Genomic DNA, 72,089 nt, shown 5'->3' with positions numbered 1-72,089 from the left:
ACCTGCTCACATGTGATCAGTTGGGGACACAGGATCTTCCCCCTGCACCACTAGCTCCTGGGCCCACCGCCCTAGCACACGCTGGTGTGCCCCTGATGGCTACAGGCCAGGAGCCATGGCTGTAGAGGTAGATCCTATTACCTCTTTATTTTTAGTGTGTGTGTGTGTGTGTGTGTGTGTGTGTGTGTGTGTATGTGTGTGTGTAATATGTTTTTATTGATTTCAGACAGGAAGGGAGAGGGAGAGATAGAAACATCAATGATAAGAGAGAATCATTGATTGGCTGCCTCCTGCACACCCCCTATTAGGGATTGAGCCTGCAACCCAGGCATGTGCCCGTGACCGGAATCGAACCAGGGACCCTTCAGTCCACAGGCCGACGCTTTATCCACTGAGCCAAACCGGCGAGGGCCCGTTGCCTCTTTATTACAGCGAAGCCGTGTCTCCCCACTGGCCGTGTGCCACGTGAACGCCCGCCCTTGGGAGATCTGCTCTGTCCGACCATCACAGTCAGCATTTAAAACACTCAATTATGTGCAAAGAGGGAGTCCACATGTCACTGGCTGGCCAGGTTTGTGGGGGACTTTATTACCATACATATCGCCGTAGTCTATTTTATTCCCCGGCAGATTGGACAGGTTTCAAGGTTAATAAAACTGTTCTGGCAAATGGTTATTTGGAAAGGGATGGAAGGAAATGTCCCACTCGAAGCAGATGTTTGACCTTTGGGGGGAGAGGTGGGGAGAATGCCCGTGGATGCCTCGTGCCCTTTGGTTCCGATGACAGCTCTGCCTTGTTGGGCACGTGTCGCGCTGCTCTCCGCCCCGCAGAGCCGGGCGTTTCCTCCCCGAGTCTCCTTCCCTCCACTCGGACCTGCCGCGTTAGGTAATAATGATAATAATCAGTAAGTAAGAGGAAGGTGCTTTTTTTTTTTTCGGTCGGGCCCAGCTCTGGGCTCTCCGTGTTACCGCATTCAGTGCGCCAACACCCCTGACCCGTGGGCACTCTGCTCGCCTCCACTGTACGAAGAGGGAACTGAGGGTGAGAGGAATGAAATCACTCGTCCAAGGTCACACAGTGAGTGGTGGAGCCCGATGAACAGCCAGGTCTGCCCCTCTTTAAACCACCGGGTGTGCTGGTGCGCAGCCACCGCCAAAGGGCGCCCGCCGAAGGTCAGCTCCTTCCTGCTGACCTCCAGCCGCAGTGCCGCTGTCTCTGAGCCTCCGTCTCTGCCCCGGCGTTATTGAGGTGAAACTGACAAATAAAAAGGTGACAGCATAAGGTGTGCAAGGTGAGGCTTCGATATACATGTACATTGTGGAATGATTACCACAGTCATGCTAATGACACATCCATCACCCCACATACGTGGGGGGGCGGGTGGCCATGTTCCAACACAACTTTTTTTTTTTTTTTTACAAAAACAGGCCAAGGGCCTTAGTTCGCTGACTTCCATTCTAGAGTCTCTCAGAGGGTCCCCCGAGAATGGGCCTAGTTGCCTGCAGCTGGAAGTCACTTGTTAGCACACTACTTGTCTCCTCTCCCTTCCCTGCCTCCCTGCCTCTCCCCACAGTGGCTGGAATCACCTCCCAAATAGTCTTTTGGGGAAACCCAAATGGAGAGCAAGGGCCACGAAGGACACCTGTAAGGAGTCGCGAGGCCGTATAATGGGAAGGCGGTCCGTCTCATGGGGTCAGAGGGTGCATTCCAGGCCAAGGGAACAGCATGTGCACAGCCCTGCCTAGGGAGGAGTCAGGGCTGCTTTGAAAAGCTGGGAGACCAGGTGTGCTTGGCGCCCTCTACAGGAGGGGGTGGGAATAACAGAACCGAGTGATCAGAGAGCGAGGGGAGGCCTGATCCTGCAGGACCACATGGGCTGCACTAAGACCTAGATCCTGGGCCTCGGGGAGTCCCTGAGGGGGTGAGGCAGCCAGGGGCATGAGGCAGGTGTACAAGGCCGAGTTCAGAGGGGCCGCCAGAAGCTCGGGCCCCATCCCCCATGGCACACTCCCCCCTCATTCATTTAGAATTCCAGTCAGGAAATCAAACGCATCCCCCTCAAACAGGGCTCATGAACAGTTAAGTGCCCTCTATCAACAGGGGATCGAGGAGAACATAAGCAATAAAAATACATAATAAAACAAGGACCGAGCAAACAGAGCTGCCGCACGCGGCCCGCGCCAGGTTATTGCTCAGACTTGGGGAAGGATTTTGCAGGAAGATTATTTGATTTTGTTGGCTCCCTGCCAATTGCCTCCAAATGCCCTTTACTTCTTCCTACTTTGTATCTTTGTCGAAGAAGGGATGCTCTGGAGTCTTCCGTGGGGAATCCTGGGACAACAGCTCCCCTCCGCCCCCCACTCTCTTACACAGACAAGAAAGAAGAAGTGGCGCCTGCGTTTGCTGTGTATCTGTATGTCCCCCGGACACCCCCTTCTGTCAGGCGTGTGGGCGCTTCTGAACCCAGCATCCTTTTGCAGGGTGACCCTGTACTGGGCAAGACGCTCCGCCACCCTCCCCCACAAGATCCCACCTGCTAATTTGGAATGTTTGACCTTTTGGGGGGAGAGGTGGGGAGAATGCCCACGGATGCCCTTTGGTTCAACTAAACGCAGAGCCCGAGGGGAGACTTAGGAGACTCTTGGCACAGGGCCCAGGTTGGGAGGGGACCCTTTCCCAGGAGAGGGGCGAGGGGCAGCCGCCAGGCCACGTGGATGCACTCAGTCTATGCCATCAGCCACGCCGTCAACTGCAGATTCCAGGACACATTACCGCGCTTCTCTGGGACCAAAGTCACTCAGCCACACGCCACAGACTTGCTTCCCAAGCACACCAGAGGCTCCTGTCCATCCCTCAGCCTTCCCCCGATATGTCGCCCAAACATATGAACACGTGTGTGTTTGTGCACGTGAGCTAATTAGGTTTCTTTGGGGTTGTTCTGAGGATATGGCACTGCTCCTACAGGTAACATTGGGGCCGCCATGTGTGTAGAACCCACGGAGAGGCCAGCCCCTTCCTCTCCCCCGGTGGTATGGCTTTTGTCCTGAAGTTGGAGAGACCTTTCCGCGTCTTCCTTTGGTTTCTCCCGCTGCTCTTTGGACCGTGGTGCCCGGAATGCATTCCTAGGCCAAGTCGATAGGGAGTCATGGGTCCCCAAAAAGGAAGGCGCACTCCTTTTGCTAAGGTTTCAGTTAGACCTCTTTTGGTAGCAACGGATAGAAAATTCTGCTCGGGAGTTTGCTTAAGCCAGTGGTCAGCAAACTCATTAGTCAACAGAGCCAAATATCAACAGTACAATGATTGACATTTCTTTTGAGAGCCAAATTTTTTAAACTTAAACTTCTTCTAACGCCACTTCTTCAAAATAGACTTGCCCAGGCCGTGGTATTTTGTGGAAGAGCCACACTCAAGGGGCCAAAGAGACGCATGTGGCTCGAGAGCCACAGTTTGCCAACCACTGGCTCAAGCCAAAAGGCAAACCCAGCTAGAGAGACCGGGGTAAGGCTGGCTACAGGTGCAGCTTGATTCCTTTTTTTTGTTTTTAATGGAAAATACGCGATATATGATCCCTCCTGTGAATCATCCGATATGGCCAATCTCGGTCACAAGTTCTTTTTAAACTCAACAGATAATCACACAAATTAAAGCATAGGATTCCCTCTATGAGAGCCACAGAAAGCTATGTAAACATGCATTGCTTTGAGCTGACACCTATGCATGTTTTGAGTGTGCATCCATATTGCACGTGGGTGTGAGCCAGCCCCTCCGTGCAGCAGCTCGCTGAGTCTGTGCACATCTGGAATCCCTGTGCAAGCCCGAGCCGCTCTCAAGCTCGTTGGTCGCAGCCAAAGAACAAGCCGGTTCCTGAGATGTGTTTGCTAGCGGTTGAGATTACACCTTCCACTTGAGGAGAGAAGCTGGGACCGATGCCAAGCCCACTGCAAGCCACTGGGGTCCTTCCAGGGGCACTTCCAGGGGCCGTGCGAAGCACCAACTGGATCAGTCACTCGAGGTAGGAGAGCGATCCCGTAGCTGTAAGGTTCTCACTCCGCTCAGTCCAATCAACAGTGACAGAGGGACTCATCTTTGCCCACTCTGCCATCAATCACCTTAAAAAAGCCAAGTGCAATACAGGCATAGACATACATATAGATAAGACACATATACATATATATCTCAAAGTCATAAATATGCAGCTCAATAAATTATCACAAACTGAGCACATCTGTGTAACCAGCACCCAGATTTTAAAAAGAGGGAGAAAAGAAACAACAACAAAAACCAGGTCATTACCAGCATCACAGAAGGGGCTTCTCTCAGTCACTCCCCCAAGGGCAACTACTGTCTTTATTTCAACACCACAGGTTAGTCTTGCTGTTTTGTATTCTATGGAAATGGCTCATACACATATGTGCTTTGTGTGGTGACTTCAATTAATCTCTGTGCTTGTGAGATTCGCTCAGACTGTTGCATATGTTTGTATATTATTCATACTCAATGCATAGTATTCCACTGTGTGGCCATGCCACCATTTATTTATCTATGCTACTGTTGACAGCCGATTGGGACTCAGCTAGACAGTCTGGACACGCCCTGGAGCCCTCCTGTGGTCCCTCCCCCGCTGGCCAACCTCCTGTGTCCCTCCCCGGCCTCAACTGTGCACGGGTGGGGTCCCTTATCCTGGCCTGCACCCTCTCACAATGCAGGACCCCTTGGGGGATGTCAGAGAGCCAGTTTTGGCCCGATCCCGTTGGCCAGGCCGAGGGACCCTATTGGTGCATGAATTCTTGCACAGGGACTCTAGTTTAATAAGAGCTTTGATTCTATTGAAAATAATTTCTAGTAGCAAATTAAAGAAAACTTCTTAGTAAAGTTGAACTTAGGACAACTTCAAAGATGAGACCATAAACTTCTATAAGTAATGATGTATTTACTCCTGGTAGAAGAATCTAAAACTCACTGCATTAATTCTGTATCTTTTTCTTCCACTGACATGAGCTGTTAATTAATTGCACATTTTTCTGTCAAAAAAAAATGAAGAGCAAACAACATAAATGGAGAATGCTATCAAATCGCCACCATCCATCAGATAGATTGTTGTTGTTTTTTCACTTTCATAGGATATTTAGAATCCAACAGATAGGTTAATATTTATTGAGTGTTTATAGAAGAAATCTGTTAGAATTAATAAATAATAAAGCTAATATCTTTTTAAAAAAGTAAATCAAGAGTCCCATCATAAAGTTGCCCATGATTTACTACAGCAATATAACACCAGAAAAGCACTAAGCAGGCAGAATTATTTCCCATAACTCAGAATATCTAACTACCCCAAAGTGGTTGGGGTGGTTTATTGTTTTTTACAATGAAATAAAATTGTTTGGCAACTTTAACTTGTAGGACTCTTCTTATCAACCTGTGTGGGGCCATGGTGATTATATAGACCTAGCAATTTATGTGAAGAGATTTTCTTTCCCCCTGATTTGAGCCTGAGATATTATATTATCTTTGCTAGTATATTATTCAGGATTATAGTCTCTAAATACCAAACTGAGACTATCAGTTTTTAGTATTAAGATTAGGCAAACTTCTTGATTATGCAGACTTCTATCCCTATGCTTAAGTGGCATGGTGATTGAATATTCCCTGGCATTATCCAAGTGATGCAAATCCTTCTATTGGTCAACAATTTCTGGAAGAGGAAGGGACATATAATATCTAAACATATAATATCTAATAACATCAAGAGATAAAGGGAGTAAAAATATTAAAAGCTGTTGATGCGAATGTGTGTTTTTTTCTGTAGTAGAATAGTGAAAAAGAATCAAATATTTTACTATATACCAGTAGACCTGAGCACTGATTAACATCAGTTCTTCTCTTTCTTGCTCAAAAATATATTTTATTTTTCTCTAGATTACTGAAATCTTGTTTCAATGCACGCTCCTGGGAGTCAGGGAGTTAGATTTCTGTTCAAAACAACATTTTCCACCTCTGTCTTAATAATTGGCTGGGCCCATTGCAGAGCTGATGTGGACTGAATGTCCGGAAGTTTCTGAGTCAGATTGGTGGGAAAAAGAGCACGATTTGGTACAAAAGACTCACTTAGTGAACATATTACCTACAAGTTGCTGAAAGGGGCGGGGGGGGGGGGGGGAGAGCAATTTCAGTACTAGCCAGGGTTTATATTGTTTTTATTTTTATTTGTGCTTTGAATTTAGCCTTCAATAAGCAACTTGCCAAATAACTACAGATAGATTGGACAAATTTTTATTGATGAGCAAAGTATAAACTTTACAAATTTTTGTTGTTTCAAATTTTCACTAGTATTTAGTATTTAAAATGAATTTCTTTTTAAATTTTCAATATTAGAATAAAATTGAAATGAGTTTGTTATAGACAGTGTCTAGTGGATGGTATATTTCAACCCACTCTGTCGATCTCTGCCTATTAATTTGTTTGTTTAAATCATTTACATTTAAGGTAATTATTGATATGTCAGGAGGTAGGTATGTTCCAAATACATGTTCAAGAATGTCATTTCAAGATATGAAGAGCAAACAACATAAATGGAGAATGTTATCAAATCGCCACCATCCATCAGATAGATTGTTGTTGTTTTTCACTTTCATAGGATATTTAGAATCCAACAGATAGGTTAATATTTATTGAGTGTTTATAGAAGAAATCTGTTAGAATTAATAAATAATAAAGAAACATCAATCAGCTTATTAAACATACTCTGTATAGAGATCTAAAATGTAAGATTAGGGGTTGGGGAAATGACCTTCTGACCAGACAACAATTTCAGGCTGAGTTATAAATCACATTGCACATTCCCTGACATTACATGCTTTGTTTATATTGTGAGATGCTTTAAGAAATGGCTAAACAAACCCATTACTTCATTGATTATAGGAAGGTTTTAGAGTATATCATCCACTTCATTCAGTGTCTCCTCTATGAACAGCAAAATAAAAATTAACTTTAGGCCTCACAGGAAAGTTTTATTTCTCCTAAGAACTAAGAATGAATTTTTTATGAACAAAAATATTTTTGAAATAGTAATATTTTACTTTTTGCTTTGGCTTCCAGGAAGCTCAGCACTAATTTTTTTAACCTTAGAATTGATTTACAACCCCTACCCTTTACATTATTGTGGTTTTATATTTTACTTCAAATGTTATAAAACACCATAAGATAGTATTATTGTTGCTTTAAGCAATAATAATCTTTTATATATACTCACATATGTACTTTATCAAGAGCTCTTTGTTCCTTCTTGTAGTTCTGTCTGTTCAACTGGAAATATCTCCCTCCAGCCTAAATAATTTATCCTTTCATCTTTTGCACATTTAGATTGTTTCTAGGCTTTAGCTCTTAGGAACAAAGCTGCTATAAGTGCTTGTGACCTCTCTCGAGACATATGTTTTGTTTTATGTTGGATAAATACCTGAGAGTAGAATTTGTGGGCCTTATGGTAAATAAGTGTATAGTTAACTATATAAGAAAGTACTAGCTATTTTCCAGAGTTGCCCCATTTTACAGTCCCACCAGCAATGCAGGAGAGCTATATGAGTGTATCTATTGGCTATTTTTTCTCCTGATTATCGATCACATTTTCCTGTTCCTTCCCACATGTTATATATTTTTTAAAATATATTTTATTGATTTTTTACAGAGAGGAAGGGAGAGGGACAGAGAGTTAGAAACATCGATGAGAGAAACATCAATCAGCTGCCTCTTGCTCACTGGGGATGTGCCCGCAACCAAGGTACATGCCCTTGACCGGAATCGAACCTGGGAACCTTCAGTACACAGGCCGACGCTCTATCCACTACGCCAAACCAGTAAGGGCTATATTTTTATTATATATCAGACACTCATATAAAAGAAGTGAGACTGTAGTTAATATTCACTTTTTATTGTCAGAGGGATTTGGGGGGCAGGGGCTGATCACCTTGCCTCAATCAGGGAGTCAGGTGAGTGGGGTTGTGTGCTAAGTCAGTATTATTCCACCACTGATTTCAATTGTCTGGAGGGTAGAGACCTGTCTTGTGGTCGTTGCTGGCCTCTTTCTCTAACAGAATGTTTACATCTAGGCACTCTGGGACTAAGGGGCTTCACTTTCCTTTCCCAGACCAGTTTCTGGGCTGTCACTGCTGTACAGGGAACAGATGGAAACCTGAGGAACACAGAAAACTAGTTCCTTGACCAAGACCACTTTGGATAACTCTGCTATGATAATATTCACTTTCATTTTCCCCTATTCATATAATCTACTCTATATTTCAAGGCCCAGATGTCTTAAAATACTTTATTGCTTGTTTTCTTACGTTATTTCAAATGTTTGTCAACCAAGATAGCCAGGGCCAAATTACAGAAGTAAATAAAGTTAAATGTAAAATTACTACATTAACTGAATCACATCACTGTGTGTCTTAAAGCTGTTCTTTAAGGGTTTCAATCTTCTCTAAGAAACCACAAAAGAATAAATGTTTTTCAATCAACCTCGGTTTTCAAGATCTTTGTTGCAGTCTCCAGAGTTCTGTAAGAGCCACCATGTAATTTAATGGAATCTACAATGTGATGGGCAGTGGTTGGCTACTGGATTGAATTCATTTTTCTGAGCCAGTCTTCTTAATGAGAAAAATGAAGGAAATAAAATGGGACAGTCAAAAACTAATAGAAATCTTGACTATAATAACTACTGACCAAGGCAATTAAAGAACACTTTAAAATGTTTTAATAGACATAAATGAGAATGTTCAAATGACAGGCATCCGAAGGAAAGAAGGAAATTTGTGAAATTTAACTCTCTCATTATTACTAATTATTTCCCCTAAATCAAATAAAAAGATTTACAATTTTTAGAAAGCGCTATAAACAATGATCCCTGAGTTTATCGATGACTAGATATGAATGAACATTCCTTCCTGTGTGTTCCTAATAAAGCTTCTATTTACCATCATAGAGTCCCAAACCCACATTTCCAGGATACTTCTTTACAACCATTTTGTTTGTGTACAGTATGTAAAAACATACTCTGTATAGAGACCTATGCAGTCTGATTATATTCATAAAATTTTCAAATTCCACATACTAAGAGGGTGAAAACTACCCTAAAACCCAGTTGGATTCATTTGAAAGACAAAGAAACTTTGCCATATATTTCCAGTTATATGCAACTGCCCCCTACACTAGCCAAGTAAATGTTGGACAGATTTCTGTTTCAGAATCAAAGCGGGGCTGTGTTGGGAGGTGGAGTGGATGGGGCAGTGATCTTGAAGAAGGTCCCTTCACGAGGGTCTTCGTGTTGGATGACCTTTTTACCTACTTGGGATTCAAACTCAGTAACAGTCATCGCTTTCCTTTGCCAACTAAGCGCTCGTCTGCAAAGCTTACAGCACATTTCACAGGATGAGCTTGTGGCAATCAGTCCATAAAAAAGAGAAGTAAAGTGAGTCTTGCTGACAAACGTTAGAGGCAAACAAATGCTGCGGCAGCAACTGCACGGGGCAGCGCATCAATCTGGGTTTGTTTCCAAGGATGTCGAAGGACCTCACCACGTTCCCACATCATCGAAGCTGACTCTCCAGGCCTGATGAGTTCGTGTGCACAAAGGTCACCCACCTAGTCCCCACCAGGCAGGGTCTGCTGCTGGGGGGAGGCAGCAAGACCCTAGGTTCTGATTTAAAACCCTCATGCCACCAAAACTACCCATGGCACTCACCATACTTTTCTCCCGGCCTTTTCCCATTTTCTACAGAGAGCCCGTACCTGTACACAGTGCATACCAATGAGATTTACGTATGATTTTAGCGCATCTCTGAGGTTCTCCTGCTACTGCGTCATATGTGTTAAAAGCATGTTTAAGGACCTACGCGACTTCAACCAACCACAGATAAGAAAGCCCAACATGGCCTTGGTCTCCAAGACTACATCCAAAAAGTGCGAGGTGAAAAAAAAAAAAAAAAAGTGCGAGGTGATGCTTTGTTTAGGCGGCAAAGGTTTTTTTTTGTTTTGCTTTTTATTGATTTCAGATAGGGAGGGAGAGGGAGAAAGAGATAGAAACATTAATGATGGGAGAGAACCATCTATCAGCTGCCTTCTGCATGCCCCACACTGGAGATCGAGCCTGTAACCCCGGGCATGTGCCCTGACCAGAAATCGAACCACAGTAACAGTCATCCTGGTTCATGAGCAGATGCTCAACCACTGAGCCACACCAGCTGGGTTAGGCAGAAAAGGTCTTAATGTCCGTTGATCAAGTGTTATTTCAGAATTGCCTATATGTAAATGGGATGTAAAATAAACATTTAATTGATTCACTTCCTTTTGAGTCAGTGACTAGCAGGGTGAGAGACTGAGATAAAACAAAGGCTAAAGCCAAATGTATGCTAGTGGGCCGCTCACGGCCACCCCAGCTCTAGAATGAAAATCGGCACAACTCGAGGTCTTGGGTTGAGAGAGCCATCGACTCCCTCCTCCTCTGTTCCAATTCACTGCTCACAGAGCCGCTGAACGCGGGGGGCTCTGCTCCGCACCCTGCATCTGATGCAGAGCTGTGCAGGTGGAACTGGTAAGGAGGGCGCCACAGGGAGGGAGGAGAGGATGAGACTTCCGACATTACCCAGTGGGGAAACGTTATTAGGAAGTCCATTGATGCAGAAGGAGAAGAGAAAAACATGGTGTCCCCAGGAAGGGTTAAGAGTCCATTCTCAAGACAGGACATTAACAGAGACATGACAACACTTTCTCTGACCTACACTTTTCTTACTTATTGCTTATATTATAATTACACTCTATTTTCTATATCATTTGATTATCAAAACAACATGAGAATTATTATATCTATATCTTATCTATGTCTATGTATGTCTGTCTTATCTATATCTATATCTAATCTATATCTGTATCTATATCTAATCTATGTCTATTTCTATACCTATATCTATATCTATTTTGCTGATCAGAAGCTGTCCCAGGAAAGACAAACAATGACAATGATTGTTGAGTTGGAAGAGTCCTTAGATATCATTCATCTAATCCCTTTTATACCTGTGGAAACTGAGGCCCAAAGGGAGTAAATGGATTGCCCAATCACAATATTATTAGCAGAGACCAGATGAGAACCCAGTCTTTCAAACCTGCAGCGCCCCATTCTTGCTAAGTAGCCAAAAAGCTGTCCACACAAGCTTTCTTCTCTTGCCCTGGGGCCAACAAGACTCAGAACCATGTTCTACACGTTATCCTTTCTATCCGCTGTCAACCCTAAAGACTTAGAAATAAAGGGAACAGACAAGGCCAAGAAATATTTGTTAAGAGGTCTTTAAAGTCTTAAAATAGGAAATAAATTATGAAAGGAAAGACCATGTAAACCCAACTTAAATATGGACTCTTAAGCACTCCCTGCTTGTTCAATTCCCTTCTTCCAGTGCTGACAACATTTTGCTAAGAGCTAAGTATGGATACCCAGCTGATGAGTGAATAGGCCAGGATTACTGATAATTGACCTACTCGTTGTTCCTTTGCAGATGGTTCTTGCTAAGTATGTGAAAACAATTTGTTCACTTAAATAGGTTATATATTCCCTACCCTCACTCTTGTTTACACTACTAATTTGCTTAGCAAACCCTATCTTTTTTTTTTCTTTCATATCTAGTACAAAGGTAAACTTCAGCCCAGCCAGAGGGTCTGAATTATTCATGCATTCTAAATTAGCAGGGTCCAGATTAATGAGGTTTTACTCTACTTTTTATCTTCCACTACCTCCCCTTGGGGCCCAGAGTCATTGCTATTCTCTCCCTCCTTCCCTATTATCATAAGCGATAGCCCCCAGGTGAGAACCCCTTCAAGGGGCACCTGGTCACAGTCTCTCTAGGGTGGCTCTGAAGAATGAAAGAGAGACAAGTGGCCTGGCCCGCCAACATCCTATCGCCCCATCCTGGTTCAAGTTCTTCTCAGCAAGTAGCTGCCGAAAGCGGAGAACTAGCTTAGCCTCCTTCCTCCTCCCCCACCCCGCGACGTGTAATATTCTTAGGAGGATATGGGCACCATGAGGCCACTAGCTGGGGACACAGAAGCAGAGAAACCCTTGAGGACTCCTCCAATGGACCCCTTGGCGGTCATGTACTTACTTAGTGAGAATGGGAGCTCCAGCTGCAAGGGAGAGTACAGAGGGCTGGCTGGTCTATGTCTATGTGTTAGGTAGAGATGTACATTTATATGTTCATTTTCCATGAACCACAGCACTCTCCCTCCAAAAGAAATAATAACTGCAGGAAAGGATTGCGCTCGCCACCCCCGCCCCCCTCTCTTTCTCTCTTTCTGCCGCTGTCATCTTTATGATGTGAAAATAACTATTTTGAGATGGGTGCAATCTGTGAAAACTGCAAGCAAAGAAATGGTGTGTGCTGATCCCAGGTAAGTGTGTCAGGCACCAAGAACACAAGAGCGTGGCCATTGCTGGGGATTAGCTGGAAGCCAGTCGCCTTATGCAGGCTCATTTCCTCTTTCACTGCCTAATTCCCCTGCGGTGCCATCTGATCAGTTCTCCAATGTCCCCTGTGTCTTTGCCTTAACAATCAAGCCTGGTAGGCCATTCCACACATTTGTGATTCTCCGCGTGAGGAAAAAAAAAAAAAGCTTCCTGACATCTGTTCTGAATTTGTTTCTCTTTAATTTCCATTTATGCTCTCTTATCCTAACATCTGTGTCATTCTGAAAACAGTAACTCAGAGTGACGCGATCTGTGCCATTTACAGTTTTATATTCCCCGGCTAGAAGCTCCGCCTCGCCGTGTCGTGGATGTGGGGTTCTGGTGGATGCTCAAGCGGGCGAGTGGGGCTCAGCTGTGATTGCGGAGGGCTCAGCAGATGTGCCGGCCCCCAATCCTTTCTCAGTATCTTTTTTGAAAGAGAAGCCGGGGGAAGTAGGGGAGGGGGGCAGGTGTCAAACCTGGAAAAGCGCAGGCTTTCAGCTGGAAAGCTTGGCAGCGGCCTCTCCCCTGGTCCTGCAATGCAGAGGTGCCCCTTCCCCTTCATATCCGACAGCTCACCCCCCTTCGTAACAATCGCCCTCGGTCCGGGACGATGCCCGTCAGGCACTCAAGAAATGTGTGTTGGAGGATTGCGTGAACCATAGAATGCAGGCAGGTGGGAAGGAAGAATGGAAGGAGGGTTGGTTCTGTCTCAGAGAACAAAAGAAGGCGGGACCTAAAACTCAAACCGATGCTAGGAGAACCCTGTTCTGAAATTCATCTGCTGGTCAGAGCTGCTGTTGGGATGTGTCAAGTTTCTCCCCTCTCCTGCATTCCTCCAATGGGCGGGGCAAGTTCATTCTGTGCCAAGTCATTTGCATAAATGCTAATGATCGCTGCAGAGGCTGTTTTCCTGACACTGCCACATTTCCCACGTACAGGTCCCACTTCCGCATGCCCCACTTTCATCGCTTCCTCCAAGCTTAACAGCCCACACCTCAAAGGTATTCTGAAATCCATGCGCTCCCCTCAAGAATCAAAGGGCTTCCACTTTGGAAAAATTACAGTCACCCAAGCAACTTTTTCTCTTTTGCACAACTACCGACGTAGCAGGCTCTGTGGTACATGCTCAGAACTCAATGAGGAAAAGCAGACACGGTCTCCGCCCCAACGGGACTTCAAGTCTAGCGGTGGAGGCAGAAAAAAGTGCAAATAAGCAAACAAGTCAAATTAAGCTCCAACTGCCCTTTGTGGCCGATGTGATGGAGGAGAGGGGCAGGGCGCTATGGCAGAGCCTGAGAGGACAGCTGTTTTCAGACTGAGTGAAGGAGAGGCAACCACAAACCATAATGTCACAAGAAATACGGGGCACGAATAGCCAATGCATCCTGAGCAACGATTAGGTCACGTGCAGAGGTTGCTACAGCCACGTGTCAGTAGAAGAGAGACACAGGCTCAGAGAAGTTAGAAAACCAGTCCCTTTCCAGTACGATGCAGCGGGGATGGATACGCCTGCACCTGGGTACACCTGCACCTGCGTACACCTGCACCTGCGTACACCTATATCTGCATACACCTGCACCTGGATACACCTGCACCTGGGTACACCTGCACCTGCATACACTTGTACCTGCATACACCTGCACCTGCGTACACCTGCACCTGGGTACACCTGCACCTGCGTACACCTACGCCTGTGTACACCTGCACCTGGGTACACCTGCACCTGTGTACACCTGCACCTGGGTACACCTGCACCTGCATACACCTATGCCTGTGTACACCTGCACCTGGGTACACCTGCACCTGTGTACACCTGCACCTGGGTACACCTGCATCTGCGTACACCTACGCCTGTGTACACCTGCACCTGGGTACACCTGCACCTGGGTACACCTACACCTGCGTACACCTGCACCTGCGTACACCTGCACCTGCGTACAGCTGCACCTGGGTACACCTGCACCTGGGTACACCTGCACCTGCGTACACCTGCATACACCTGCACCTGGATACACCTGCACCTGCACACACCTGCACCTGGGTACACCTGCACCTGCATACACCTACGCCTGTGTACACCTGCGCCTGTGTACACCTGCACCTGTGTACACCTGCGCCTGGGTACACCTGCACCTGCGTACACCTACGCCTGCGTACACCTGCACCTGCGTACACCTGCACCTGGGTACACCTGCACCTGGGTACACCTACACCTGCGTACACCTACACCTGCGTACACCTACACCTGGGTACACCTGCACCTGGGTACACCTGCACCTGCGTACACCTGCATACACCTGCACCTGGATACACCTGCACCTGCACACACCTGCACCTGGGTACACCTGCACCTGCATACTCCTGCACCTGGGTACACCTGCACCTGCATACACCTGCACCTGTGTTCATGGGAGCGGAGAAGCAAAGTTGTTGCTTGTTTTCAAATATGAATCAACCTGTAAAACATTGCTCTTAAAGGTTAAAGGAGGGAGAGCTTGTTGGAACCTGGAGATGTCAGGAAAGGCTTTGAGAGACAGAAGAGACAAGGTGGGGCTAATGGGGATAGCAAGGTGAAAAGAGCCCCATCTCTCCTCTGGCCCAGGATGCCACCATCTCTGGCTTCGACCACAGCTCAAGCCTACTCACTGTTCTCTTGGTGAAGCCCGGATGACATTCCTAAAACCTAAACCTGACCCTGTCACACAGCCATGCTTAAACTCTCCAGTGGCCCCCCTGAAGGCGGGCCCCTTTCGTAGGGTGCAGAGACCCTCATCATCCGCCTCTGCACATCTATCTGGCCACAAGTCTTCACAACCCCACTGCCCCCTGAAACTGACCTTCCACTTGCACCAGCTTCCCTCAATTCCCTGAGAAGGGGTGCACTGACTGCAGATGCTGTTCCTGCCCCTGGGTCACCCTTCAGCTGGCACTTGACTCCCTCCTGCTCCCCCTTCAGACGCTCCCCATGAAATCCCTACCCGGGAAACCTTCTCTGCAGGTCTGAGTTGGGGGCCTTTGCTGTGTGTTCTGACAGCCATAGCCTGACCCGAGTCCCGCGGTGGGGAACCTTTTTTCTGCCAAGGGCCATTTGGATATTTAGAACATCATTTGTGGGCCATACAACATTATCAACTTAAACATTGGCCTGCTACATTTGGTCAAACATTTCATTAACTCACCCCTCATGCCTTGGCAGCGCCTGACCAAATGATGTTATGGGCTTCATTCGGCCGTCGGGCCGGACGTTCCCCACCCCCGCTAACCACACTGTATTGTAACCATCTGTTTCATGGTCTCTGCCACATCCTAAGCTCTCTGAGGGCAGAGACCATATGAATCTGGTCCCCCTCTGGCTCCTCAAGAACTAGCACGGTTCTTGAAAACAAGGAATGAAATTGGTAAACCACATGTCGAACGAAAGGGCTCTCTGGCCAGTGGAGTTAGATCTTCCCCAAGAAAGAAGATGATTACTGGCGTCCCATTGACCGACCCAAGTCTCATCACTGACATTGTCCTCATTCAGAGAGGAATCGGCCTCCCACGTACAAATGGAGCCCAGACTAGAGATCCCTGAAGAGACAGAGCCCAGAGACCCTCCTGTTGGTCCCCGGGAGGGAATAGAAGGGGGCGAGGCATGGTGGAAGCAGGAAGAGGTGTTTCTGCACTTTCCCACAGGCCACCAGCCTTGACATCAAAATGCCCAAGGAAAGCACAGAGGCCTTCTCCCCCTCCCCCCACGTTATAACCAACTCCCCACGTCAGGATTCCACTTCCCCCTTTCGGAATTATTTATGGGACGCTGAGCTTAAATAAAGAATCCACTCTTTTGGAGGAAACCATGATATGTTCCCAACGTATTTTTTTAAACATTTGGTATACGGATCCTGTTTTTAACTAAGCTCTTGTGTGTGAGTAATAGGTAACTTTTCTTTCCTGGTTATATCAGCCTAAAAGCTCATTCAGCTGATAACGTTTTTGCTGCTGTATCTTGGCAACATGATTTATTCTGCAAATGCTCAGTGTTACCGTCTCACAAAGCTGTACCATCTGGGTTGAATTAATAGGCTACCCAGAGAAATAAATGAGAATGGTCTCCCATAATTAACATGTAGGTAAAGTATATTTAACAGATTATTATAATTAATATGTCAGTTACTGATTTCATGCTAAATAGAATTGTGAACACAAGATATTAAGATTAGTTACCCTCTCTGTGTGCGCCTCAAAAAAAATGCAATGGGGAAAGAAATGAGGGCACGGAGTTCAGTATCAATAAAATTGACCTTAACATTAAGAACATCAGATACCAAAACTCTAAGCAAATAGTGACAATGTCAGGCATTATAAGCTAGGAGCAGCAAATTACTGGTTTCATAAATTCAGAGCTTGTACCAGAGATGTCCAGAATATCCCAGATCTGACCTGCAAAAGCATGAGAATGTGCTTAATTTATACCCAGCTGAAGGCGGCAATCTAAAGGAGAGGGGTGGGGGTGGGGAGGGAGGACAAAGAAAGAAACCAGATTTGCTTCCAATGCCAGCCTGCATCCCCGGATGCTCAGTACTACATGCAGAAAGCCAGCCTCAGTGAGAAACCCCACCGAGGAGACCTAGAGTCCCTGGGAACTCAGGGGCATAGGCGTCCACAATGGATCCCCAAGAGCAGTGGATAGAGTTTTTGTCAACTGGCATGGGTAGCAATGGACAGGTCACAGGGAGCAAGGCGGTGGGGGGCCGGGGAGAAGAGAGAAAGTGACTCACAGTCCTTCAACGTGTCTTTCACAACAAATTCCTCTGTCAAGATTATTAAGTTCTACCCTAGCCAGTTTTGCTCAGTGGATAGCATCGGCTTGCGGACTGAAGGGTCCTGGGTTCGATTCTGGTCAAGGGCACATGCTCTGGGTTGCTGGCTCGATCCCCACTGTGCGGCATGCAGGAGGCAGCCGATCAATGATTCTCTCTCATCATTGATGTTTCTATCCCTCTCTCCCTCTCCCTTCCTCTCTGAAATGAATAAAAACATATTTTTTTTAAAAAAGATTATGAAGTTCCATTTCTTTGAAAGCTTCTGGGAAAGGAGAGGTTCATCTTGGCAGAGATTCCCATGAGGATGCTGAACTGAAACCACTAACTCGCCCAGCTACGAAAGCCACTCTTCTGCAGACGGGTTCATCTGGTTTCTCAGGAATAGACGTGAGCATGCTTTGTGCCACTGGGATTCAACAATAAACAACTTTAATGTGTATGTGCATGTGCTATGTGTGCAATTGAAGCAAGAATGTGAACTTGCTTTCATCACTTTGGGTTCTTCTAGTCACTGAGAGAAGTGTTTTTCTGGACAGGGCCCTTGTTCCCTGCTCCTTTACTACCCAGTGAGCAGAACTCTTTGGAAATTACCTCACTTTCTCATGGACTTGGAGCTTCTAGGCCTGGATCAAGATTGTAATTCTGATTTGGACTGCCATGTCCAAGTTGTCCGTTTCTCTGGGGGGAAGTAGCAGAGCCTTCATTGACCTCCAAGGAGGGGCCACATTTCTGTAGAATCTTCCCCAGGGGGTGTGCCATGTCCCCCAGTCCCTCCAGCAGAAAGCAGTGCACAGCGTCCCACCCACAGGGCGTCTGCTGCCAGGGCTCCCTAATTGAAGGACAAATGGATTCATGAATCCTCCAAGCTGAGCCATCTGTAGGCAGTCCCTAAGGATGGAGTTCAGCACATTTCCAAAATAAGCAGGCCATCAGAGAAATGGCAGGTCAAGTCAAAGGGAATATACCTCCCAAGAATGTCTCTGTTCAGCCTTTAGGAACAGAATGAAAAGAAGCTCCTACATCACCATTTTTCTCAGAAGTGCAAAGGAGGGAGCAAATTCTGTCTTGGCCTGAGGAGTGTGTGGAGTGGGAGTGGTAGTGATTAGAATGAGAAACCATGAGGTTATTTCAAAAAATAAAAAATAAATCAGGGATTTATTGGGATGATTCAGGGATTCAAAGATAGGAAGGGCTCTTGATCTCAGGAGAGAATTCTGACATAAATGGAGCCACCCAATGTAGTTCTCTGTCCCTTTCTGAAACTTGTTAACCAATGATCATTGAAGTCAAGTCAATGCCAACAGGAATCCCCCCTGTGGCATGCAGTGAAGAAGGAAACTTTACTCGGTGCAAACAGCTCAATTGTGAAACAGCTCAGAAGTGTCAGCACAGCTGCCAGGCAGCCCTCAGGCAAGGTGGCTCCACTCTGCTCAGGTCCTCTCCACAGTGCTCAGTCCCAGGAGACACCTTCAGCTATTTCTGCTTCCAGCAAGACTTCTCCAGCATTTGTTTCCATTGAGAGATCTTACAGCTGTTCACAGGGAATAGCTTCAGTGGTTTAGCTCCAGCTAGGGCATGGCAGACATCAGCCCTTGGGGGCAAGGAAAAGCACACTCCACAAGCCAGAGTGGAGCTGGACAGAAGTCCCCACCCCACTCTGTGATTAGTTTGTCCTCATTCAAATGAGGACCCTAAGTCATTGCAGTTTGATTGGTCCAAAAAGCTCTGTCATGATTGGTTGGAGTAGAGCCACTCTGGTCAGTAGGATACTAATGGGGACAGGGATGGAGGTGGGATAGAGCTTGCCCTGCATTGGATAGGGAAAGTCTCAGTCCTGTTGGTTGAAATATGATTCCAGGAACTCCTTTATAAGTAGTAGATCAATATGTACCACAGGCACAGAAAGGTACAAAGATATGTGATTTTATTGTTGTTTAGAAATAAACTCTGTACATGTGATGTGGAAAGACTGTAAATTCGAAGAAAAGAGTTGAGAGAATACACACACAACTTTAAAATTTATTACCTCTGGGGCAAGAGATGGTAGGAGCCATTGAAAGGGATTTTCATGCTGTACCTATTTCTGCATTGACTTTATAAGCACATTTTCTTTTGTAATTCTCTATCTCTTAGTAAAAAAAAAAATGGAAAAAAATATTAAAATGTACCAATCATATTCCCCATAAAAAGAACTGTCTTAGACACGAAGTAATATACTTGACACAAGTCACTTGTCTAATTGGAGATTGGGACCTATGCAATCTCATATTACCTCCACGAAGCAATGGGCTTAAACTGTGTCATGATGCATTTCAGTTCGATGTAAGGATTCAAACCATTATGGACTGGCACGCATAGGGACCCATTTGTAGAGTAATTTATAATGTTAATGAAGTGATGTCGAATGTGGCCTCTTGTGTCTTCTAGACTGACGTTTTGGATTTTGCTCACTTATAAGCTATGGGACCTTGAGCAAGCTACGTAACTTTTTTTTGGTATTTCGAAATATTCATTTGAAAAAATTAGTATAATAAGAGCACCCAACCCATCATGCCAGTCTAAAATATGTAAGTAAACACTCTATGTTAAATGCAACGCCTGGGACAAGCCCTCCAATATCTTAACCAGCAAATATGTATCATTCACAAGAGATCCTATAAAATATAAGTCACCCGCCCAGATTCTTAATGTGCCATCTGGAATCCTCCAGGGCCCATAACTAGGTTTCTGTGATTCTGTGAGCCACCCAAAATTACGTGGCAAACTTTGTAGGAAAGAGCCCAGGTGAATCTTTCTAGGGAGAAGGTATATAATCTTGTCACATCCACAAAGCTACTCCCGAAGGCTCAGGATTCCTGGTTTGAGTCTACTGCTTATAGCAACAAGAATTCTAAACAATCTCCCACCAAGACAGCATAGTCCCAGATGTGGTCCTGGCACCAGCTTTCATTCCGACATCTCAGGACCACCCTTCATCTGCTGGGCGTCCTACGACCACCTTAGTTCACTAGGCTTGGGTCTGCCCTGAGCTGCCAAACCAATCAGTCCCACTAAGTTAGAATAAATCTAGTCTCACAACAGGTTGATCCATGAATACATTTTATCATTGCATTCACCGGTTTGGCTGAATTAATCAGTTGGATCACTTAATTAGGACTATTTCTATTTCAAGTGACAGAAATCCAACTCATTCTCAAAGAAAAGAATTTGTTCCCATAAACAAGTCTAGGAACACATCTAATTTCAAGCAGGACTGTATCCAAGTTTCTCCATCTCTTATCTCTGCTTTATCTGAGTTGGCTTCACTCTCAGGTGATCAGATGGCGAAGATGAAACTCAGCAGCTCCAAGCTTGTAACCCCAGGAGGAGGACAAAAAAAGTACTCCTTTTCTCCAACAGTTCCAACCAAGCTCCAAGATTTGCTCCAATTGGCCTACCTAGATGATTGACTCACTTATGAACCAACTGCCGTAGCCAAGGAAATGGACAGCTCTGATTGGTTAGCTCTGGTCCCACCTCTAGAGCTAGAGGCTAGAATCACCTATAGAACTACGTTGATTAAGAGTGCCCAAGGGATGGTTTCCCAGAAAAAACGGCGGTGTTGTTGCCAAAGAAAGGAGAATGAACAGCCATCTACCCAGTCATCTCAAAGACACAGCCTCTGTGTTGGTGTTTTCAAAAAATAACAACCAAGTCTTGTCTGATGAAAACTACCCAGGCCAGTCCTGATTCCGCATCGCCATGCCACAAGTTCAGGCAAAAGATTTCCAAAAGGAGGGAAGGCTGCGGTCTGCTCCAACAGATAAGCCACGTAGACACAGCTTCTGCTTCTTGCCTCCTCTTAGTTGTCCTCCACTGTGATTTTCCAGGCTCGCCTTAGCCTGTCAGAAGGGAAGGATTAGCATGTATTTTGATTTCTGCTGAAAACATGTTGTCTCAGAAATAAAGTTGGCATGGCAGGCATCTTAGTTGATTTAATCTCTGACACAGGAAGCTTATTTATAGCATCACAGCCTTTTGAATGTTTAAAAACTCCGGCATTATAAGCCTGCTGTGCTTTTCCTGCGAAGGATGGGATGGCACTACGTGAATAGTGCCACCTGGGACGGAAACACAGGCATCCTCCAGAATCCCACACCATGTTCCTTCATCTGCTTCCTTATGTGGAGGCTGGCTCCATCCTACGGGGCCACCAGTCCATGTCCCGGGAAGGGAAGGCCTGGCGGCACCAGGCTGGTTACAGGCCCCCCGTTTCCCAGTCTGCCTCCATTCTCTCCTGGATGGCTGGAGACATCTCTGAATCACATGGGCTTCTCTGTGCTAAATCTCCGCCCAAGATAACCCTTTCTACTAGCAGTCCTATTCCATGAGATATGTGTCAAAAATGTTTTTGAGAAGTGGTATTAAAGCAATATAAGTCCAGCCGCTGTGGCTCAGTGGTTGAGCGTCAACCCTTGAACTAAGAGGTCACCAGCTCCATTCTCCATCAGGGCACATGCCCAGGTTTTGGGCCCAAACCCCAGTAGGGGGTGTGCAGGAGGCAGCTGATCTATATTTCTCTCTCATGTTTCTATCTCTCTCTCCTTCTCCCTTTCTCTCTCTCTCAAATAAATAAAAATATATTTTTTTAAAGGCAACATAAGCCACGATCCTCATTTTCCAGGTCAGAGGGAGTCTCACACAGTACATCCCCCCCCACACACACACACAACAACTAAATTTCACTAGGATTAGATATTGGCAACAGGGACATGAGTTAATTTAGGAATTTAATTCTGCCTTCCTGTCACAGAAAAAAAATTGATTGTACTCAAGTTAGAAGGTAAGTCATTCTGGGTGTATTTAAAATAGCCAGGCATTGGCATTCTTTGGGGCACAGGATCCCAAAGAACTACCGCAAGTGTAAACATTTTCTGTTAATTTACAGGCAAGCACCAAGAGCCTTAATGCTATCATCCAAAAGCAGCGTATTTCCACAGGTCAAAGAATCAGAGACTTTTTTTTTTTATCTCAATGTCAGAGGTTATGATTTTGACATTTAGACAGAAAACAGACTGCATGCATTTTTAGATCAAGCTAATACTACCTCTTTCTAGAACCTGGCTGCAAAGAGATATATTCCATACCACATGTAAGACATACGACACAAAACGGCTAGAAAATTACTCTCCATTCCTTATCACGAGCTTGATTTTAAGGAAGTTCTCATGGGGGATCAGAGTTCTCAAAGTCAGCCCAGGGATTTCTGGGAGAGTCACATGACAACAAGGGTTGACAGTCACGTGACAGTCACATGTTACTAATGTTGGGTATTATTACAGCGGCTGTGCTTTTGAACCAAAAAATCAGGGGCAAGTGATCTGAGAAGCACAGCAGTTCTTCTGGGGGGTAAACTTTGAAGTGAGGGCCATCAAAGAAAGTGTACCCCTGTGCTGAGAGAACGCAGAGTAATATCAGGGTCCTGGTTTTAAAACTGGGTTTGAATTGCAAAGGCACCCATTGTATGACCATGAGCAAGTCATTCTTTCTCAGGAAACCTCAGTTTCTTCCCCGGTGCAATGGCAGGAATCATATTCTCTTCCTCCTAATGTTGTTGTGAGGATTAAATGAGATGAAATAAATGTCAAATCAAGTTTCTCTTGCCATGAAAACACTTAAAGTCAAAGACAATAAAGTAGATGCCAAATCCTCCCTGTGGAACATGCTGGGAAGTTGTAAAACCATTTTTTTTTTTTTACTCATGGCTCATCAATAATCTTGAGAGAAGGCAAGAAGTTGAAAATGCCAGTATTGAGGATTTTTCATAGCCCTCCGGTGCTCACGGGCAGTGCCCAGCAGGAGAAGCCATGGTCCCAGCAATTTCCACTGGGAAGACTAACCCCTGGGAGACGTACAAGCCATGGTGACTTCGGAGGGTGTTGCCAGCACAGCACCATGTGGGTCATCCGTGGGAACCATGGTACACGCATAAAACATCGTACCAGTAAGACATAGCAGAGAAGGAAATGGAACATCAAGATACCCACAGCAATGAGTTCTTGGATTTCACAGAATCCTCCCAGGTAGCTCCCGGGCTGTTTAGGGGGAATATGATGGAGCTGGATATCCCACAAGGCAGATATAGTTAGAGCCAAAGAAATGCTGTTTGGGATCGGATTCTTGCTCCGTGCTAGTGTGGGTCTAGGGAATGCAGCTAGAAATAGACGTGAAAATGCATGGCCTGTAGAAAATACATTATGATTAAAGGGAGCAACTCAAAAAAGTAACCAGCTGACGAAGGCTGTGCATGCAGTGCTGGTGACCAAAGACAGGGCCCCAAAACTGGGAGGGGGAGAATGGAGACAGAGCCCCAAAAAGCAATCCATAACACTTGGAAAATTGTAGCTACAATAACAACAGAAATCAGCCATGCAAATTATGTTATTATACCAAGGAAACCTGAAATTACTGTTACCCAGCTCCAGCTCCTAAATCAGGGGTTGGGAGATCAAATTCAGCTGTCATATGTTTTGGTAAATAAAGTTTTATTGAAACATAGTCATGTGAATTTGTTTATGTATTATCTATAGCAGAGGTGAGTAATTCTGGCAGCAACCATATGGCCCGCAAAGCCTAAAATGTATCTTCTCTAGCTCTTTACCAAAATAGTTTGCCTAACCCTGTCCTGAATCATGTATTTTAAATAGAGTTCTTCAACGGTCATAAGATTTGCTCACTCGGTAATGTAGGATGTGATGCAGTGGGGGAAAATATACACGTGGGAGTCAGTCCTTAGTGCTGGGCTTAGGCCTGGCAGTAGTAAGTGTTTAATATGCATAATATTACTTAATCTTCATAAAAATCCTGTGCAGCAGAATCATTCCCACTTTATAGATGAAGAAACTGAGGCTCAGAGAGGTTCCATAACTTGCTTAAGGTCACACAGCTGGAAAATGGGGGAGCCAGAACTCAAGCCCAGATCCAAAGCTCCTGCTCCTAGCCCTGTTCTCCCGCCGCCTCCAGATTCTGGATCCAGCGTGGTCCCTTTGCAGTCAAGCAAGAGAGAGCAATTCAAGTTTTCAGTCTGGCTCAGGGTAATTTCAGGGGCAAATAAGTACTAATGGGTATCTTTGTTAACTTCAAAGCATTTCCTATTATTATTTTCCCTTCCCTTCCCCCCACTCTTCCTTTCTTTCCGAAGAAAAAGAGCAAGTCATCCCTCCAACACACACATACATAGCTCTGGTGTTGTGTGCCAACTAGTGATGGATTAAAGGAATGGAACAGATAGGAAATCAATATGTAGATGGTGGGATTTTTTTTTTTTTCAAGTTTGCACATCAAAGTCACTTTGGCCAATTTTCAAAATGTCAAGTGTGCGTTTTCTCTCCTTTCTTCTCTCTGCTTCTTGTTCTCAGCTTCCTCGCTTTTCATGGTGCGCCCTGTTTTTGTTGGCCCTGCTACTGAGAAGGGAGAAATCCATCGGTTTCATTAGCTCTTTGAAAAACGAGGTGGGACTAAGTTGGTGAGGTGATGAGGTCACCAAGAGTCATTTATCATTTTCAATGAGGCGTAATGAACTCCTGGAAGCTGGACTCGGATTTAATTGTCTTCTACTTAATCGAGGGGAAGGAAGCCAGTCCCAAAGTACTGACTGAAGATGGTTTTATTGAAACATAGACAGTTCTTATTTGTACCCTGGAGATGATAGAAAATACTGCTTCTGGTTAAACTGTCTCACTCAACACAGCCTTTATTTTGTGTTTAGTGGAACCTGGATTTTCCTCTCGAAACTTTCAGTAAATAGAATCACTATCCACCCAGACGCCAGAGCCAAAAATAAGAAGTCAACCTGATTCACTATACCCCATAACCTCATCAGAGAGCCCATCCGCAAATCGCATCACCTTCTAACCAAAGCTGGCCATTTCTCGCCATCCCCGGTGAGAATCTCCCCAATTCAAGCCACCACCATCACTCACCTGGAAACCAACAAAGCCTTCTCAGTGTTTTCCTGGTTCTCACTCTTTAGCTCCAAAGTGCTTTGTCCATCCAGCAGCTCAAGTGTGGGAAGTCTAAATCTGATGATACCACTTGAATTATCTATTGATAATTGAATTAACCCATTGCTGCAGAAACACGTTACTCAAAAACTGACCAGTTTAAAATAAAAAATAATGATCTCATACAGTTTCTGAGTGAGGACCAGGAGTTTGAGAGTGGCTCAGCTAAGTACTGATTCGGAGTCTCTTGGAAGGTTTCGGTCAAGATGTCAGCCTGGGCTGCAGTCATCTGAGGGCTGGACTGGGGCCATCACTTCCAAGGTGGCTCACTCACATGGCTGTTGGCTGGAGGCCTCGGTTCCTCAGCACACAGATCTCTCCTAGAGCTGTATGAGTGTCCCCCTGATGTGACAGCTGACTTCCTCCAGAGTGAGTGAACTGAGAGGGGACAGTGCGGAAGCTGCAATGTCTTTTTGCAATGCCTCGCCTCAGAAGTCACCTGGCATTTCCATGTAGCCTGTTAGTTGCAGGCCAGTCTTATTCCACGTGTGAATACCAAGGAGCAAGAATCATCGGGGGCCACCTTGGACACTGGCTATCAGATGACTCCCTTGCTCCAAACTCTGCAATGGCTTTCTAATTAAATTAGAATAAAACCCCAGGTTGCTGTTATGGTTGACTAAACCCTGTGTGATCTGGCCTCCACTTACATCTCCCACACCCACTCAGCTCCAGCTCTGATGGCCTTCTTTCTATTCCTCAAGCATATTCCTTTTCTCTTATAGTTCCCTCTGCCTAAACTGTTCTGCCCAGCTTTCACATGGCTGGTACCCTGTCATTCAAGTCTAGAGGCAATGTCACCACCCGAGGAGCCTGCCCCATCTGCTGTATCTAACCAGAGTTACCTTCCTTCTACTCATCCCACACTGAGAATTCAAGAAGGAAACCAACTGTATGTCAAATTTGAATTAAATCTTATCCTGATCTGATCATTGAATTGGAATGTACTCTTGTAGGTAGAGCTCAGATGCTTGAATATCCTTCCCTTCCCCCATGTCTGTGCCTCACACCAGACTCTCAAATGAGTCAATGACCCAAAAAGAGACCCAAGTCTCTGGGGCCGACCCAAGTGGAGACAGCCAGAGGCAAGCCCCTTACTGGAAATTTTTATGAATCTTATGAATCAAGCTCTTCATAACTCCATAAACTATACCTCATGTCATATCTTACAAGAGATATCTCTGAGGTAGAAAGTCTTATCTTCATTTCACAAATGAGGAAACTGAGGCTTGCCTGTGACTCTACCAATTCAATGACACAAGCTAGAATTTAAACTCTGCTTTAACTGCACAGTCTTTAGTCTTATTCCATTACTAGAGGCCCAGTGAACAAATTCATGCATGGGTGGAGTCCCTCAGCCTGGCTGGTGATCGGGACCGATTGGGGCCGTCTCACCCAGTCCCTATTGGACCAATTGGAGTGGTCTTCTGGGGGTGGGAGGAGGGCCAATTGGGGCCAGCAGGCTGGGAGCAGCTCCTGCATTGAGCATCTGCCCTCTGATGGTCAGTGCGCATCATAACGACTGGTTGACCAGTCGTTTGGTCATAATGGTCGTTTAGGCTTTTATATATATAGATATTGCCTCTTCCAATGTTAAATGTGTGTAGTCTATAATAATCCATTGCATTTCTCTAAATAATTTTATATTAACATGTGAATTTTTCTTATTGTAACAAACAACATTTATTGAATACCTGCTATGCACCCAGCACTGCAATAGTTGCTATGGGGATCCTGAGGAGCATGACACCTTTCCAGCCCTCAAGAAGCCTGCAGTTGTACATTGGCTTGAGAAGCTAAATACGAATGAGTGATTTCTCTAACACTTAGAGGAGTGAGAACATTACTGACATGGACAGAGCAGGGTGGGGAGGGGCATTTAAGGTCAGAGGGGTCATGAAGTTTGAATCAAATCTTGAAGAATATGCAGGATTTAAGTAGCAGAAAGGAGGAGAGTGGTACTGTGAGCAGAAGGACCTGTTCATGAAAAAGAAAGGAGGCGGGGGAAGTCGGAAAGTAGCAAGATGGCCCATTTGAGTGAAACTGAGGCTGCGTGCATGAATGGGAGTGGTGTAAAAACAAACTAACAGGCTCAATCCCAAAACCTATGTAATTGTATTAACTGATGTCACCCTAATAAATTCAACTAAGAAACATGAAAAGAGAATGATGTGTGAGGGTGATCAATTGACTAACATGGCAGGTGTGAGTAAACACTTGTTGAGTAAAGGAATGAGACATAACAAGACCCAGTCCTTGTCCAAGAAAATATCATTGATTCATTAGCCTTGTATTCTATCTGTCTGCTCTTGGGTAACCTAAATAAAAAATTAAGGAAACTAAACAGTCACGTGTTTTCAATCAATCATGTATTTTGGACCATATAAATAGGGTTTAATGGCTTTCTTTTATAGGATCGTTCAAGAGAACTGAATTTTTCCTACATACTCAAAATTATGAGCAGAGTCCAACAGAGCTGATTTCTAAGCCTGGTTGAATGACCTGATCAAGGTAAATAGCTTTCTTAAGCTCACCTGTAAAATATGGATAAGATACTATATTTATAGGGCACTTGTGGGAATTAGTTTAGATAACATTCATATGATATAGGCACTGAAATACTCGCTTTCTCTCCCTACCCCATACCTTTCATTCTATAAGGCAGATGGTTCAGCTTGGGGTGGGAAGGGAGAAGGAACATAGGCATAGCAGGTGGTGACAATCTCATAAATAGGCACTGAGGTGGACAGCAATGATTTTGGCTCCAGAAAAGCAACACCCCTCCTTTCCTGGCTCTGTTCAATGTTCCTAATCTAACGGTGTTGCAGATCCCACCTTCTTGACCAGAATTATTGTGGGAGGAGCTTATCTTAAAGCAAATTGAGCCAATGACATGGCCCAACCTCAGCTGCAACCATTATGCCAGAGATGAGCACATGACACAAACAGGCCAATCAGAGCTCTTGCCTAGAATTTTTGAACCTCGAACCAGGAAGACTAGATGTGTTTCAGTTCCTCTCCTCTGATATTCCCTACCCTAAAAACAAAGTCATTCTTCATAATAGGAAGCATTAATAGTCACTAGGGTAGATACTGAGAGAAACCATTTGAAATATATTTTGTTTCCAGGTCCACCTGTGCCAGGTACCCAGCCACCCCTGACTTCCTCAATTTGTGAGCTGAGACACTTCCCCATTGTTGGGTTTCTGTGTCTTGCAACCCAACAGACCCTACACCAGCATGGAGAAGGAACCAAGCTTGTCCTGTCTGAAGAAGAATGAACAGATGAACTTCCCTGGAATATGGGATTTATCTTAAGGAATTGTGAGATCAGAGTTGAATTAAGAGGGTGGCGAAGGCCACACCATGGGGAGCGACTGAGGCTTTGAGCACGGAAGCACCATGATGAAAGCAGCCACTAGAGATGAGTAACGTGGGGAGGGGCACACAGAATGACGCACAACTGGTAGAGGCTAGAGGCAGGGAGGCCACCTGGGAGGCTATTGGAGGTGGTGCCGAGTAGATGCCATGGCTTCAACCTTAAGCCAGCAATGGGGAGTCGCCCGGGCTTCACCTTCTTGGCACCTGAGCACTGAAAGCTGCCTTCACCTTTGGAATTTCACTTGACAATGGCCTCATTAGGGGAAAGCTCTATCGACAGTCCCATCAATAACTAGATGTGTAATTAACTTAGATCCCCGCCCCGCCCCCCCAGGGAGTAAAGGAGGGGAGGACTGAGAACAGAAGAGGTCAATATCATCGTCAAAGCCTTTATGGGACTGAGTCTTCCTCCCGTGGTGCCACACCAACAGTGTGGCTAAATGAGGCTCAATTTGACAACCCCAACAACCCATGGTTAATGGCACGCCACCGTTGTCATCTACATTAGGTAAATGCAATTTGGGAGCTATTGCTCTCCCCTAGCTTTCTCTCATCTGGGTTCCTGGACCCCGGTGTTCGGGGCGGGGGTAGGGGGGGGGCGCGCAAGTTTCCTTTTCAACACCACCAATACCATCTCTGCTATTGGGACCCAACAGTTAAATAATGTGAAATTGCACTGATGCCAGTGAAATAAAAGTGAGTTTTACAAAACCGAGTTCCTTCCCTGAACATAATAACAGTAAATTTCTAGGGTCCTATAGTGTAATATCCATTAGATTTATTATGTTGCAATTCCCAGTCCCACTAGTTCTGCCTGAGGGTGAGTATATTACATTTCATCACGGTTTCATTTTCTCCTACAGATGAGAAATGGGAATGTGATCGCAGTTATGTAGCATGCATGTGTTAAATCTGATCTCTAATAAAATCAAACACATCACAACTCAAAGCACTTTACCACAGTGTCGGCAAAATGAAACGCCATCTGTCATCGTGCGGAGATTGCCTTATTATAACACAAAATCAAACTGCTCAGTGTGAGCATTGTTACTTAATAAATGGGTAAATGAAAACTGATAATTATGATCTTATTTATTTTAAATGATTGCTTAAAGCCACCAAAAGCACAACATAATTTGTCAATTAGACACTCCGGACCCCGTAACAGCGCAGAGAGCAAATACCCCTCCGTCAACATGGTAAGTAGGCTTGGGGAGAAACAAAGGAGCGGCAGGGGGAGGAACTTTCCAGAACCGCCAGAAGTGGCGGCGAGGAAAAGAGCTCAAGACTTGAGAAATCATGTCAGTCCCGATCAGGTGACTTGCAGCTTCCACACCAGCCTCGCCCCATTTTTTCACTTGGAAAAAAAAAAAAATCCTCCGTTTCCAGGATGCTGGGAGAGGTGGCAACAGCCGGAAGGCCCCAAGGACCGCTGGTGGCACTGCCTTGGTGCCCATGGGATATGTGTCCAATCGGGATGCTCTTCCCAACCGTTAGAGGCAGGAGGCTTTTACTGTGCTCTACTCTTCCATGTGAATAGAACACTATTAGTCTAGGGCAGGGGTGGGGAACGCCCGGCCCTCGGGCCCTATAAGGGCCACAAAATCATTTGGTCTGGCCCTGACCAAATAGAGCCAGCTAATTTTTTAAAATACATTGTTTTTTATTGATTTCAGAGAGGAAGAGAGAGAGAAACATCAATGATGAGAGAGAATCCTGGATCGGCTGCCTCCTGCACACCCCACCCTGGGGATCGAGCCTGCAACCCAGGCATGTGCCCTGACCAGAATCGAACCGTGACCTCCTGGTTCATAGGTTGATGTGCCACCACTAAGGCATGCTGGCTGGGCATATAGCAGGCTAATTTTTAAGCTGATAATTTTGTGTGGCCCGTGAATGTTGTTCTAAATATCCACACGGCCCTTGGCAGAAAAAAGGTTCCTCACCCCTGGTCTGGGGTTAGTCATTTCTGAAAACGGTGTGAAATAGGTAGGAAATCCACCATTTGGGAGAGAAGAGGGTGAAAACTGAAGAGAACTAAGGACTCTGTTAGGAGTTTACCACAGTATGGAGGAGAGATTTTCTCATCCCTGGGAAAAAGGCAATGGAAACACGTAAAGGATGCTCCGTGGCCGTAGATAGGCGATGATGTCTCTTCCTACTGCTTTTCCCTCTAATCCTGACCATCAGCCCTGATAAAACCACAACCATTCCTTGGATCCCACAAGACGTGACCGGCGTCGGCAAGCCCAAGAGGATAAAGAGACGCTTCCTGTCCCCTGCCAAGCAGTTGGATGTAGGTGTACTACACAGGGGTTAACAATCCAGTTCTTCAGAGTCTTACGATTACTACAAATTCTCTTAGTCCCAAGAAAATTGATGGAAGAGTTTACAGATGCCCCCCACCGCCACCTAGATTTCACAGGCTACCCCTAAGACCTTAAAATTATATATATATATATATTTAAAATATATGTTTGTTGATTTCAGAGAGGAAGGGAGAGGGAGAGACAGAAACATCAATGATGAGAGAGATTCATTGATCAGCTACCTCCTGCACGCCCCCTATTGGGGATAGAGCTGGCAATTTGGGCATGTGTCCTGACTGGGAATCAAACTCTGACCTCCTGGTTCATGGGTCAATGCTCAACCACCGAACCACATTGGCCAGGCTGAGAGGATATCTTAAAGGCAGGAAAATAAATCAATCCTGAAAAAATATAGTCTACTGGCATCTTACCACACCCCTCCCCCAACACTCTAATGGGTGGTTTCAGGGAGGGATTGTCTTAGGCTCCGTTGCAAATGATTTAGTTTTCTGATTTCAAGACAACTTATTACGACATGGGTTCATCTGTACTGTTCAATTCAATTAGGCAAATATTTCTGGAGCTCTTGCTATATTTAAATCAATGAGGAAGTTTAAATAAATATTGTGGGTCCCTGTGTAAAGGGCAGCCCAGTTAGACAGAGAACAGTGGAAACAAGGATTGGAATTTGTGACAAATGAAAGCAACGTTACATTCAAAGCAAATCAATCTCTGCAGCAGTTTGAAGGGTGAGAAGTGGAGGGACTTCAGAACTTTGGGGGCTGTTCTTCCTCCACGCTCCCCTCACCAGCCCCAAAGGCCTGGCTGCCGACACTGCTCCTGGGCTCCCCAGTCGGTGCGCGCGTTAGCCAGCCTCTCCCGCCGGGGAGATGTCCACTGAAGCCCAGGAGAAGCTACAAGTTCAGAGTGAAAGGAAACACTGGGCATTTGGGGGAAACTTGGCCTTTCAGGCCTCCTACTCATTTCTCACTGGAAAAGCACATGAAAATGCAACAATAATGAAAGAACGAGTGTAATCGCATTTTCCCTGCTGCAACTGGTTGGGAAACAAAATTAAGATTGTCTTCAGCGAGCCCTAACTGGCTTGGCTCAGCGGATAGAGCATCGGCCTGCGGACTCAGGGGTCCCAGGTTCGATTCTGGTCAAGGGTACGTACCTTGGTTGTGGGCACATTCCCCAGTAGGGGGCGTGCAGGAGGCAGCTGATTAATGTTTCTCTCTCATCGATGTTTCTAGCTCTCTCTCCCTCTCCCTTCCTCTCTGTAAAAAATCAATAAAATATATATATATTTTAAAAAGATTGTCTTCAGCGAAAGGAAAAGAAAGGGGCACAAGGAGGTTTGGCTCCATTAAGGCGCCACCACCCTGACCCCAGACTCCAGCAAGACTTCGGGACCTGGCTCCCGTCTCTTGGCTCTGCTTTATTAAGACGAATAGGAAGGTTAATCACTACCTCAAGGCAGCAGTTTACACAATGTTCCCCGATGCCCAGGACCACTGGTTTCCTTCATGGTGACCATCCCCTGGTGTGGCTCTGAGTTTGCCACATGCTCTGACACACCTGGACAGTTTGGGAACCACAGCCCGTGCCCTGAGGAGCACTCGCCACCTTGGGTAGCAGAAGGGAGGACTGGAGAGGAGTGAGGGTGTGGCAGCCACTGCAGCGCCACCTGAGCAGAGGACAAATCCTCTATGAGACCCTAGTTCATCGGAGCAAAGGGGCAGTGCCACCACCAATTCTAAAGAATCGGGGAACGGACCTCCTTTGGGGCTCTTCCTAAAGGCAGTGGGGCGAGATGTCACTGCCCACCCCCCCCCCCCACAGGACCCCACGTGGCTCTATTTAGTGCATGTCCGATGTTTGCTCCTCTTTGATTTATTCCTTTTTCTTTTTCTTTCATCTCTGGCCTATAATCTCATCACAAAGTACTCCCATTATGAACTCCTTCAGAAGCTGAAGCAAAAGCCTGTTTAAAAATTGTAACTTCCCCTAAAATAAAAATTGACGTTCCCTTTCCCACGTCGCCCATTGAAAGCACAGAGACAGAGAGAGCCAGCCTGGGACCCTGGCTCTGCGGTGCCCCCGCTGTGCGATGCTGACACGTGCACACACACACACACACCCGGATCTCATTGTACTTATTTGTTAAAAAGCAAACTGGGGGGATGGATGTTGAGATTTTACCAACGAGCACATTTTTTTTAATGTTTTGGTGAGAGGCTTATACCAATAGGCAAGGTTTAATTTTAACCAAGAGCAGCTGTCACCTACTATCAATATCTATACTAATAAAAGGGTAATATGCTAATTAGGGATCTGGCCTAAACCAGCAGTCAGACATCCCCCAAGGGGTCCCAGATTGGAGGGGGTGCAGGCTGGGCTGAGGGACACCCCCCTCGGTGCATGAGTTTCGTGCACCAGGCCTCTAGTTATTTTATAATATATGAAGGTCATTTTACTATCAAAAAAGAGATAAAAATCCCCCCAATAATTTCCATTTTGGGGGTTTGGGTGGGAGGGTTACTTGGTTTGTTTTGTTTGTTTTTGCTTTCTTAGAAAAAAAATCCGTTGTCCTTTTTCCTTTTTCCTTCAGACTGGTGAAAAGTTCATCATAGGTCGGCACAAGTTACAAACAAGCATTGCTCATGGTCCTGACTTTGCTGATATTCATTGCCATGATTGAAATTCCTGAGCCTCAGTATTGCCCATCTGAAAACTGGGCACAGTCAAGCCTGCTCTATGCACTTCCCAGGGTTGTTATGAATGAGAAACAGAAAAGTGCATATAGCTGTGCTTTTAAAAAAAATAAAAAATGAATCAAGGTCTCAACCCCTGCCTCATCCTTTGGAGCCCTTTATATCCTACCCAGAACCAAGGGTGCAATTATGGATCACCAACTTTTTCTCGAACCCTCCAGCCTTGACTGGTTTAATTTAGACCCTGAACATGCATTTAACAAAGTGCTTTCATGTTGATTACACCGGATTATCTAAGTATAAGCTATCGTGCGAGGCTTTTGAGAAGCCCCAGACAAATGCCTTGCACACAGGGAACCCTCACAGAGTCACCAGATGGGCTTCATTTATTAAAGCTTTGGACCCGGAGCTTGGGGAGAGCCAACCTCTTTACAGAGGGACCCCTGAGAATTGGTTGCTAGGAAGCTACAAAAGCTAGTGTTTTTAATGAGATTTAAAGTATCATAAATTATATATTATTTTCTGCACTTAGGACATTCATAGCCCTTTGGTTTATTTTGTATTTCCTTTTGCATTGGTGACAACTAATCCCTTTATGTACGAACTGCCTTGCATAAGAATTCCCTCAGAAATCAAAGCAAAATTACATTTTAAAATTATTTTCTTCCTCCCTAAAATACAAGTTTCCATTTCTTTGTTTCCTCTTGCATGTCCAAGGCAGGCAATTGCTAAGAATTTATTTTCTCCAGCTTAAAATAAAATTAATCCCAGCCTTTACCAATAATAATTACTCAAGTGAACACTGTGAGTTGAGTCTGGAGCTGCTGTTAATGAGAATTCTCATAATTCCATTTTCTGAGGAGAGTTACTGTGGGTTCTGCAGGCTTAATTCCACAGATAATTACGGAGACAGTATTTAAAAAGCCTGTTTAGTCAGTACCCTCCCTCGACTCCCTTTGCTTCCAGCATTAAATAAAGAGGCAGCCATTCCACAAAAGAAATTCAAAAACTATTTGGTTTAACTGCCCATCTTTCGGGAGGCGGGTCATTACGCAGATGCGGTGCCCGGACTTTTCCGGGGGAGGCGGGCCTTTGATCTGCATAAAGAGACGGCCTCTGGTGGGTTGCAAAGGTCCTATTTCTGCTGGAAGTGGCCACGGATCTGACAAATGAAGACAGTGGTTTTCAAGATTAAGAAATTGTTTTGCTGGCCCTGGCTGGGTAGCCCAGTTGATTAGAGTATTATACCAATAGGCCAAGGTTTCGGGTTCGATCCCCAGTCAGGGCATATACAAGAACCAACCAATGAATGCATAAATAAGTGGAACAACAAATCTCTCTCTCTCAAATAAATAAATAAATAAATAAATCGTTTTGATCAGGGACCTTCTGTGAAATAAGACTGTAACAGCTTTGGAAAACAGGTCTTCTGTTTTTGCTTACCCTTTCCCTCCTTCACCCCAAACTTTTCACTCTAGGCTCCACATTGTGTCCTACAGACATTAGTCTGCTTTCAGAAACATCTCTGTGATTTCATTTAATGAACTTCATTTTCACTTTAAAAAAAAAAATATCAACGGCTCTTACAATAGCTAAGATCTGGAAACCGCCCAAGTGCCCATCAGTAAATGATTGGATAGAAAAGCTGTGGGACATTCACACCATGGAATATTATGCAGCAATACAAATGAAGGATCTCTGCCTGGCCGGCATGGCTCCGTGGTTGAGCATCGACCTATGAACCAGGAGGTCATGGTTCAATTCCCGGTCAGAGCACATGCCTGGGTTGTGGGCTCGATCCCCAGTGTGGGGTGTGCAGGAGGCAGCCAATCGATGATTCTCTCTCATCATTGATGTTTCTACCTCTCTCCCTCTCCCTTCCTCTCTGAAAGCAATAAAAATAATTTTTTTTAAATGAAGAAGGATCTCTTACTCTTTGAGACAGTGTGGAGGGGCCTGGAGAGTATTATGCTAAGCAAAATAAGCCAGTCAGAGAAAGACAAGAATCATATGATCTCACTCTTATGTGGAATCTAATGAACAAATTAGATCCAGAGACATAGAAGCATGGAACAGACTGATGAATCTCAGAAGGAAGATGGGGGTGGTGGGTAGGTGGGAAGAGATTAACAGGGGAATTTATATGCATATATGCACAGCCCATGGATACAGACAATAATGTAGGGAAGGCCATGGAGGGGCAGGTGCAGGGTGGAGTGGGGGGTCAATGAGTAAAAAGGGGGGTGACATCTGCAATACCTTCAATAATAAAGATGCATTTTTTAAAAAATCAAGAGTTCTAACAAGGTACAATTAATCAGTTCCAGCCAAAATTTTAGGAACATGTATAAGTCGAGACCTGGAGAAATCTGTGAGGCAATGACATATGCATGTGGCCTATCAACCACTGGACATGGGACCATGTATGGGATCCAGGCCTCCTTGAAACCTTAAAGGTCACCTTTGTCTTCCCTTCACACTACTGGGTGTACCCAGTTGGCCAGGGCCTTCCTAGAGCGCAGGGGCTTGGACGGAACCAGCTCTATCTGTTTCTGACCTTTGCTTTTAATTGCTTGGCTGGTAGCTGACCAATCAGAAAACCAGCCTTCACTTGGCATCCAGGTCCCAGGTTCCTTGTGCCCCTACACCGCTTGCATGTTGCTTCAATGGGCTGCATTCGAGTGAGACTGTTCATAGACTTGTCAATTTGTGAACAATGTCTTTTAGCTGTAATTTCAAGAAAAGCAGGAGAGGGTGGAAGGATGACATGGAAGATGGGAATAAGGAGCAAAATGGAAAAAAATTAGAACTTGTTGGCAGATTGAAAAGAGCACTGGAAATAGGGAGGAAAGGTGTCTGAAAAGACAGGCATACACCAGAATGGTTATCACGGTTAAAGTGAGTGAGTTTTGATGGTTGATTTATATTAGGTTGGATTTGTTTGGTTGGTTGGTTTTATTCTCTTGGTGTGTTTTTTTGTTTGCCTGCTTGTCTTTCCTACATTTTCTACAATGATCATGACTACAATTACAAATATTTTAAGTTGTTATGTTTTTTTAAGCATGTAACTGATTTCCTGTGTTAATATGATCAAGTGAAGCCATCTAGGTCTGTCTGGCTGCATGACCTTGGACATATTTCACCCTCTTGAACTTCAGCTTCCTAACTGGTCAATGAAGGAGCTGATTCTGAGCTCTCTTTCGGGGCTCGTATGCTGAGTCATCTATGAATATCTGCTTCATCCTGAGGATAAAATAAAAATGAGGAAGGATAAGGAAACAACATAAATCTCCTTCCTACCACTCAGCACTACTAAAGCTAGGAGAGTGCTTGGAGATCTTCCAAAGTGGTCTGGTGGAAGAATGATTGGAAAAGAAATATTCCACTAAGGGGGGAAATGGTTGGGAACCGCTGACCTATTTTAGTGCCCAAGATAAGAAATAAGGGGCTCAAAGGTGATAAGCTGGAAGGAGGCAGAGCTAAAAGTAGAACTTTGATACCTTAGATCTGGGCACAGCTTCTTCTAACAAATCATGGGCTATCTTTAATTTGCCATACTTCCCTTTTTGATCCTTAAACAGGGAGACTGCTCATTGCAATTTGCCTGGGATCCTCTGGATGTATGGCTACTGTCCCAGGGAAATGGTTAATCGCATCTCTTTTGCTCTCTCTCTCTCTCAAAAAAAAAAAAAAATGTCCTGAATTAGACAAGAACTTTTATGGCCATGTCACTCACCCCTTAGTCTCGCCTTGGCCCCTCTCTCAGCTTGACATTTCACCTGTGACACAGCTTGGCCTGGGCCTCCCACTACCCGCCCCCCTGACATCTGTCTTCATCAGAGAGAGAACTGACCCTAATATCTCAGAGTCTGTATTCTTTCATGGGTCAACTTATATGGTCTGAATGACAAAGAGATCCCAGGAGACCCAAGCTGAGGTTTGGCCTCTTGGCTCAGGAACCAAACTCTTCAACAAATCATGGAACACCTCGCAGCGGAGAGCCAGCCCTGCTGGGAAGGAGCCCACAGAGCCCGCCTGGTACAACAGCCTCTCTCTCCCTGCAGAGGAGGGCACTGCATGCAAAATGCCACACAATATATTTCCATGAGGCCGCCTTCCCCCGTCATCCTCTTTCATTCATTTATTTGACAACTATTATGTGTCAGGTTCCATGTTGGTTCTTGAGGAGACACAGAGATGACCAAAGCATGGTCTGTGTTCTCAAGAAGTTCACAGTATATTTGGGGGACAGAGGGTAGGGGGGTGGGTTTTACATATCACTCACTTATTTTGCCATGTTTAATTTCCTACAAACAGTGTGCCACATCGCAGGCACTCGGAAAGATTTGTTGCATACATGAATGAATGAATGAATGAATGCATTCATTAGTACTGCCTCGTTCTCTAATGCATTGTGTATCTATTTCTCATCTCCCAAGAGATAGGAACCATGTGATGATAGAGCGGTGGGTGTGGAGAGACAGTCAGCTGTGACAGGTAAGAGTCTGGGTCTACAGGCAGAGTTCCTGGGCTTGAATTTTGTCTCTGCCTCTTGCTAGTTGCACAGTTTTGGGCAATTTACTTTGCTTTTCTGGGCCTTGTTTCCTATTATAAAAATAGGGATAATAGTAGCTATTTCACAGAGTTGTTGAAAGGATTGTGTTAATGTGTAGTGACAGTATTGTGCTGGAAAATGTTTAACAGTCAGCTCTCTAGTGGCGGGGGGAGGGGAGCCGGGATTTGTACAGTGTACTGATTTCAGGGGTGTAAACGCTCCCACCAGCCAACATAAAGAATACAGAGGTGGGAACGGCTGTGTGCGGCTGGTTCCGTGAGCCAGCACTCCATTGATTTATATTAGAGATGAGGTACTTGGACGCATTTCTTAGACGTTATTTATGTAAGTTTTCTCTATTTATCCTTTTTCTGCTTTTGGTTTCCATTGAGTTTAACAGACCAATAATGTCATGAGATCAACATTTTAACTAATTACGTGGACAAGCCAACCATACTCGCCAAGTCTGGCTGAGCACCCAGGAGTGAGGGAGGTCCCCTCCATAGCTGTCTGCTGGGCACAATGTCGTCCCACCTCTTGAGAAAGAAGCCATGATTATAACAGCTACCTTTCTAAAGGACTGTCTACATTCTAAGAGCTACAACATTCCATTTTGTTTCACAACAACGTCGTGAGATTGGAAGTGTAACCCCCAATTTACAGATGAGGAAACTGTGGCCCAGAGAGGCGAATAACATGCTCTTATCCTACCACCAAGTGACAAAGCCAGAGTTCAACTCTGGTCTGTGTGATGCCCTTCTTCTCAGGACACCTCAACAGATGAGTGTCCTGACGAGCATTTTAGGGGACACACTGCTTTATCCAACATCCTTCCTTAGAGTTTCCTTTCTGGCCATTGGGATTTATCTTAAAACTAGAGGCCTGGTGCACGATATTTGTGCACTGGTGTGGGGAGTCCCTCAACTCGGCTTGCACCCTCTTGCAGTCCAGGACCCAGGTAGCGACCTAAATTGGGAGGTGGACATCCCCCAAGGGGTCCTTAGCGCTGCCACGGAGGAGGGAGAGGCTACCGCCACCGCCGCTGCGCTCACCAGTCATGAACATGGCTTCTGGCTGAGTGGCACTCCCCCTGTGGGAGTGCACTGACCACCAGGGGGCAGCTCCTGCATTGAGCGTTTGCCCCCTGGTGGTCAGTGCACATCATAGTGACCAGTCGTTCTGCCGTTCGGTTGATTTGCATATTAGCCCTTCATTATATAGGATAAGGTAATACAGCCCTGGGCAGGTGGCTCAGTCGGTCACAGTATCATCCCACACTCCAAAAGGTTGTTGGTTTGATTCCCAGTCAGGAATTATAGGGGACCCAACCCATTGATGTTTCTCTCTCACATCAATGTTTCCCTTTCTCTTTCTCTCTCTCCCTCTAAAAATCAATAAAAACATAGCCTGGGATGAGGATTAAAAATAATAACAATAAGGCAATACAACAGGGCTTTGCCACAGTCTCTGTGCAACAGCAGGAAGGTGCTGTAGCTCCCTGTTCCCATGACTCTGCAGGTCTCTTAAATAATGGTCAGAGTGCATGGCATGACTGCGCTGGCAGCATGGGCAGTACTGAACACGGGTGGGGTAGAGTAGTTTCATTGTGGTGGAGTGTTATCATCACTCTTTCCCAGCTTTCTCTCTTTCTGTCTTTATTTCTCAACCCACACAGGAAAGGTAGCAGTGCCTTCGCCACTGAGAAAATGGCATATCCATCAACGCTTGTTAAAACAGACGTGCAAAAATGAAAACCTCTAAGGACAAAAATCAGTAGCTGCTCAGGCTGCCTCCAGATCTGTGGGAAATTAAATAAGAGGAGGCAACGTGCCATTTGGGAGAAGAGAGTTTCTTTTAACACCGTGGTTTACCTTGTTCTCGAAAACATGAAGAATGCAATACAATCCATGCGAATGCGTGATTTTACACATATATGAATACCCATCTCACACTATGGCGCGAGAAAGTAAAATTGACGAGTGTTTCTCTTCCGTCTGTGTCTTTGTAGTTTAAATGACAACTAATCTTACAGATTAAATCTGATCACTGGGTTATTGATATTAATTCTTCCTTTGTCTTGACAGCTTAGGATGGAAATGTCATAGGAAACACACGGAAATTGACTGAGCCCAATTAAACAGGCAGGACCTGAGCGGACACATAAAAAATACATCAATCATGGCTCACGATTTTATTTTAAAGACAGAAGATTTCTGTCATCAGAGAAAGTAAACTTACAAACACTCTATTAACAACATTATTTCTACATGATGACCTATCTGACGATTTAAGCTTTATTCCATTGTTTTAGGCCTGATCTCTCAACAAAATGTGAACACTCTCTTAAAATCTTTTAAAGCACAATTTGACCAAGAAATGTTCAAACATGGAGGAGGCTTTACTATCTTCAGTATTTTAAGCCCTGCTTTTAGTTAAAGCTTTTGGTTAAACAAGGACAAATCTAATCTGGCAATTTGCAAATAGGCTCATTTCTGCACCCATTCATTAATGTGCTGATTAGAATCATAATGTCGAGTTGGGGGCATCTTAAAGCCAACTCATTTATGGAAATGCTCATAAATTTAGCAATTCGTTGTTCAAATAGAAGCATCCCGTAATTGTAGATACCAAGAAAAAAAAAAGAGTAGATTTTAAGCAATCAAGAAAGGAGGAAAATACAAGTTTCTCACTACAAAATTATCCAGACTGAAGTGATAAAAGCTAAACTCAGAAGAAATGAAAGTCATCCTGGAAATGGTAGAACTGACAGATTCCAGCAAGGCTGGTCCCTATCTAAGTACAGAATGCAGTGGGAAAGGAGGAAATGGAGGAGATATGAAACATCCATAATGAGAGAAAAACATTGATTGGCTGCCTCCTTCACGCCCCCTACTGGGGATCAAGCCTGAAAACTGGGCATGTGCCCTGACCTGGAATTGAACCATGACCTCCTGGTTCATAAGTCGATGCTCAACCACTGAGCTATGCCAGCTGGGCAAGGTAATAGGCTTCTATAACATTTATCAGATCATCCGAGAATTATTAGTTGACTTGTCTGTTTTTCCCACTAAGCAATGAGCTCCTAGATGGCAAATATTGATTCTTATTCTGTTCTCAGCATCTCCCATGCCCAACAGGCACCTGACAGCTAGTAGGTATTCACTACATGTGTGTTATCCTACCTAATAAAACAGTAATATGCAAATTGACCACACCTTCGCTACGCCAAAGCCACGCCCACCAGCCAGTCACGCCCACCAGCCAATCAGAGCGAGTATGCATACATAGGCGCCCTGAGCTGACCCCCTGCGACGGATTGCAGGGAGCTGAGGTCCGCTCTGACACCAGACCGAAAGCCTCCGCCAGAGGCTTTTGGCCTGGAGCCGGAGCAGCCACCCAGCTCCCAGCTTTCGATGGATGGTGGGCGTGGCGGACAACCAAGCTCCTCGCTCTAATTGGATGGTGGACGTGGTGAGCGGACCCCCTGCCATCGAAAGCGGGGCCAGCTCCCCTGCCATCGAAAGTGGGGAGCTGAGTGTCCGCTCTGGCTCCAGGCCAAAAGCCCCCGCTCCGGCTCTAGGCCAAAAGCCCCCGGCAGGCACGAGCGGACACCCTGCCATCGATTGCAGGGAGCTGGGGGTTTCTTCAGCCTGGTACACCAGCGGACCCCCTGCGATTGATCACCTGGGCAGGGAGCTTGGGGTCTGCTTTCGGCCTGGGCAGGAGCGGACCCCCTGCGATTGATTGTAGGGAGCTGGGGGTCCGCTCCTGCCCAAGAGGCTTTCGGTCTGGACAGGCCTGGGCAGGGGCTGAGCCGGTGATCAGAGGGAGCTGGAGAGGCCTGCCCAGGCCTAAAGCTTCGGCCAGAGGCTTTAGGCCTGGGCAGGGCCCAGCCCTCCATTGGTGTGAACTATAGAGGAAACACCTTTTCTGACTGCACATTGGCTAAGCTTCCTGTATGCCACTGGTAATATTCTTAGTAACTTGGGTAATAAGAATCCAGAAAGGTGATCTAGGGTTTTTCCACCACACTTCTGGAGAAAAAAATGAAGGTCCGCTGCTGGAGGGCTAAGAAATGTCATATCCTGCCCTAGCCGGTTTGGCTCAGTGGATAATGCCTCAGCCTGCAGATAGCAGGGTCTGGGTTCGATTCTGATCAAGGGCATGTACCTAGGTTGCAGGCTCCTCCCTGGCCGGGGCCCAGATCAGGGCTCATGCAGGAGGCAACCAATCAAAGTGTTTCTCTCTGTCTTTCCCTTTCTCTTCCACATTCTCTAAAAGTCAATGGAAACATACCCTCAGGTGAGGATAAAAAATAAAGAAATCCATATCCTATGAAAGATACATCTTGAAAATGCCTAAAGAAAGTTGTCATTTTTTCTTGGTGAAGGGACTGGAGTCCGTGTTGATGAAAACACTTTGGTGGCTGCGGTGACTGACAGTGGCTGCAGCAGTGGGGTGATGGGGCTGGTGCCTTCCCCTGACCAGCCCGGTTGCCTCACACAAAGGGAGGCCAGACTGCGGCTTAGGTACGCTCCCTGTGGGGTACAGGCCAAAGCCGTCAGTAGGACATCCCCTGAGGGCTTGCAGTATGTGAGAGGGGGCAGGTTGGGCTGAGGGACCCCCGACCCCCAGTGCACGAATTTCGTGCACTGGGCCCCTAGTATTAACATAATTTACATTTGAAAATAAAGTTAAGGACAGAGAATAGAGTGACTAAAGATAGAGCCAAAAGAATGCTATAAAAAAATCTACAAGTTTTTTGTTTTTTTAAAGAACGTTAAGGAGGATATATGAACTGAACACAGAAAGTCTCTAAATTCGATGATATTGGGGATGTAGCAAGCTTTCAGGCTTTCAACTATTACTCCACCATTAGGAAAAATGAGAGCAGTTATTTCAGTTTTCCTACTGTGTAATATCATTCTATCCCAAAATAATGTGTTTTCTCATCTGGAAAAAAGGGGGGGGGGGGAATATCCAAGAGGAAGGAAGTATCATGCCACAGTTTTGAGACCCAAGTTAGAAGAAAAAAGGAAGGAAGGAAAAAGGAAGATCTAAAAAGATAAATTCAATGAGCTAGTTATATCAGTAACTTTATCATGTTTTTGGGACCTAGTATGTTTCATGGCCTGCTAATAATAAAAATCACCCAAGAACATGGATACCAAAGTGTAGTGACATGATCTTTCCTCTAGTCTTGCTTCCTTCTTGCCTAAAATGTCCTTGATACCCTCCCCAACCCCATTAATTGCACTCCAGTTTTCTAACTTACAGAATACCTTCTAAATTACCTGCTGGTGTGAGTGATAATGTAGTGTGTGAGATGAATGAAACACTCAGCTCTTCAAAGCTCCCCAAATACTTTCTTTCAAAAATGATCCACTGTTTTCTTGGCTTGAAAAGTCTTTTCACACCAACCTCAGCGACTACCCAAAGAGTTTAATGTTATTAGAATATCATCAAGTTTCATTATGTTTAATAAGAGATGGTGACAAGAGATCATTTTAAGTACATTTGCACCAAAATTAAAATCACAAGTTGTAAGATTAATCCTAGATGTGTCAGTTCTAATGTGATGTCATTTCAGTCTTCTTAAACTTATTCTCGTTAACTGCTCTGGTATGGGGCTCTAGCACTAAAATTATAAATATGGCAAAGAAGCTAAGATCTCAAAGACCCATCATCATTCTCCATAATGAAAACTGTGGTGTGCCTCATTTTATTTGCCACTTTAAATAGATTTTTAAAAGGACATTGATTCGCACAACCAAATATTCCCTTGCCTATTCGTCATTCATTGTATATGCATCAAGTATTCATACGTAGTACATTATTGGGAGGCCCAGTGTAAACTAACATGAAAGGTAAAGGACTGTAAAGTTACTTTCCCGCATTCTCTGTAACTCATTCAGATAATCACCTAGAAAAGTATACAATTAAATGTGATTTGCATTTTTTTCAAATCCAGCCCATTTGTTTTTGTATGGCCATCACCTAAAGATTATTTGTACATTTTTTACTTAGTTGGGAAGAAATAAAAATAACACTTCATGGCACATGAAAATGATGCAAATGTAAGCATCCATAAACAAAAATGTATTGAAACGTGGCTACACCCATTCCCTTATGTATGCTCTGTGGTTGCTTTCGCCCAACAGCAGCAGGTGAATAATTGAAAGACCACATGGCATTAAAGCACAAGGTATTTACTATGTACCTGGTCCTTTACAGAAAAAGTTCACCAACCCTTGAACTAGACTATGAGCTTCCTAAGGTCCATTCATTTATTCCACCAATATTCCTCGAGGGCCCTCCATGCCAGGCATTCTGTTGGCTTGTGGGAAAACATGGAGAGTTAAATCATACCATAGACGATTCTGAATTCCAATAAAGCTGCATTTATACTGGGCGAGAAGATCGAGTCCTTTGAGTTCAAGGATTAACAAAACTCTTTATATATATACATATACACATAGATCTCAGAGAGGAAGTGAGAGGGAGAGAGAGATAGAAACATCAATGATGAGAGAGGATCATTGACCAGCTGCCTCCTGCACACCCCCTACTGAGGACTGAGCCTGAAACCCGGGCATGTGCCCTTGACCAGAATTGAACCCAGGACCCTTCAGTCCACAGGCTGACTCTCTATCCACTGAGCCAAACCAACTAGGGCAACAAAACTCTTCTGATCCATGTCTTCCCCCACTGAACAAAGGCCCCTGCCCCATTTTTATCAATCCCCAAAGAAGAGAGAAACTGGATCCTGAATGGTGACCAGCTTGTTCTAGAGACTAGCGAATCAGCAACAGAGAAAGCTCTGAAATATGTTGAGTCAAACCCTTTTCTTTTTCAGAGCAAATATAAAAAGAAGATGAAGTCCTCAGAAACAGGGTATTATTTAGCAAGCGACGGAACATGTTCTCGCTGCACTAGTGAGTCCTTAGGTGAGGCGCTGGGGAGCTGGGGAGGAGCTATCATTAGGATGTCTGTATTTTTAACACAAGAAAAATTAGCCAGGCGGCACTCCCCAACGCAGCTGTACTGGGAAGGGGACAAGCTCTCTGCCAGTCACCTGACACAGGGTAATCGTCTTCAACAACTCTGAGCTCAGCTGAGCAAATTTAACAAAACGCTTAAGAACAAGCCCTCAGCCATTGGGGAGCCCCTTTCACTGTCTTGCTCGCGTTACCCTAACTGCAAAGCGACACCCCATTCCAAGACACCAGGCCTGTCCAGAGAGCAGTGTCGATGGAGTGGAAGCAGCAGATCTGATCACAACAAAAGGGGAACCGAAATGAATTGAATGACAGGGTAGGGATTTCACATAATTAAATTGTCAAAGGCCACAAAGGGAATGTGAAAATCAGGGGATATCATCATCGTGCGGGGAGGAGGGAGGGGGCTTTAGTTATCAATACATTTCTGAGGAGGAAGAGGAAGAAAAAAATAGATGTCCAGATTGCTCATTTTGGGGCTAATGAATAAATCATCGTGCCCCCCCCCCCCACCCACGGCCCCAAAGCACCTGCTGCTTTGAAAAGTCCTCCCACACCAACCCAATGGTAAGTGCCTCACAATGGCTCCAACGAGGCTGGAGTCCCGCCAATGAAAATTACCACTCTCCAACCAGGATAAACATCATATTACTTCATTACCCTTTTAAAACATATGCAAATTAAAGCCATTATTCTTTCTTCACCCAGAAATGAAGTTCGTTTGGCTGGAATTCAGCGATTCCCTTTGTGGCAGTTGACCATGAATGCATGAACTTCGTGTAGATGGTGCCCACTCCCCATCTTTGAATCGAACATTAATACCATTTGACAATCATAAATAACACTTATCACAATAGGGATGGAATAATGGCTTTCCCACTCAGCTGGCTCATCAGAGCCTATCAGCTGACAACTGCATAAATGAGATTAGCATAACAGCTGCCTATGACAAATGTATCTAAATCCTCCTAATGCCTGCGAGTACTTTGATCTCCCTATCAAGTCCATGCCAAAGCCCAAATCCATTGCTGCAAAATACATCTTGTTTATGATAGATACATATGTATGGCCCGGCACAGTCTGCAATCCCAAGACATCCTTAATTAAAAGAACTTGGAAGCGTGATTGAAAATTGTCACCTCTGGCCCTGTACATCCTTCCATGGCTTTCCTGAATAGTTTAAGAAATTTATTTTTTTTTCAAAATGGAGTTCTATCCTTGGCCTTCCCCTCCTTCCTCTTCAGTCACTCACTGGAATGTAATGAGGTCCCATTCTGATGTTTTCAAATGAAAATAATGACCGTGGTTTCATTTTGATTATTGCCTTTCAGAGGTATCGGGTTCATAAAAATTTAAATCAACTCCAAGTAACATAAGCCACAATGCTCTACTTCCTATCCTGCAATCACGGGAAACACAGATCGCTCTTTGTCTGGGAATGCAGATGGGGTTTGAGATCAAACCTGAACTAGAATGTCTTCATTTATTCTCCTCAACAATCCCCATCGCCAAGGAGGGTAATATGAGGAGCTGTAAATACACATTTTTGGTGCCCACGTCCCTAGCAAGTCTCAATTTGTGTCTCCTACTGAACTTAAAGTTGTAGCAAGAGAGTCCAGTGCCCAGGGAATAGCACTTTGGATATTAGGGGAATTAGGATGTGAGGAGTTAGAGATCCCCGTAGTAAAAAGGGGGCAGTTTGGGAAGCAAGGCTGACATGTACATTGGATATGGCTCTTATTCCACCTTGGGATACTTATTCAAACTAAATGTGAAGGGCAGTAGAAGCTAATTTACTTTTCCTCCTCTGCATGACTCATGTTAATCATATCCATATCAAGGACAGTCCCCAAACAATTAAATTAGTCATCAGTCAACAGTCATTTACTCATACAATAACTGGTATCCGGGGCCTAAAAGTGGACTATTGTGGGTGCTAGGAATATCACAGAAACCTGACAGTCAAGGTCCCTGTCCTCATGGAACTCACATTACAAGAGGCAGAAGTGAAACGCTATTGAAAAACAACTGCACAGCAGGAAAGAGAGACAGGACACTTTTCAGATCACACATTAGACATGACTTAGATTTCAGCATGTGTGCAAACACAGGCTGTCATAAAAAATAAGAACAGCCCGGCCGGCATGGCTAAGTGGTTGAGCGTCAACCTATGAACCAGGAGGTCATGGTTTGATTCCTGGTCAGGGAACATGCCTGGGTTACAGGCTTGATCCTCAATACAGGGCATGCAGGAGGCAGTCAATCAATGATTCTCTCTCATCATTAATGTTTCTCTTTCTCTCTCCCTCTCCATTTCTCTCTCTAAAATATATATATATATATATATATATATATATATATATATTTACATATTTTAAAATATATATACATATTTTAAAATATATATACATATAAATATATATATATATATATATATATATATATATATATATATATATGAGAGAGAGAGAGAGAGAGAGAGAGAGACTAATGTGGAAAGCATGACGTTGGATTACCTTATAAAAAAATAAAAATAAGAACAGACATAGGTGGTTTCAGCAAATACAATTGATGAAGACCACATTTTAGGTCTGACTCTTGAATTTTGAGACTGAGGTTGAGATTGCTCTACAGTTCATTACTCAGCCCCCTATAGAGAGCTCAATATGACAGAGCAGGGAATACTGAGTCATTTATTCAACCAACATGTATTGGCCAGTCATCTCAGTGGTGGAATTCTGAGCACAGTCAGAAATGTTACAAAAGCAGCAGTCTCCTGGACTGGGGGGGGGGGGGGGGGGGGGAGCAGGCAAGGCCTCCACGAAGTAGCCTTGAAACTGAAAAGTAAAGGATGAGAGTTGGTGTAATGCACAGCGGAGACTCGGTATGACAAAAGTAGATATATGTAAGTGAACACCAAAAAAACAAACAATCCCATTTAAAAAAATGGACAGAGGATCTGAATAGACATCTCTCCAAAGAGGACATACAGGTGGCCAATAGACGTATGAACAAACGCTCAGTGTCACTCATCATCTGAGAAATGCACATAAAAACCATAAAGAGACTAGAGGCCCGGTGCACAAAATTCGTGCATGAGGGGGGGGTGTCCCTCAGCCCAGCCTGCACCCTCTCCAATCTGGGACCCATCCAGGGATGTCCGACTGCCCGTTTAGGACCGATCGGGCCTAAACTAGGATCGGGCCTAAACGGGCAGTCAGACATCCCTCTCACAATCCAGGACTGCTGGCTCCCAACTGCTCACCTGCCTGCCAGCCTGATCACCCCCTAACCACTCCCCTGCCTGCCTGATTGATGTCTAACTGCTCCCCTGCCAGCCTGTTTGCCCCCAACTTCTTTCCTCTGACAGCCTGGTCACCCCTAACTGCCCTTCCCTGAAGGCTTGATCACCCCCAACTGCCCTCCCTTGCAGGCCTGGTCCCTCCCAACTGCCCTACCCTGCTGGCCATCTTGTTGTGGCTATCTTGTGTCCACATGGTGGCAGGATCTTTGACCACATGGGGGCAGCCATCTTGTGTGTTGGAGTGATGGCCAATCTACATATTACTCTTTTATTAGATAGGATAGCACCTCCTACCTGTCAGAATGGCAGGGGGGAGAGGGCTGGAGAGCAGACACACGGAGAATCAAAAAGAGCCCAGCTTCTGCAAGAGGGTGAGGAGGTTATGGAGAAAAAGGCAGAGATGAGAGATGCCACAGAGAAACCAAAAGAATCATCCCTAGTTCTGGGTGGGTTTCTCGATCCTAATCCCAGTGCCTTGTGGATTCTGCCAACATACCCCTGTGTATGTCTAACATGCTCCCTTTCCTGTTTGAGCTGGCTTCGTGTGGGTTTCTACTCCTTACAGCTAAGACACCCTTCGCTAGGATGGTGACATAGAACATCTCCTAGGGTCGATGATAAAGGGATTTGCATCCATCAAAGCAATATGTCAATGGGTCCATGGTCAAATATGGGTGCTCACCTCTTTTGCCCTTTGTCGCTTCATTTAGAATCACTCGAAGCAGGGGTCACCCCGCGGTGTGAGGGCAGGCCTCTTTCTGCGGCTTTTTCCTATGATAAAGTGGAGTGTATTTCCAGCTCAGGCCTCAATTAAATGGGCATCGTCTAAAGGAGATATACACTGAGTGGCCAGATTATTATGATCTCTGGGTGCATAATAATCTGGCCACTCAGTATATATATATATATATTAGAGGCCCAGTGCATGAATTCGTGCATGGGTCCAGCCAGCCTGGCCAGGGGGAGGGGACATGGGCGGTTGGCCGGCCTGCCTGCTGGTCGAACTCCTGGTCGAGGGGACAATTTGCATATTAGCCTTTTATTATATAGAATATACACTGAGTGGCCAGATTATTATGCATTCAGAGATCATAATAATCTGGCCACTCAGTGTAATTATGGCATCTAGTTTGCTGGCTCTTAACTGAAGACAAAGCAAACAGTGTGCTAAGAAGTTACATTCAAGGATGAGCCTCAGAACAAGGCGGGGAGGAGGGTCAGGCACGTAGAGGAGCTACACGTTCCCATCTGTGACACGGTCTCCTCAGAGGACCTCCCTAAACCAAATGGGTCTTGGGGTTGGTAGGTATTTTTCCTTGGATGGACAGATTGTGGCTCTTTAATAGGTAGTGAAACCATGGATGCTGGCATATCCAACAAATCCAAACAAAATGAGGGAAACTAGCCTTAATTGCCAGGGAATCCTATTCAACAATAACCACTTAAACCCACTGACAACACTTAGGTAAGGCAGTCATTCGTTTTTCTGCTTTGTTTTGAATTTAACATTAACCGTTTGAACTTACACAGGAAATGTTTATCTTCCCGTGATTATGTAGTGTTTCATGAACCTTGACATTGTTTTATGGTTTAAAATTGCACCAATGTTAAAACTCTGTAAAAAAGAATTAGCAATGGTGCTTTCTTCTCTCTCGATGCCCCAGACAGTCAGCGATTGAAATATAATTAGTGAACAGTTGGTTTGTAGCCCAATAATTTATTCATCTCTGTTTGCTAAGAGAGAACTTTGAGTTGGTCGATCAGAAAACGGACCAGACCGCATCGCACATCTTCTGTTGTGAAATGATTTGAAATAATTGCATCTCAGACATACAGCAAATAATATGTTGAAAAAGTAGGGGGATAAGAGAAAATAATTTCAAGAAATACAAGAGATATGTGCCAGTGCAAAGCTTTCTAATTCTTTTTTTTTTTTTTCAAACACTTCATAAGGTTCGCTCAGACAATTGGGTTTGTGTGTAAACATATCCAACTGGTCTCATTGAAAAGAGCCCTTTCCCGCTCTTCAGCTACAATTTTCCTTTTGTTCCACCTCATTACTTCGAGCTTTCCTCCACTGCTCTAAGCTAAGTCATCTCTCTCCCTCCCCACTGTCTGCACCTCTACAAATATTTGCAAGCAGTTATCGTGCCCAATCCTGATACCACGAAGCAAAAACCTTCAGTGTCTCCCATCCTTAATAGCTGGACCAATGTCCTAACCGGGTGTCTCCCCTGCAATTTCAGCTGTCTAACATGATATGGTAATTAGCGAATGCCATCCTCCGCCGCACAATGCTGCCATCAAAACTCATGTTCCTTTGCTTAGCAAATGCTGTCTTAGGCGGCATGCTCTAAGAGGTTATCAGAGCCAAAGAGCCAGCCCAGAGTCCCAGCCGGGCAGGAGACTGGTCTTGAGACCTAACTTAGAGTAGTCTTCTCTCTCTCTACCGCCTTGTGGCTCTGGGCAAGTCCCTACTTCTGTGGATCTCACTTTCTCGTCCTATAAAGGGAGGGTTCAAATACATGATCTCTAAGATGTCTTCTAAATCAATGATTCTAAAGCCAACTTCTATTTAAGAATATCCTTTCTAAAACCCAAATCTAATCAAGTCCCTGTCTTCTTAAGAGCCTGCAGTGGCTTCCTGTTGCAATTACTTTTTATAATCTTTATTGCTGGAAGTATTGCATAGATCTCCCTTTTCCCTCCATTGAGCCCTTCTAGCCTGCCCCCACCCCTGCCCCAGGCCTCCAACTCCCTATTGTCTGTGTCCATGGGTGATGCATATATGCAGACAAGTTTTTTGGTTGATCTCTTCCCACCCACCCACCCGCTCCCACCTTCCCTGTGGGACTGGACATGCTTCTATGTTTCTGGATCTATTTTGTTCAGCAGTTTACTAGTATTTGCTCATTAGAACGAATGCAAACTTCTTTACAAAGCCTGCAAGGTGCTGCATGGCCTACCTCTCCAACCTCAACTTGTATCGCCCTGCCCACTGATCTTCAGCTGCTTCCTCCAAATGAGGCCCTAACATAAGGATGAGTTTGAGTAGCTTCTTTGTAAGGGGGTTGATAAAGGATTGGGAATGGAAGGCAGCAAAGGGAAGGAAGCCAATAAAAGGCACGTTATCAAGCAGCTCACCACAGTGGGTAACTGAGGCTCAATCCCCCCGAGGACTCCTGGGAGCACCGAATATGCCTTCCAACAATCCCACCAACTCCCACTCATCATGGGTTGAGAACAGCTCCTGGGACATCAGCATCATAGCTACTGGTTGAACAGTCGAACGGCACCTCTAGCCTGGGCCGTATGGACCCAACATGCCAGGGAAAGCTGGCACTGTACTCCGGACCACTAAGGGCCAAGGGGATATGGGTCAGTCTGGCATCTCAGCTGCTCCATGGCTGACTAAAATGCAGCCTTGCAGAACTTATTTCCAGCTCCTCAGACTTGTCATCTCATCTGTTCACAAACAACTCCGACATGTTCTCAGGCAAGTCTCCCATGGTCATTCCAATTAGCTTCCCCTCCCTTTCTTCTGTCAACACCCACGTGTGCTTCCTTCCTAGTACCCTTCATACTTTGTGTTTGTTGTGATTTTATTTTACATCTGTATGTTCTACTAGAATAGAAGGTGCCCTCGAGTAGGGACCTGTCCATTTTATTCACCAAGGTAAAGCCAACATCAAGCTCAGTACTGGAAAAATGGCTGGAACTCAATAAATTGTTCTCCCGCGAGTAAATTTTTGAAAGCCCACCGTTATTTGTAAAAATTATTTCATTTATACTCAACAACCAAAAATGTGTCAGTGAGCTAGAGAGAAAATGTTCTGATGTATCATTCTCCAACACAATGAAAAGTGCTGATTTTCGTGGTCCCCTAGAAGTACCTATGTAAATTTATGGTAACTGATATCAGCACTTTAACAGCTATAAGCAGGAATGTAACATACTAACCCAGTCAGAAGGTGAGCTTCCAGGCAATAACTGCAACTTTCTGAGCCTCTGGTGTATTTGCTCTCTTTTCAAAATTTTTAATTTTTTTTAATTAAAAAGAATAATAATGAGGAAATTGGGTTATCTCTTAAGTCTCTCCTAAAAGCCTCATTCTCTCAGTCTATTATATGAGAAACCGAAATATGGCCCTTGCATATTATAAACTAGAGGCCTGGTGCATGAATTCGTGCACCGGTGGGGTCCCTCGGCCTGGCCTGCACCCTCTCACAATCCATGAACCCTCGGGGGATGTCAGAGAGCTGTTTTCAGCCTGATCCCCACAGGCCAAGGGACCCCACCGGTGCATGAATCCATGCACTGGGTCTCTAGTATGCATATAAGATCTTTGGTTAATCTCTTCCTGCCCTTCCCCCTTTCCCGTTCTGAGATTCATCAGTCTGTTCCATGTTTCCATGACTGTGCATTGACCGTCTGCCCCCTGGTGGTCATTGCTCATCAGAGCTACTGGTCAAACGGTCAGATGGTCACTTAGGCTTTTATATATATAGATGTTCAACAAATGTGAGTTGTTTTAATGCTTGGAATATGGACAGCTGCACCATAAGTACAATATCATGAAATTCTGCTAACTGAATCTCAGTTTCTTCATCAACACCAAATGCTGTATCACGTCTAACCCTGTGCTTGTGGCAGACATCACTAATCAATTGCCACACTCTTTACCACTGATCCAAAATGTAGCCCCAGAAATAGAACAGACACTATGTTAACCAAGAAATCAAGGTTAACATTGCTGGTGGTAAGTTATGTTGGAGGCAGGATAGCATGATATGATGTGATGAGAAAAGTACTTCACCGCTGTGGTGCTTTTCCCCCAAACCTCAAAACCCCAGTCTAATGATGAGGAAAAGCATGAAGACAAATCCAAATTGTGGGCATTCTACAAAATACCTGACCAGCGGTCCCCAAAAATGTCAAGGTCATGCAAAACAAGGGAAGACTGAGAAACTGTCCTAGACCAGAAGAGGCTAGGAGATATGACAGCTAATGCAACATGGGGTCTTCAATGGGATCCTGGATTAAAAAAAATAAAAACATTAGTGAGCCCGGCCGGCATGGCTCAGTGGTTGAGCATTGACCTATGAATCAGGAAGTCACAGTTTGATTTCCAGTCAGGGCACATGCCCGGGTTGCAGGCTCAATCTCCAGTAGGGGGCATGTAGGAGGCAGCCAATCAGTGATTCTCCCTCATCATTGATGTTTCTATCCCTCTCTCCCTCTCTTTTCTTCTCTGAAATCAATTTTTAAAATTTTTTAATATTTTTTAAATAAAAGAATTAGTGGGGGAAAAACTTGAATAAAGTCTGGTGTTTAGTTAATAGTAATGCACCAATTGTTAATTTCTTAGTTTGGACAAATATACCATGGTTATGTAAGATGTTTACAGTAGGTAAAATTGGGTAACAGGCTTACAGGAACTCTCTGTATTATCTTGGTGACTCTTTTATACATCTAAAATGGTTCCAAAATAAAAAGCTTATTTAAAAACTCAAGTGAGCCAGGTCCCCTGACTAACAATGTGTTTTAACCTCTTAGAGCTTCACCTTTCTCATCAGACTATTTTTCATCTTTTCAGCGCTCTTAATACAGACAGAGAAGATTGAAATTAAATACTTTCTATGAGATACTTGCAGTTAGAACAGCTTGCTTGGGGCACATAGGGAGAGATAAATAAATGATCCCACTACACCCACTGTTGCTTTTTTCCCACTTTCAAGTAATTCGAGTTGCCAGCAGCCATAGACTTTCCTAAATTAAATGCATTTTAAAATTAATTTTCCAAAACATATTTTACTTACACCCAAATTTAATTGCAAAGTCTGAGATCTGGGCACAGGGAGAATTTATGGAGTACTTTGATGCTAAGGAATGGCTGCCCCTAACACTAACAATCAGCTAAATTGCTACAAATCTTCTCTTAATACCCTCCAGATGACATCCAGGCTGTGGCTAGTCTTTGTTAGATTCATAGAGCTGTTCCCTTGAAGATACACACCAAGTGCAGGGTTCAGGCTTTCTATGTACTTATGGATCCCATAATTCATTGTCTAGGTGAAACGGGCTACTTCTGAAAACTTGGAGACTACAGCCTTCACTTTTCAAATTGTGTAGCTAGCAGATTTCATTTACAGAATATTGCAACAAGTCCCTGGGAGTTTCCACCGAAAGCCATAAATCAGAATCAGTTAAGAAAAATGTGCAAGACAATTTCCCATTTCTGCAGAGAGACAAGGTTGAGAAATATCAGAGGTAGAGTTACACAGTGTGAAATGACACTTTCTAAAGGGCTCTTTTGAGCAATTTATGAAGAATTTGTCAAAGACATGCCAAGTGCTCATCAGTGAATTAGGCATGTATTACAATGCTTATTGTAGCATTTAAAGATCATGATACTTATCACTGAGATTGTACTTAACACGCTCAAAACATTTCCAATTCTAATTAAATACTCTCCCATGTGTATCTATGTAGAGAAATAACCATTTATAGGAGGAAGAAATACCCAGACTCACAAATAAAAAAAAAACCATCAGAGGCGCCTTGGGAACTTGAATACAGTATTAAATATGTAGGCAAATGTATAACATTTTGAGTTTCGGCCAGAAATCTAAGTTGGTTCCCCCAAACAACCATCTGGAGTTCAGTCTTCTCATCAAACTGAGCCTTCACACTTCCCCTCCCCCTGAAATTTTAGCTGCCCTGGGCCATCTTTGGAGATTTAAACTAATAACATGGAGCCAAACGGGGAAATCAAGAGATTCCTTATTCCCAAATGTGAGGTTTGTCTTTTCAGAAATCAAGTTCAATGAATATGGGTTCAAAATATCCCAGCTTCACAACTTCCCTCTTGTTTGTTCAACTTTTTTAAAAGGCATCATTATTTCACAATTGAATGGACATTTTGGTAGAGGGAACAACCAAAAGGAGAGTCCATCTTCACAGGTAATAATTTTGATATTTGAAAATAAGGAATGACATGGCCGGTTTGGCTCTGTGGGTAGAGCGTCGACCTGCGGACTGAAGGGTCCCAAGTTCAATTTCGGTCAAGGACACATGCCCGGGTTGTGGACTTGATCCCCAGTAGGAGGCGTGCAGGAGGCAGCCAATCAATGATTCTCTCTCATCATTGATGTTTCTATCTCTCTCTTTCTCTCCCTTCCTCTCTGAAATAAATGAAAATACATTTTTTTAAAAAATGGGGTAAGGATTTTGGCTGAGAGAAGTTTGGGATTCAAAATTCAAATTTGGCCACTCAATGACGAGCTTTGATTTTAATTTTCAAACCATGAGCCCCAATGGCAGGCAAGATGGCAGCATTTATCCAAATGGAAGAAAGCATATCCCTTGGTCCAAGCATAGGACTTCTGGAAATCCATTCCAAGGTCACACCACATACAAAGTGTATAGACAAGTGTGTTTACTGAAGCACATTTCATTACAGGAGAAAATTGGGACTCTTCAAGATGCCCTTATATAGTAAAATGTATAATTCATTCATCTAATATGACCCTGGAAAAACATGAGTTAGAATAAGTGTCATGTCAACTGGCTATGTGAGAATCCTGCTCCTCCACAGAGAATCAGCCACAACTTTACAAAGAAAGGTAAAGAAACAAGAGATGGAGTTTTTCCAAAGCTAAATTACTGGGGAGGCAATAGTGCATTGTCATTAAGCATATAAGCAATGGAGCCAGACAGACGATCCAAGTTTAAATCCCACCTGTGCTCTTCATGTGACCTTGGTCTAGCTGCCAATATCCATGATCCTCAGTTTCATTACCTATAAAATGTGGACAATATTAACAATATCCCCTCTGCAGAGTCCTTATGGGAATTAAATGAGACAATACATGTACTGTAGCACAATGCCTCGCCTACAGGAAGTACCCAATAAATGTCACCGACTGTGGCAATATACAGCTAGAAAGGATGTGAGAGCCTCACTACTCAACGTGTAGTTTGTGCAGCAGCCACGCCTGGGAGCTCGCTGAAATGCAGAATCTCAGGCCGCACTTCAGATACACCCCAATCAGAATCTTCCTTTTCACATAATCCCCAGAGAATTCACATGCACAATATCGTTTGAAACTAGTAAGTCTGGGGTAGGGACGGAGATTCTGCTTCTGCAGCAAGCTTCTGGCCCGTGGCCCCCAATTAGAGTAGCACATTCGGTTGGAGAAGCACATTAAGTTTGAGAAACCTTGAAGAGTGTGCAGTTCTGCCCCCCTCGTTTTATGAATGGGGGAATTGAGTTCTGAAAAGGCCAACTCACTTGTTCAAGGCATACACCAGTCCACAGTAAACCTGGGGCTCAGACCCAGCCTTCCGTACCCTGAACCTTCTATAACTTTGAACAAACGTTTTGGATGGCACATCGTCAGATCAGATCAGTTCTCCAAGAGCACAGCGGATGTTCGAAATGAACTCCCTATGGAATTCTGAGAATCCGTACACGTGTCAAGGTAAGTGAGACCCTACATGGCTGCTTTAATGAATGCGACGTTATCATTCCTGCAGAGTCACTGTTGTACCTAGCAAAGTCATAATTAGAGGTAATTTTGCACCTGCTGTCACGAGAAGGTGGCATTTCCTTTCATTTAGTTTGATGCCTTGATTACACTGTGGGAGTGGCGGGAGACAAGGCAATCTCTCACTAGATTCCTGGAGTACAGACACAGCCTGTGGTGTGTGGTTATGATTAATAAAGGCACTTAGCATCCTCGGAATCACTTGCCGTCACTTCTCCTCACACTGGCACAGCATCTTCCATGAGGCGGGAGTGCTCCTCGCTCTCCAGCCTGTTGCAGAAACTGCGAGGGCACTGGGTTCTTTTTAGGGTGAGCCATCCCAAGAGTTCCAGTCAAACTAACTTAGAAACAGCCATCACTGAATTTGGGTCCCTAAATCAGGGTCATAAGAAACTGGCTATGTGAGAATCCTGCTCCTCCATGGAGAATCAGCCACAACTTTACAAAGAAAGGTAAAGAAACAAGAGATAGAGTTTATATAGAAAAATGGTGTCATTTTTTCTATAAATCAACTTACTTTCTAGTTGAAGACCTTGAGCCAGGAGTTGGGAAGTCCTTTCTTTCTTTTATGGGCTGCTTTCGACTTGGGGAACTTGTCTAGGGCTAAATCATTAAGGGTGCACTGGTTCGTTTTAATGGCCAACGTGACTGGTCTAAGCTGGTCAACCATTATTTCTAGTGTGTCTGGGAGGATGTGTCTGGATGAGATTAGCATTTGACTTGGTGAACTGAGTAAAGCACAGGTTCTCCCCAATGTGGGGGGGAGGGGATCATCCAATCCGCTGAGGGCTGGAGGAGAACAAAAAGGAGAAGGAAGGGTGAATTTGCTCTCTCTCGGCTCGAGCTGAGAGAGCCATCTTCTGCCCTTGGACATCGGTGCTCTGCTTCCTGGACTTTCAGCCTCAGATCAGGACTTACCCCATCAGCCCCCCAACTCTCAGGCCTTTGGGCTGTCCCGCAGCCATCCTGGATCTCCAGCTTGCTAACTTGGGACTTCTTGGCCTCCAGAACTGTGTGAGCCAATTCCTGTAACAAACCTCCGCTTACATATGGGAATATCTCTATCTATCTAGATAGCCTATTGTTTTTCTAGAGAATACTGGTAAATACAAAGGGGGGTAGGGGAGCATCTAGACATGCTGTCGTCCACTGAGAGGTCCCCATCTGGTACCAGTCATTAGTGTAGTCATTGCTGTGTCCATGCAGCAGGATCCGTCTGGTCCAGTGCTCACTTGGTGGCTCTCAGGCACACGCAGGTTTCTTTCTGCTGCTCTGAGCCAGCCAGAGGAGGAGGAGGGCTAGGTGAAGCCTACCCTCTAACCCACTACAAAGCCTCCACATCTGCTCCCCAGTCACGCTGGGAGAGTGCGGAGAGCTATGGAGTCTTGCCAGCTCAAGATTCAGGTCCAGTTGCAGCTAAGGTCAGATCCCACTCTAACCACCACCCTGCCAAGCCTCTCGTTTTCCCTGTAGTGTTGATCGCAGGAGGGGGATGCCAGGGTTTTGGCCATCTAATTGTATGATACTTTAAACATTCAGGCATTCTAGGGAGAAAGTAAGAAGATCAAGGTTGGGAGCCAGGGGAAGACACAAGTGTGATCTGGGACAAATCCCTTAACCTGTCTGACTGTCCCTCTTCGGTGTAGATATTCCCAATGGTTTGGCAGGGGGGAGGGTATGCCACTGTGGGCAGGCACCATCCTCCACTGCTCTAATCCAGTGGTCGGCAAACTGCGGCTCGCAAGCCACATGCGGCTCGCGAGCTACGGTTTGCCGCTCTGTTGACTAATGAGTTTGCCGACCACTGGACTGGACTAAATGTTACCGTGTAGTTGGAAGCTGTGAGGATTAGGCAATTGTGGCATATTGTGTGCAAAGAGGTAAAGGGTAGTATATGACAGTGGTCTGCAAACTCATTAGTCAACAGAGCGGCAAACCGCGGCTTGCAAGCCGCATGTGGCTCGTGAGCCGCGGTTTGCCGACCACTGCTCTAATCCATTGCTGGTGACAAACGAGGTCATGTGCACTTTTATCCCTATTTTATACAAAGCTGCAGGAGACGTTCTTCAGAAAGCATCTGCTCTGGCTGTTGTTTGATCACCAGAGTTTGGGACAGAGAGTGAGGTCACAGAACTGAAGAGCTAAAACCACCCTGACTCCATTCCATACCCGTACAACCCATGCCCTCCTGGCTGTCTCTTATGAAGGCATAAACCACAGTGGCCTAGAGAGTGCATAATTGAGCCAGCTTCTTGACTCTCCCTAGCCTGGGTTTCCTCACCCATAAAAATAATGCCTTCTTCACTGGGTGTTGCAAGACATCTATGAGATAAGGTGAGTAAAATACATATAAAGTGTTTAGCACTGTGTCTCACTGCTGGCAAACACTCAAAACATGGGGTGTTGTCGGTGTTGTTGCCATTATCATCATTATTATTTTGCTTTAGAGAGGGAAAAAAAGAAGAGGATGAGCAGCAAAGAATTAGGAAGAATTTATCATTTATGGGCACTCTCACCAGGGGATGGTCTACACCTGCTCAAAAGTAAAGGCCAAGTAAGATGAATGGCTCCTGAAGAAGAGCCGATGAACCTTCACCTCCTTGACTGGATTCCCAATTCCTGACCATATCTCCTCACCTTCGGGAAAAAGGGAGTCCATCTGGGGTGATTTAAGGAGACTCTGCAGTGCTCAAAAAAGGGACATTACTACTCGGGTGTGTTACATTCGTAATAACTTGCTAACATAGACACATGGAGTCAAGAGGAACTCTCAATGTGATGCAATTAACTGTGCACGTTTTAGTAAATGTGAGATTTTGTTATACATGAAAAAAATTCATGATGACTTTTGAAGCCAAACTACATTCCAGAAAGGTGTATGCTTTTTTGGGGGGGGATAGGGTTTGCTTTTTAAGTTCAAGCAGTAATGGGATATGCAAAATTATGGGGAACATAAATACAGGGCAAATTGTGTTTTTGGATCATTTGGTAATTTTTTGTTTGTTTCTATTTTTTTAAAAGATTTTCTTGTTTTTATTCTATTTGCCTCTCATGAGGTTCAAACTACAATTGAGATTGGAGTTAAAAGGACTCATTACCCCCAGCCCAGAGAATGGGAGTCTCAGCGTGTTGCATATGAGCCCCTTCATTTCAAGTGATGTTAAGAGGGTTTTTAATTACTTAGCTTTGGACTCGGGATCACCTTCCCTGACAAAACAGCAAGAGAGGAGCAGCTTTCTATGTGGGTTCGATCACTTCCCCCACCAGCAGCCCCAGGGCCGGGAGCCATTTTGCCACACGGGAGAAGCTATTTTAAACCAGCTCATTGGAGGAGGCAGGAGAGGTGCTATTTTGAGTTTCCTAAGGCCCATGGGGAGGAAAGGGGGAAATTAGACAATTCTCATCAGTAGCCATCATCTCACCATTTTCCCCACCCAAGGTCTGCCTCTTCAAGGGCCTTACTCAAGCTACAGGGGACAGAAAGAAGATCACAGAAGAGCAAGGGCTTCGGAGCTGATCACAAAGATCTGAGCTCCAATCCCAGCTTGGGCACATGCGAGCTTAGGCTAGTTCTTCGGGGGTTTTAGACTCCCCTTCCTCATCTGTGAACAGGACATATTGCTATTAATTGGATTTTGTGAAAATTAAATTTTTAAACAGTATATAAAGATCTTGACACAGTGCTTGACATGCAGTAAATGTCCATAGGTATCATCACTGTTATGATGAAGGCCCTTCTCTTCTCAGTCTACCAAACCCAACACCATACAACTTCATTCTGGTCATGTCCTCAATCATCCCTCAACCGAGCATGTCTCCCAACACACTCAATGTCACATTGGCATCTGGGAGGAGGGCCCCCCAGTCACACAAGCCCTGATCACTCTGCTTTTCAGCTCTACCATCTCTTACCCCACCTCGAACCCACCGAGAAAACTTCCTTCCTAACTCTTGCCCACCCTTCAAGTCCTATACCTGGAATACAAAAGGCAGCAACGGGTTCAAACGATTGAAAGTCATAGAGATGGTACATCCCAGAAATTCTGAAAGAGGCAAATTCAATGTAGGATGGAAGGCTGTGTTCATCTTCATGGTCGGATAAAGGAAGCAGTGACCAAAGAGGCAGGGCCAGGTGTGTAGTATGAGGCATCAATAGTTAGGATTTCAACATATAAATGGGGGAGGGGGAGCACAACTCAGCCCATAACATTATCTGCAATCTAATGATTCCTCTTTGTATTTCTGAAATGCCTAGTAAAAGAGAGAGAGAGAGAGAGAGAGAGTGTTCAGTGATTTTCTGTGAATCAAATGGGTGTATTTGCCCAGCACCATAGTTGTCACCCCTGGTCCATAGATCTGCCCACAGAACAAAGCAGACACTAGGCCAGAGCCCCGAGTTAGAATGCCTACTCTGCCACTCAGTAGCTCTGTGGCCTCTAGCCAGTTGCCCAACCTCTCTGAGCCTATTTCATCATGTTTAGTCATAATAGCAGCATTCATTCACTTCGAAGAATTATTAAGGAGGCCAGATGAAAAGGCCACGGGAATGTACTTAGCAGAGAGCCAAGTATGGTTTCCAGACCAGGGGCAGTGAGTACCCTGCCTCTGCTTCTCCCATCACCACCCCGCCCCACTTGGCTTCTTCAGTTTCCTTTCCCCAAGAAGAGGCCTGTTTCCTGCTCAAACAGTCCCCAAAGGCAATTACCACTCACCCTCCCTCCTCAGGGCGGTTCATGCTTCTAGGAGTATTCCCAATGGCTTGGTGACACTGGACCCATTGGCTTTGGGACAGCGGACGATGACTTCATTGGGAAGGCTGTTAATCATAATTATGAAATAATGAAACAGTTGTCCATTTGCCCATGCCCAATCACACCTAGTTAATAAGAGGGTCTTTTCATTTCTCACAGTGGAGATGGATGACGGAGGATCCCATTTCTAGAAGAACATTCCCTGTCTGGGATGGCTGAGATGCCGTGGCCAGGGGAAGTCACTCGGCTCTTGGCTGGATGCCTCAGCAGCACTCCATGAGCCGTGCAATAGCCTCCCCGAAATGCACCGCTGCTCCTGTCTTATTGCTTAATTAATCCACGTCTAATTGATATGGTTATGCATTGCCATGGCTGCTTCCCCACTGGGAGAGCTCATAAGAACATATTTGGCTTTTTTAACAGGACTCTCAAAATACCATTGGGAACACGAACTCCTCAATGACATCATACTTTGTTGAGAAAGGCGAGTCCCGTGACTTTGGCTAAATATGATCTTCACGTCTCATAAAAATGCCCAGGTCCACTGACAGCATTATTACATTTCAAAGGATTTATATTGCTGATGGGGGTGGGGAGAGGGATAGAAAGGGATGGGAACTAATTGGAGAGTGGGGGTTGATATTAGCTTTTGTACCCTCCCCTCGTGATTGTCCTTCTAATTCCTTTTTCCTAATCATATCATTATCATCGCCAAAAAAGCCTTTATCAGGTACCTAACCAAGTAATAGGCTGTATGATGCACTGTCCTAAAAGATAAGACATTTCTAGACCAATCCATTCTAGATGTTTGGAAGAGGCAGTTCCAAAACCAGAATGACAGAGTTCAAATCCTAGTTTCATCGCTCCCTGACTGGATGCCCTTGGACAAATTACCGAACCTTCCTGGTACCCAATTCTATCAGACATATTTTAAAAATCACATGTAATAGTGTGCTAGGCTACGGATTAGGATCAAAATCTTAAATGACAAATAATCACCATCATCTTTAGAAAGTTCTTTAAGCCACTGTTGTCTCTATAAATCTATCCCCAGTAATCCTTGGACACATTCAACGTTGAGACCTCTAAAAGGAACATCTAGATCAGAAGTTGACAACTCTAGCCCCTGGGCCAAATCCAGCCCATCACCTGATTTTATAAATAAAGTTTTATTGGAACACAGCATGCCCATTCCTTGATGTATTGTCTATGGCTGCTTTCATGCTATAACAGCAAAATTGAATGGTTGCAACAGAAGCCACATGGCCCATAAAGCCTAAAATATTTACTAGCCGCCTTTCACAGAAATTTGCTAACTCCTGTCCATTCTATCCCCTCTGCCTTCAAGATAACTATCAAATCCCCCTCGGTGAATGGGGAGCCATGCAGAATTCTAATGCACACCCCTTGCCTATAGGGTTGTGATATGAACGCTCTACAGCTTTAATTTGGCTTAGTGAAGGTGTTGCTTGCCAAGAGAATTAAAAACAAGCCTTGGTGTACATCTCGTGTACGGCTCTAACTGTACTTGGGACTTGACTTCTCTAAACACGGCACCCTCTTTCCCAAATGGAACATATAAGTGAGGGGTGAGGTGTGTCTGCCCAGAACCAAGGCTTTTGGGGAGAGTTCTGGGGTTAGGCCCCGTTTCCTGGGGAGCTGGCAGGGTGAGAAGCTCTGAAGAATTCTCTGTGAAGAAGTAAACTAGGAGTTCTCACCTGCCGGGTTCACAGGAGCCTTTGACACACAGGCTTTGCCCTCCAGGCTGACATTTCACTGTCAGTTCCCAACTTCCACCCCATGACTGCCCGCCTTCTGTACCGAGAGCCTGCTCCAAGCCCAGGCGACTCCAGCTCCCTCCTCCCCTCCTGCTTGGCGTGGAGACACTTCACTACATTAATCATGCTGATTGGGCATGACCTCCCCTTTTCTAAACTCATGTCAATGGCCTCAAACCAATCAGTAGCTGTCGAGATGTTTATGGTCCCTATAGGAGGGTGGAAGACGGTGAGGAGTGTTTGGTATGAGAAGTAGGAGTCCCTTCAGGCCCAGTCTCCTGGTGGCGACTCAGGCTTCTGGGAGGAAATGGTTTTCAGAAATGTCCTCATTGCTTTGGCCTCTTTTTTTGTCCTTCTCCCACCTCCAGCTTTATTGAGGTATGATTGACAAATAAAAACTGTATTTATTTAGGTTACTCAACGTGATTTTTTAAAGGGGTACAATGTGAAGATTTAATATACATATACATTGCGAAACGATTACCACAATCAAGTTCATTAACACATCCATCACCTCATATGATTACCTGTGTGTGTATATGTGTGGTGTGAACACTTAATATCTACCCTCTTAGCAAATTCAAAATGTACATTTCTGTATAATGAACTCATATCACCATGCTATACATTAGATCCTCAGAACTTATGCAATTTACAACTCTTTTAAAAATATATTTTTTTATTGGTTTCAGAGAAGAAGGGAGAGGGAGAAAGAAACATCAATGATGACAGAGAATGATTGATCAGCTGGCTCCTGCACACCCACCACTGGGGATCAAGCCCACAACCCGGGCATGTGCCCTGATGGGAATCAAACCATGACCTCCTGGTTCATAGGTGGACGCTCAACCTCTGAGCCACACCGGCGGAGCCATCTTACAACTCTTTTATGGCCTTCATTCATAAGACTTCCCCTGTTGGTGGGAAAATAGTAATAATACTCTATACTTAGGCAGCACTATTTTCTGCATGCGTTGTCTCCTGAGAAAGATGTTACAGACTAGTGGCCACAAACCTGGGCTCTTGAGTCAAACTGCCAGGATCTGAATCCTGTGTGTTTCTCAATAGACTTTGACCTTGTAAGAGTGTGTGACCTTCTTATACCTCAGGTAACTCATCAGCAAGTGGGGGACAGTAGGCAGGGTCAACTTCATGGACAGGTGCTTCACAGGGCCTCACACTCAGTTTACTCCTCCGCTGTCACTGTCATGAAATGCTGAGTAATTTTTGAACGAAGACCTTTGCACTTTCAGGTTGCACTGGGCCCTGTGAATGTTGCAGGTGTCCTGGGTCAGTACCTCCCCGGTAGGGATAATTGGGGTAGACAATGTGTGCAAAGTTCTTGGATATAGTATCTGGCACATAGCAAGCACTCAAAAAATAAGCTACTATCCTCATGCTGTTTATTTGCTCTCACAATAGTTTGCTATGAGGCCAACCAAACTAAGTGTAGGATTTAGCCAACAGTACGATTTGACTTTAAAAATGAAAACTCTGAGACTCAAAGAGGTGAAATATCTTCTCAATATCATCTAACTCAGCTCGTTCAACAAATGTTACTCATTCGTTCGTTTATTAATTCATGCATTCATTTGTTCACTCGCTCATTCATTCGTTCACTCATTCGTTCGTTCATTTATTCATTCATGCGTTCGTTCGTTCATTCACTCATCCATTCGTTCATTCACTCATTTTCATTCAGAAAATGCTTACTGGGCTCCACCTACTCACCGATAGTCTTGGGGAGACTGGTGAGCAAGATGAGCCCGTGCCTGCCCTCATGTAGCTGATCACCCAGCACCTGCTCATCAAAGCCATGAGCTGGTCCATGAAGGTATCAAGTTCTGAAAAAACCCAGGGTCACTAACCTCTAAGGTCAGCAGACTCAGTTGATGTGCCCTCCTGGCCATCGCTGGGGCCAGCACACCCTACAAACACCCTTGGTCTCATTCCAAGGCCTTTGGGGAATTTTCCAGTCCTGGTCTTAGAGAACCAGAACCATTGCCCTATGTCTGACCCCAGCATTAACATGCAATGTCATCTGTCATTCCCAGGGTCCCCTTCTGGAATGGTCTACTGATGCTCGTCTTAGGTTCCTGCCCCTGGGGAGGAAGTCCATGCACAAACTCTGCTCTGGGCTATCACTGATCTGAGAGTGGAATGAGACAACAGGCACCTAGGACCTTGTCAGCTGCTTGTCAATCATAGCAGAGCCCCAGCAAGAAAGGTGGTCTCACCCTCCAGTTTGTCTGATCCCCATGCTGAATCAGTTCACTCCCCATGCCCTCTCCAGTTGTTCTCAGCACCCATCATTGGCCAATTAGTCAATAAATCAATGTCAAGAACCAACAACCTTGCTTCTGCCTCACGCACCCCCATTACAGGGCCTTCCCACCTACTCATGAAATAAGATAAGCTGTGAAGCCTGGCTGGTGTGGCTCAATGGTTGAGCAACAACCTATGAACCAGGAGATCCCAATCAGGGCACATGCCCAGGTTGGGGGCTCAGTCCCCAGTAGGGGGCGTGCAGGAGGCAGCCAATCCATGAATCTCTCTCATCATTGATGTCTCTCTCTCTCTCTCTCTCTCTCTCTCTCTTCCCCTCTCTCTTCCTCTCTCTGAAATCAATAAAAACATTTTTTTAAAGATATACTGTTAAATCAGTGTTCCCAAACTTAGAATCACCCAGGTTATTTTCCATATGCCCGCATACCTATCCTATAATATACTTCGTGTTTTTCCTCACATTGCCTTTTAAAAAATTTAAAAGCTCATTTAAGAGAAATGTTGTATCTTCAGCATTCATCAGCAGGCCCACTTGCCTTAAATAGAAAGTGACTGCACACATAAAAATATAAAATACAAAAGAGCTTTGGGTTGGATTGTGTGGGCACCACCTACAGCCATCTTCCTTACCACAAGGGGGTACGCAGAGCCCGTGGTGACACTCGGGGTCACACAGGCTCCTCGTACTGCATGCACAGCTGGCACACCTGGGTGTACTACCTATGCGTGGGCATTTGCATTGTTAGAGGGGAAACCTGGAAACATAATGCTTAGCCCATAGAAATAACTTGGAGTTCTAGGCAACTGGTGAGAGAGATCATTTTGCTCAGAGCAGGGCTTTCCAGTAAGACTGAGAGCTCACCACCTGGGCAGCCACCTTGCTCCTCTCTGAGTAATGCAGGCCCTGGACACACAAGAGTGGGGTCGGGACACCCTAGGGATTGTAGGCAGCGAGGTGCCCCGCTTTTCCCCATGAGCTCCATTTGCTTTGTGCTTCGCTCCTTTCCCCCGTGAAACCAGATAAGGAGCTGCTGCCAGGTTCCCCTGTCATCACCAATGACGGGCGGCGGTGCGAGTCCTGGAACAAATAATCTAACAGGTATCTACCGAGCAGGCGCGCCAGGGCTTATCTGCTGGCTGCCGGGCCGGCCTGCGGCGGGATGGAGAAGACCGGCCTGCTGTCAGCCTGGCCTTTCTCGTCTATCTCGCGTTCCCCCTTGGACTCAGGATTCGCCTCAGCTTCTCAGGGCCCCACGCTCTCTCAATGCACCGGCTGGCATTGTCCTCCTCTCTCTCCGTCGACATCTCACTGCCTGGGTCCATTTCCCAGAGGCCCTGCCCCAGGCAACGCCATCGAACACATCCATCCCCCTGCCGGGAGCTGTGACTTTGCGTGGAGGGTTACCAGCGTGGCACCCGAGGCTGTCTCCCTCTCTGCACCACGATTCATTGTTTCCCTCCAGGACTGACAGCGGGAGCATTCATTTCCTTCGGGAAAACACCTCGTCCACCCACCGGGTGTCCTCTTGTCACCAGGGTCTCAGAAGAGCCGCAAAAGAGGAAGGATTGGCACATTTCACAATGTCCAGGTTTATCCATGACAGATGCACAGACCCACCCAGGGACCATAGTTCCTCCTGTTGAAATGAAATGAGCTCGAGGAGAGAAGACATAGGAATGAGTGCTGGGCCTGCTGGAGGCCTAGGGAGAAAGGTACTAGTAGAAGGCCCTGATAGGGGTCCAAATTACATTTCTCTTAATATTCAAATTATAGTGACTTAGAGTCCCCATATGCTTAGGCCCCCCAAAGTCCAGCCTTTCCTGGGCGTTTCTTCTCAGATATAAGGAGGGATCCCCAAGGTTGCTTACCCAACCTGTGAATCAGCCTCCTCGTGTCTCCCGCTGCCACCCTCCAGCTGAAACAGACTCAAGCGTAGCCCTGAAGGTGGGCCAGCCTCATCTTCTGCTCTTGGTTGCCCGGAAGTGCTTCTCCCCACCATGGCCAAGGTAAGGCCTACAGCTACAACCCGCACAGCTCAAGAAGTCCAAAGCATAGCCCTGGAGATGCCTACCATCTCCAATGCTCTGCCTGTGCCCAACCCTGGCTAGAGGGCAGGTCTCTCCTGATTGGCTCAGGCCTCAGTGGTTCATCATGTATGAGAAAGGACAGTTGAATTCAAGGAAGCCCTGCAGCAAAACTGACAAAAAAGACAAAAAAAACCCTGCAAAACAGCTTGTAGGGAAGTAAAAGATGAGCTGGATGTTAGACACATTTTTCCCCACACAGTTTGCTAATGGAGGCTGTTGCTCCAACAAAGATAGTGTGAGCAAGCGGCAGCCTGTGCATCCTTCTGAGTCAGTGCGGGCTCAGGTGTGAGACCTTTTCTCCTGGTAGCAGGACAGCACTCCAGGACACAAGGACACACCTGGGTGAGGGAGTGTGATTTGGACCAGCTGGTCTACCAGAGTGTGCACCTCCCACTACCACCGTCCTTACGAGGCTGATAAACTGAAATGTGCGAACCCACGTTGCCTCTGTCTTCTCTGAGGTGTGACTGCAGAGAGGGAAAAGCCATCCACAATAGACAGGCAGGCAGGGAGGGAATGTCGCCCAGCCCCCAAACAAATGAGAGCACGGATGAAACAAGAGACGCTTAAAGAATAATTCCGAATGCCTCGAATTCTTAACAAAACCTCCAAACAAGACTCTCCTAGGAGAGGCTAGAAAAATGCAACTGAAATGAAGCCTTTTGGAAACAAAAAAGAAATGGCACATTTGACAAGGGTCAGCTGGCCAGGCTCCTGTGATGACAGCAATTCTGGGAGTATTAATATGTACCACGAGCTGGAAATGGCTGCAAAAATGTCCATGGATTCCTTGACATAATGTACTAGCTCACACCATCTGCCACTTTCAGCAGTTATGGGCTGCATGCTTGAAATTCTTTTTAATCACTTTCGCTTAACAAGAAGTTGAGCTCCAAGCAAAATTTTGAAAAGCTGCCACTGGAGTGGTTTCTTGGGGTTGTTGTTCTACTGACCTTTAGGGATATCTAAGATGGGCAGAAGTCTACCAGAGAATGCCAAGAATTCCAAAACTGTGTGTGCTAATCCACACTGGGTACTAAATTGAGCTTCTCTCATGCTAATGGTGGCCGTACACCGAAGGCAGGGCGGTAGAATCCTCACATACAAACATGTCGTTTCCACAAAGTCAAGTGAATGTGCTCAGGGGACAAGAAGAATTTTTAATATAATAGAGTCTGACACATAAGCCAACTGCTCTTTCTTAAGAAACTCAAGATCTATTCAACTCAAGAAACCATGGTTGCAACACGCCGGGAGAATATGGCAGTGCGGGACTTATTAAGGTCTGATGCTGTATCCCCCAAAACACATTTGCTATATTTCCTAGTGAATATAAAATGTTTAAAAATAACATGCTTAATAAAATGCTTTTGCGTTATACTGTGAGAGCCTACCCTCAATCTCAAGAGCTAAACCTTCTTTTGACTCTCTTCTCGTCCACAGAAATCTAGCCTCTCTTTGGAGACCAGTGGGCATCTGTGGAAGGAAACTTAGAATAACCATAGTTAGTGGGTGTAGGGTGCCTGAGGGAGACTATCTAACGCACAGTGGCTTTTTTGTTTGTTTGTTTGTCTTTCCCCGGGGAGCGTCCTCTTGGCAACATTTTACCAAAAAGCCAACTATGGATCCCAAGTAACAGGACTTTCTAAGAGAGAGATAAAAATATTTCCCATAAAAAGCAGGGAATCAGAGATCAGGGCTGTACACACTTCATATACCCCAGAGAGAGACACGCAGAAACCATACACTGGTACCTAAACAGGGCAGTTATGTAATGAGACTTTTATGTAAACCACGGATGTTTCTCCCTCCCCCTGAAGGATAATCTTAGGGGTCTCATTAGCCAAATAAACTAATGTTAATGCCAGATTCCTTTATTCTCTGTTGGCTCTTTGATTTTTTTTTTTCCCACCATCGAATGAACTTGTTTTCCCACCATGCCTCAAATGCATCTCATGATGGCTAGTTTTATATCGTAATCTGACTGAGCCACAGGGTGTCCAAGTGTTTGGTTGAACACTATTCTGGGTGTGTCTATAAAGACCTTTTTGGATGAGATTAACATTTGAGTCTAGATTGAGTAAAGCAGATTGCCCACCTCGATGTGAGTGGGCCTCATCCAATCAGTTGAAAGCCTGGATAGAACAAAAAGGCTGAATGAGAGGGGTCTCCTGCCTGGGAGCCTGAGCCGGGACGTGGATCTTTTTCTACCTTCAAACTTGAACTGAAACATTGGTTCTTCTTGGGTCTTGAGCGCGCGGGCTTTTACTGGAACCGATGCCACAGGAGTTCCTCAGGCTTCGGACCCCAACTGGAACTACTCCTGCGGCTCTCCTGACTAAATTGTGGGGACTTCACAGCCTCCATCCTCATGTGAGCCAGTTCCTTGTAATAAATCTCTTCACACACACACACACAGAGCCTATTGATCAGTTTCTCTAGAAGACCCGAACTAAGATATGCCTCTATGTCTGCGGTTTGGGCATCAAACTAGGTGTCCAACTGACTACATCAAAATAGAAAAAGCTCAAGGACTTACAAAACAGCAGTCATAACTCACAATACATACCCACCCCAGTTCAAGGAGGAGCTCATGCTGTGGTACATTTACACAGTGGAATACTACGCAGCCATAAAAAAGAAGGAAAGCTTGCCCTTTGTGACAGATGGAAAGGCCTGGGGAGTATTACGCTGAGTGAAATAAGCCAGTCAGAGAAAGGCAAACACCATAGGATTTTACTTATATGCGGAATCTAATGAACAAAATAAACAAACAAAATAGAAACAGACTTATAGATACAGAAAACAGACTGACAGCTGTTACAGGGGAGGCGGGGGCGGGGGGGACCTAGGTGAAAAAGCTGAAGGGCTTAAACAAAAAAAAAAACTCATAGTCACAGACATCAGTATGGTGATTCCCAGAGAGAGAGGGGGTGGGGAGTAGGTAGAAGAGGGTAAATGGGGGAATAAATGGTGACGGAAGGTAATTTGACTTTGGATGGCAAACACACAATACAATATACAGATGATGTATTATAGAACTGTACACCTGAAACCTACATAATATTATTAATCAATGCCACCCAATAAATTCAATAAAGAAAGAAAATACAGGGGTTCCTACAGCATCAAGCTCATGCTTACTATTGACTTTTCCCCTCTGAGAAGTGTTTTCCCACAGAACCGTGTTCTTATTTATATTCATAGAGACTAGTGCAGAAATGAGAAGATAAATAATACTGCTGGCCTTAGCCACCCACCTCTTCATAAGCACAAATTGCATTCTAACCTCTCGCCTGGCTCTTTGATATTTGATATATATTTAAAGTAAATATCAGTCCTATAGAACAGCTGCATAATCTTGCGAGAGGGTTATAGTCATGCAAATAATAATACTCCATCAGGGGCTGGGGGATAAAGGCAGTGTTAACGCCAGGTCTTCATTTGAAAGGCTAGATCTGTAACCCGTCGCTCTAATTGCACTAGTCCTCTGTCCTCCACGGGTCCCCTGATTACACCTGCCTGTGCTGTGGCTTTTGATGGAAGGGACAACACGTTTTAGAGGCGCAATGAGATGATTTTTGTCAATTACAGCAGCCATTCAGACTAAGTGTGCTTTAGAATTCTCACTAACAGCCGCGTTCGAGACTCTCACATACCCCAGCTCACAGAGATACGGTGAAACCTGAGGCGTTACTGACACCAGTCTCATCAACCAGCCCGGCTGTGGTGTGAACCGGCCTGGATTAAGAATTTTAAGCACCACGCAAAGAAGAAATTAACCTCCTCCCATCTCCTGCTGTAATGGGAGAAGGAGTTGGCCTACGCCGCAGAGCTGTGGCTGGAAGCACACAAGGCCCCCAAACGGGGAGTCATACTCTCCAAACTTCTTGAGAAATGGAAGGGCTTTCCCAGGGCCGTCCATCTGGGCGAACACATGCATCTGGATGGGACACAGCTGTGGGGCTCAGCCTGGGAAGGTCCACCTTCACGGTCAACACCAAACAGAGAGTCACCGAGTGTCTTCTCCTGCTGAAGAGAA

This window comes from Eptesicus fuscus, chromosome 21 (genome assembly GCF_027574615.1).
Source record: "Eptesicus fuscus isolate TK198812 chromosome 21, DD_ASM_mEF_20220401, whole genome shotgun sequence".
Classification (NCBI taxonomy): Eukaryota; Metazoa; Chordata; class Mammalia; order Chiroptera; family Vespertilionidae; genus Eptesicus; species Eptesicus fuscus.
This window is presented reverse-complemented; position numbering follows the sequence as displayed.